The sequence below is a fragment of the Hakea prostrata genome, chromosome 3 (assembly GCF_041222555.1).
Source record: "Hakea prostrata isolate BN-2017 chromosome 3, UWA_Hpros_2, whole genome shotgun sequence".
Lineage (NCBI taxonomy): Eukaryota > Viridiplantae > Streptophyta > Magnoliopsida > Proteales > Proteaceae > Hakea > Hakea prostrata.
Window position 1 is genome coordinate 60,517,573 of NC_142602.1, and position 72,089 is coordinate 60,589,661.

At 38.0% G+C, this 72,089-nt stretch overlaps 3 protein-coding genes across 3 annotated transcripts; 2 read left to right on the plus strand and 1 right to left on the minus strand.

Moving 5' to 3' along the window:
* Nucleotides 1-2,059: 2,059 nt before the first annotated feature.
* Nucleotides 2,060-9,966, minus strand: LOC149022650 (uncharacterized). Its single transcript, XM_089147671.1, has 5 exons — nucleotides 9,871-9,966; nucleotides 3,590-4,330; nucleotides 3,315-3,497; nucleotides 2,975-3,097; nucleotides 2,060-2,164 (listed from the first exon to the last, which is right to left on the minus strand). The coding sequence occupies exons 1-5, from the start codon at nucleotides 9,964-9,966 to the stop codon at nucleotides 2,060-2,062; spliced, it is 1,248 nt and encodes a 415-aa protein (XP_089003797.1).
* Nucleotides 9,967-27,540: 17,574 nt separating this feature from the next.
* Nucleotides 27,541-50,567, plus strand: LOC149022651 (pre-mRNA-processing factor 19-like). Its single transcript, XM_089150652.1, has 18 exons — nucleotides 27,541-27,667; nucleotides 27,778-27,863; nucleotides 28,033-28,104; nucleotides 28,191-28,253; nucleotides 32,708-32,794; nucleotides 35,176-35,323; nucleotides 35,466-35,587; nucleotides 36,240-36,356; nucleotides 36,871-36,966; nucleotides 37,051-37,110; nucleotides 45,459-45,533; nucleotides 46,219-46,323; nucleotides 46,441-46,557; nucleotides 46,885-46,962; nucleotides 47,063-47,159; nucleotides 47,442-47,493; nucleotides 49,593-49,663; nucleotides 49,771-50,567. The coding sequence occupies exons 1-18, from the start codon at nucleotides 27,655-27,657 to the stop codon at nucleotides 49,881-49,883; spliced, it is 1,572 nt and encodes a 523-aa protein (XP_089006778.1). The 5' UTR covers nucleotides 27,541-27,654; the 3' UTR covers nucleotides 49,884-50,567.
* Nucleotides 50,568-55,905: 5,338 nt separating this feature from the next.
* Nucleotides 55,906-58,717, plus strand: LOC149022652 (plasmodesmata-located protein 2-like). The gene is made up of 3 exons (XM_089150653.1): nucleotides 55,906-56,867; nucleotides 56,997-57,110; nucleotides 57,199-58,717. The coding sequence occupies exons 1-3, from the start codon at nucleotides 56,126-56,128 to the stop codon at nucleotides 57,204-57,206; spliced, it is 864 nt and encodes a 287-aa protein (XP_089006779.1). The 5' UTR covers nucleotides 55,906-56,125; the 3' UTR covers nucleotides 57,207-58,717.
* The last annotated feature ends 13,372 nt before the right edge of the window (nucleotides 58,718-72,089 follow it).

Genomic DNA, 72,089 nt, shown 5'->3' on the forward strand with positions numbered 1-72,089 from the left:
TCACTTGGAAGTTGGAACTCTATAGATAACAGGTTTAGTAGGTAATTTAATAACTTCAGTTGTGTATAAAAAATTATCAAATCCCTATATAGTGAAATGATAGTTGAGATTAAGAGTAACAAAGGTACTGGATAATAGACCAAAGAGACCAGGCTTTTAAAGGTTTTAAAACATATTAATAGTGAAATAGGAAATCAGCTGTGACAAAAAGAAAAGAAAAGAGAGCAAACAGTAAGGTTTAAATGTGCTACAGTTAAAAACTTCCATCTACTGTTTATAATCTGTACATCTCTTCCAAGTGAGTGGTGCTGGTGCACCAAAATGATGATTGCATCATTGACTATGCTCACGGGATATTGAGTTTGATCCACTTATACCTTAGATAGTGCCTAGAGAGTGTATATATAACCACATATATATAGCTAGCAATGATAAACAAGGAGAAAGTATAGAAGATGGAAACATTGAAGTGGTTAGTTGGTCACAAGTCACATATGAAAATGGACATCAATGGGCACATAAGACACATAAGCATGTTACAAATTAACTAAACCTCCCAACCATAACCCATTAAAGTGCTTTTGTTAGTTGGGTCTCCAAAGTCCTGAAAAGGTATTGAAAGTTCCAATGTTGTCCAAAAGGTTAAGGACATCCATATTCAATGGCTTCATTGACTTGGAAGAGCAAAGTTCTTGTGAAGGAATAGTGATAAGACCTAACAATTTGGACTTTAGAGAGCTTTTGGTACAAAATGCTTTTCTTAAATGTAGTTGAACATAGGTGGAGGGAATCCTTGAGATGTTTTAATCACTTCATTATCATCTATAAAACTCACCTTCAATTTCAAGCTTTGATTTAATTATCGAAGTGATTGATGTACTTCTGGTATAGTTGTCGTAGCTTTCTATGTAGAGACAGTAAGATTAAGAAGGTCTTAATTTCAAAGCTCTCTCCACGCTTCCTCCCTCCATCTTCTCATTCCTTGGGTCTACGGACTCCAAGTCCTTGTGACTGATTGGATGAAGACGAAAAAATAACATCACTGTTCGTCTAGTCAATGTGGTTTTTGCATCTAGACACGGTTTTACTTGCCTCTTCTCATTCCCTGGGCCTACGAACTCAAGTCCTTGTGGCTGATTTGATGAAGACGAAAAAAGAACATCACTGTTCGACTAGTCAATGTGGTTTTTGCATCTAGACACGGTTTTACTTGCCTCTTCTCATTCCCTGGGCCTACGAACTCCAAGTCCTTGTGACTGATTTGATGAAGACGAAAAAAGAACATCATTGTTCGACTAGTCAAATGTGGTTTTTGCATCTAGACACGGTTTTACTTGCCTCTTCTCATTCCCTGGGCCTACGAACTCCAAGTCCTTGTGACTGATTTGATGAAGACGAAAAAAGAACATCATTGTTCGACTAGTCAAATGTGGTTTTTGCATCTAGACACGGTTTTACTTGCCTCGACGACGTGATGTATGAGGCATAAGAATGCTTCTTACTAAAAGATTGCTTCTTCGTGAAACACCTAGTGACTGTAGATTCGGTTCTACGTTTAGTCTCTGTAATGCGCGGGTAACTGTATATAGTATAACTTTTCTCATACAGAGACCTTCATGGTGGCAGGAGCCTTCTGCACTGGGCATTCTCCAAGTATTTCTTACCATGAATCCAATATCTACATTTGACAAGCCCATCATGCATACAGATCCATTGGGTTTGGTTGCACTACGGCCCATGGGCCTTGGCCCAGTTTGAAGCATGGAATCCCTACTCTAAACCTAACATGTAGCATTAGGATTGTTAGAATAGATGCTGATCATGAGAATGGGAAGAAGTTTCAGAAAAATGTTTCATGGAAATAAGAATAAGTATCTACAAAACTAAATTGTACTTCCTTAATATATAAAATCTGAATTGTCATTAACATGAAGGAATAACAATGATCCACCCCATCATTTTATTTTAATGGGAAGGAGCATTCATCAGCTCCACTAAGATGAGGGGGACCTTGCAAAATTGTAGCCACACGATCTCACCGTGAAGACAACCATCTTTTTCATATCCAAGATTGGATTGGAAAGTTGCATTTGAAGGAGTTCACACCACTGATATGAGCAAATATATCTGAATGCTCAACCATTTCCTCTCCTTTCACTCCCACCTATAAACAGAAATTCCAAAATAGAAACTAATGAAAACAGGAATCAGCAAAACTATCAAACTCAAAAGGATCTGTTTGTTTGCTCAAGTGTTTTTGTCTTTAAATACATTAAAATTAAACAATTATGATCATTTTTAAAAGTAAAAACAGGCGTCAATGACTTTTGCAGAGTTCTTATGTTTATAATGTCAAATTCAATGAATATCCCCCTAAACTCTTTCTCTTGAACTTAGCTCACCACCCAACTTTTGTTTTGAGAAATAAATGCAACAAATAATAGTCGATGTGTACTTGTGTCTAAATTATTTCTTGAAGCAGAAACTTTTATAAATCTAATATGTTTTAAAAATCACTTAAAAATTATATTTTAATCAATCAATAATTGATTTTTTTTTTGAGTTTCTCGAAGCAAGAGCACCAGGAACTATTTTTCTGGTATGTTATCAAATAGGTCCTCAGTGACTAGGTTTTGGACTTCTTTTTCTAGGCATGCAATTTGTAGCTATAATTTTCAGTTTGACCAAAAAAAAAAATTAGTAACTATATAGATACAATAGGTTTTCTAAAGTTCTTTCTTTTCTATCAATCTTAGGTTATGTTTGAATGCAAGAAAGAGAAAAAAAAAAGAAAATTTTAAAAGTGAGATACACACAAACTCAATCATTACATTATAATGCTTTTTATCTCATCTTAACATCCATATTTAGAGGTTTACTATAGAACTCTATTGTTATGTTATCATTGATTCATTATGGTTATTGTAGAAAAAAAATGTATCTAATGATCGTAGAGGGAAGGAACATATCTTACTTCTTCATCATCTTCATCTTCGTGATTGCTGCTTGGCCTTGCAGTCTCACCAAAATCATCATTCTTTGCAAATCTTCCTCTAACTCGAGGACGGCTATCCGCTAGTGTCTTCCGGCAAGCATACTGTAGATTCCCTTATCAGTATAAGTGTAAAGAAGATGTATACTTCGGTATTTAGTTGTTAGCTTCATGAACACTGATAATATGATCATTTGATTAAAAAGACTAGATCTTCATTAAAATTATTCAACCCACACTAGTCACTTCTGCATGGAATATGAATGTGTGTGTGTGAATAAAGAGAAAGAAAGGAAGAGGGAGAGAGAGAAAGACACAGAACCTTGATTTTCTTACTGAAGTTCCTCTCATTTCTCTTCTTCATGTATCTGTGAATCTTTTCCTTCCTTTCTTCAACAGATAATTTTCCAACTTTGTAAGTGGATTCTTCCAAGGTGGAAATATCTGATGTTAGAGCAGAAGTCCCACCACCATTGACTAGTTGAGAGTTATCATTATGAAGGACCTTTTGATAAAAGGGAGGTTAAAAAATTAAAATTTCTTTATAGAAGAATGAATGCAAAGTCACCAGCAGATAATTCTTTGGCTTTGATGTACCTGTATGTCTCCAGAGTTGTAAACCTGTTGCAATGGGTCAGAACCATAAACTCCACAATTATCACCTTGAAAGTCCAGATCTTGTTGATGCAAATCTGAGCCTAAAAGGATGCTTCCAGCAAAAACCCCAGATGCATCACCTGGAATTCTTGTGTTCAAATTCCCAGGCAAGAAAGGTCCTAAAGTTGGATCAAGGAAAGTACATGAAGGAGAAACTGGGTCTAAACGGACATAAGAAGGTAATGGAGACAAGCAATCATCTTCAAAAACAGATGGTAATGGAGTTCCTTTAAGAGAGACAACTGGGTCACAGAAAGATGAGAACCCATTACCAACATCTGTTAACGGAATTTGACATTGCAGTGAAGAGAGATCCTGCTGTGTAAGCAGTGGAGGAACATTTGAAAATGTCGATTGTGGAGAAAAATCTATGGAGGCTGAAATGTCATTATCATTCTCATCTTGAGTACTACAATCGAAGATAATGGAAAGATTATTGTTGGCGTTGTTAGGGGTTAAGGTACTATTACTGTTGGTGTTACTGGTGTTGGTATTGGTTTTTCCTCTATCAGAAGGGAAAGAAGAGAAGGAAGAGAAGGAGAGACTAGTAGTGTAAGAGTTCTCCTCATAGCAACAGTTTGAGCAGGAAGAGACCTCAGAATTTTGAAGTGTCTCGGGAAATAATTCTTGATCACAAAGTTCAAATAATTGATCAGTGCTTATAGGGCTTGCAATATCCTTCTGAAAACACATTTAAAATAGAAGAATCAGGCCTTTATTGGACTACTCTTTAAGAATCACTAAAGCTTCATGATCACATTCAAACTTTTAACAAAACAATCATGGAACCAAGAGAACAAGAATATTAGAATGTTTTCTTTTGAATGATTTCACTTAAAGCACTGCCCTTTTATTTCACTCAGTTTTCAAGAATCTAAGATTTCTCATGAATCAAGAATAGACAATCAAAAGTAGATTAGATTTGGTCATCAGTTCGGTCAAGGTGGTATAAAAAATATTTTTGAGAAAAGCTTGATACAAGCTAGGTTCCAAAAACAAAAGTTTCCACCCTCCCCCTTTTTACAAACCTAAAGATTCATGACTCACTGGGTTTTTGTTATAACTCGAAACTCAGCTAAGCCCGAGACCTAAGACCAACTTCCGCCGGACCTTAGCCCTGCCGGCCGGCCAGGCCAAGCTTGGCTTTGGGACTAGTGGGCCAAACTTGCTTTCTATATTCTCAATAAACATGTAGGGGTTAAAGTCCCTTGGTATCTAGAAAGATCACACTTGGAAGGAATAACAAAGACTAGCGAACAACTTTAACTACTTTACTTAAAAGGTAGCAAAAAAGAAATTTCATGTAGACATCCTAACTTACGCGGCAACAAGCTTAAAAGGCTAAAAATCTTTTAAGTAGAATGGTCTGATTCGTTTATTTTTTGTGACAGATACATTCTATTTAGGCAAAATGCTTGTCCAACACATCATGTGAGGTTTAAAGAAAGTTAGGAACTCTATTAGAAACACTAAACAATGCAATAGCAAAGAAATGGTGGAATGCTATATGTTTGTTCTTGTTTAAGAAAAATTTCAATCTTTACAAACAACACGTGCAATGCTTTGAAAATCTTTGATGATTCAATTTAATAAGAATTATCATAATTGGAAACTTGAAAGAGAGGTCACAAAAGCCATATATTCTATAAGAATCAAATTGGATTACACGAATGCTTGCTTCCATCCTGAGTTGTGTGAATGAACTTTGATCATAATCAAAGATAAATTCAAAATAATCATTACTAGTGCAGTGATAGTGCCCTTTGAGAATGACAAACTGATTAATTCCTACGGGAACAAACTCTAGTGAGTAGCTAGACTTGATGGAGACTCAATTTCCAATATAACAGTATGATTTCAGGGAATAGTTTTATTAGTTTCATGCACAAAACTCATCCTTAAAAGCTGGTATTTTTAAGAAGAGAGTACCTAAATGCCTACAAGTTCCATATCAAACTACTCATATCTGATTGATCTGATTGAAGATTCTTACTTCCATGCATGTAAAACCCAATAAGTTCAGGTTCACTAGACTTGAATTTTCATTATATAAACAAAATTTATTAGAAAATTTTGTGAAATGGGCACAAATGAGCGATTGCAAGATACCAGAAACAGCTGTTCTTCTACATTATAATCCTTTTGGAATATTGCCTCAGATGAATTGAAAAAAACAAAAAGGAAAGGAGGAAACTCTATTATCTGTTGTTCTAATAAGCCTATGACTTAGCTCTCAATGCATCATTGGCATTTGAATTACAGAGAAAAATGCTAGTTTATTTAGCTTTACAAGAAATGTTTTTGAAAACTATAGATATTCCAAACGTATTAAAAAAGGAAAAAGAAGAGAAATTCATACAAAACATGCAAACTGTATTTGTCTGAAAGCCAAGGAGTTGTTTGGTGTTGAACATGCAAACCTCCAACCCAAAGAGAGAAAGATGGGTTTGAAAATTAAACCAGAAGAAAAATAGAAACAAATACAGCATGAAAGCTTTTAGTATTGTTCTTATGTTCTTAGAAGGAAAAATCAAAACAAAACAAAATAAAAAGAAGAAATCAGAGTTACAAGCAAGAAAGAGAGTTGAGAAGTTGGAAGTTTACGATGGGAAGCTGTTGTTCTGGTGGATGGATCATATCCTGTAACATCGTCCTGATCGTCTTCTTCTTCTTCTGTCGATGTTTACCTGAACAAAAGATTAATCACAAAACTCCAAACTCTCGAAAATTCCTATAAAAAACTAGTTCAAGAACAGGGATTTGCTTCTCAAGTTCTATATTTGTTCATATAAGCTCTAACTAGAGCGAACTCTCCAAATCCCTGGCTCAAACCAAAACCAAAGATAAAAAAGACAACACTTATCAGACAAAGAAAGACAAGGATCAACAAGAGAATGAAGCAAGAAGAAGAAGAATGGTGTTTTATTCTTTTTTAGTTTTTTTTTTGGTTTTTTTTTTCTTTTTTTTTTCAAATAGTTTTTTGAGACGTTAGCGAAGATAATGGATAGGTTTGGTTGTTTTATATAGGATTTTGACTTAACGTAGTTCGCCGTCAGCCTGTAACTCATAAGGTGATTCCGATCTTAACGCGGAACCTCTGAGTTAGGGTCTTTCCATTTTCTAGCCAGCTTGGATTCAACTATAAGTAGTCACGGGTATTTTGACAAGTGTAGTATTGCTTGACGTGGCATGCTGACTTGTCATTCTAACAAACTTTTGTCCACAAGAAAATGTATTGACCAAGCCCTTGACGAAACTGACTCGTTTTCACACCCATTTCCTCTCACTCTTAGGATTATGTGAATTCCTCAAAATAGCCCTTTGAGACACAAAATTCGGATTTTCTTGTCCGCAGATTTTTATGGGGTCCACCATTTCCCTCTAGATGAAGGTTACATGTCCATCAGTTTGATCCAAAGGTTGATGTAAGATTTAAAAGATATAATATTTTTTTATTTTAATTTAATCTGAACCTTTGGATGTGAGTGATGGACATGTGTCATTCATATAAAAAAAATTGACCTGATAAAATTCCTCTTGTCCCGACCTCCTATAAAAACACATGATCTAATACTCTCTTATTGGGCCCAAATGGACCTCTTTAAGAAAAATAGGCCCAAGCCCATGAAATATTCCACCATGGCAAATTTGCCAGAATTAGCCTTTTGAGAGTGCTTCAAATTCCATCTTCTCCCTATGAAATAGAAATTCATATCTGTGTCATACTCCTACTTAACTTCCACCACCCTCAGATGGTGCTGATGTAAGGACTGCACAACCAAGTGGGGATTGTTTGTCCTAATCTTTTCGAAGGATAGGTAGCTACTAGGTTACATAGTTCCCGTGGATCTTGTTAGGCTGGTGTGTCTTACGTGGTGGTGTCTGTGGTGCTTAGCATTGGATAAAGACTGTCTGAATTTTATTAAATCTCAGTCGCACAAAAGATCGTGTTCAGATTATACCAACTAAAGTGAAATAAACCGGTTTTTCCTTCATTGGAACCGAATCATTCTTTTCTGCGGCTAAGATTTAATAGAATTCACATGGTGTCCATCTAATGTTAAACACCACAAGCACCTCCATGATAGACGTACCAGCCTTGCAAGATCCAATTCCTACACCATTGTAGGGATATTGAAAGAACTCACAAGTTCATCCGACACCAATGCAATTTTATCATTCCACAGGGGCAAGTCAGTTATTCTGTCTATGTAGTCACCATGTAAGGTTTGGTTGGCAAACCACTTTTTCCCCAACTTCTATCACTTAAGAAAAATCTTATTAACTTCTTCATACTAATTATAGCAATTATGGTTATAGTAAAGAATCCAAATTAACCAATTTGTGTCTGTACCAGAGACAACTAAGTGGATGAATATCATTTTTACCATAAATTTTCATTGGGGGTACGTTGGTAATTATCCACTTGTCGTGTCTCGAGCACAAGCACGTGCCACAGAGTATGACTAAGGGAGCATTGAATCTATAACATCTTCATTAAGAGGTGCCGGTCATTATTGACTGAGCACAACCTTCAATAGTACCATTCCTCCTCCTTTACTATTATATGAAAAACATCATCCACACACAACCTCGCTCAATCTTGCACAATGTGTTGAATCAAGTTGAGTAAACTCTGAGTTGAATCGATCGGTTCGATTCGATTTTAAGAAAACGATGGTGATTGAATAATCAATAATTCAATATCTTTGGTTGGATTTATTTTGTTATCTAGCTTTTATGTATATGCCTCAAATCACATATGTTTAGACATGTATATCACTAAATGTCATATGTGTTACTATCAAAGTATTACATGTTGTGAAGACTTAACCTTAGATAGCAAACCTTTTAATGCTTTAGAGAATCATTAAATGGGACATGTCCTATATGTGTGCACGGTTTAAAGAACAAGTTGAACAAAAAGCAAGAAAAGAAAAAGGAGATAAGAGTAGAACAAAACTAAATGTTCAAGAGCCCCACAACTATGTCTCCATCCAAATTGCTTTCATAGGAATGCCATACTCCATGACCAAACTTTTTTTTTCCAGGTCCCCCTCCCCTTTTCCACATACCTATAGGTTAGGTCATTGAGTAGTTCTCCGACATTGATTGCCAATAACTTTCGTATCTATTCAAGAATTCTCGCTTTCAATCCCCTAAATTGTGTCCGTGCTAAATCCTGGTTTGATATTGTTCTTATGCTATCGATAAAGCTCTTCATGGATCCACTTACATTATTTGAAGTCTTGCTTGCCTAATTTTGGTTAAAGTTTTCACCTACAAGCTTTTTCTAACATACTTGCATTGTTCGGCAGAGGACCGATGGCATCGTCTTGTCTTAGAAAAATTCGGCCATGAAAAAAATTCGCGATTTTTATCTTTTTCTTGAAAAGAAAAAAGAAATCATCTTACTTTGAACGGAACGAATATATTCTGCTACATTGGTGTGACTAAAGATTTAAACTTATTCCAAGGAGTAAGGGAACCAAAGAAGTGATGCACTTTTTAAGTGAACCTCACAACACATTTGGGGGCATTATACTAATTTGAAGAGTTTGGAATCAGAGTTTGATTAAATGTGGTTTAAAGTAGAGTTTGAAAGTCATAAAGAAACCAACTGGCTTAACCAAAACCAATGTTTCTGTAAATTTATTTTTAGTAGTGTAGTATAACATTGTCGATTGCCTGATTTTAGCCAATAGTTTATACTTCTAATTATACATCGTTGATGGAAGATGAAAAGCTACTTTTGCAAACTATTTGTTCCAAAACCTTTTCCAAAGGAAGAGGCAAAGCTGGAAGATGGAGATGAGTTGCAGGTGTTTGCTCTTCTCTCATCTTTGTAAATTATTTGAAGTCAAAATTTTACTTAAAAACGTTTAAATATCAGAGACACAGGTTTTTAGTGCTTCAAGAATCTTGTTGCAATGTGACACAAAAAAGTGGCTAGTTTGTCTTATTATTGGCACATAAAAACAAACTGAATTACTGGATTTTCACTTGCAGGTAACCATTGCTGGTTGTTGTCAACGGTGGTGATCGTGCCACATAATCAAAATAAAATTGAACGATTGAGAATCAAATGGCAGGGATTTATTTGGAAATATTATTTTTTATTTTTATATTTTAAGAATTTAAAGATTACTAATTTACAAAATGAAGGAAACATATTGAAATAACACTTATAGAGATTGAAAGGGATAATGATGGCTAATTACCTGTATATAGACGTTCTCACTTGCCCTTTCTTTCTCGCTCAATATCCTACCTTTGCCTTCACTAAAATTACGAGGCATCCTGCGAGCTCCTTCCATCATATGATTCAAACAAACCGACCATAGGTAACCTTTTCTGCAAGAAAAGACCGCCAACTTAATCTCAAAAAGTCAATTGGGCAAAGGGAGCCATCTCAATCCAAGTCGTGGGGATTTGAGCAGGTGAAATGAAATAGGGATTTGAGAGTGGGGGTAAATGAGGGGTCTGATTTTGTAAATTAGTAATCTTTAAACCTTTAAAATGTAAAAATAAAATATAGTATTTACAAATAAACCCTCACCATTTGATTCTCAACCATTCGATCTTATTTTAATTATGTGGAATGATCATCACTGTTGATCTTAGCAGGCGAAATGAACTAGGGATTTGAGAGTGGGGTAAATGAAGGGTCTGATTTGTAAATTAGTAAAATTTAAACCTTTAAAATATAAAAATAAAAAATAGCATTTATAAGTAAACCCCCAAAAAAAAAAAGTAAACCCCCACCATTTGATTCTCAACCGTTCGATCTTATTTTAATTACGTGGCATGATCATCACTGTTGATCTTGCATCCCACCTCCAAGATACATTGGCTCATTAAATCTGAAGGCTTGCACTCTAACAAACTCTACTTGCAAAGGATATACAAAGGTAATCTACAACACTCGAAGAGAAAGCAAATAGTGACTTTCCTTTAAGAACATCATTCACAAAAACACATAGAAAACACACTTATTGGAATATAACAAGAGGCTCCTATAATTGCCAACTCTAAATTTCACCCAACTCTACAAGGGCTTAAGGCATAGAAACAACCCTACCTTGCCAAGGTTCTTTTAAGCCCAATCTACCCTGATTTACCCTGAAAGAGATAGCTTTGTCCTGTTTTACCTTGATCTGAACCCTAAAATTTTACCATTCCTTACTGGTTGCATATATATGTTGAAATATAAGTCCCACATTGCCTGATGTGGGACTAGAAGGGAGAGGAGGAGGCTATAAAGAAAGCCTCCCCTCCTCTTGTAAAGTACACCAAAAAGGGAATATCCCATCCCAAAAAGAATATTCTCCCTCCTTATATTTAATTATTTAAATAGTGAAGTTCTCTTGCCCGTGGTTTTTCCCGTTAAGGGTTTTCCACATAAATCTTTGTGTTCTCTTTATTTGCTAATTGCCCTATCCGGTGGGTATTAATTGTGAGAGAAATAGCTTTTAGAGAAAGTGCTTTTCTTATTAACCAAATAAAGTGAATGACATATATATGTAGTGTCAGACAAATACAAGAATGCAACAATACAAGTATAATACATAAATACTAATATAGCTGTCATATACTATGTATATCCAACATCCCCCCGCAAGTGCAGCATGTCTTGGAAAGCAAGCTTGGAGCGTAGGATGAAAAATCTTGCCCAAGAAAGTGGTTTAGTGAGGATATTCGCATATTGATCAATAGTAGAAACAAACCAAACAGCCAATCGTTTGTTAGCAACAAGTTCTCGAACAAAATGAAAGTCAATCTCTAAGTGCTTAGTGCGAGAAGGAAACACCGGATTTAGAGTAAGAAAAATAGCTCCAAGATTATCACAATATATCACTAGAATGGGTGAGAGAAAAACTCCAAGCTCATGAAGAAGAGAGTGAATCCAAACTAACTCAATTGTGGCAGAGGCAATCGCGTTATATTCGGCCTCAGTTGAAGAACGAGCAACAGTTCTTTGTTTCTTGGAACTCCATGAAACAAGATGAGAACCACAAGATATACCAAAACTAGTGGTGGAGCGCCTAGTATCTGGATCACCGGCCCAATCAGAGTCACCAAATGTTGTCAAAGAGATAGTAGAACCGGTTTTGAAGAAGAGTCCATAAGATTTGGTGCCATTTAAATAGCACAAAATTCTTTTAACATCAGCCCAATGAAAATCAGTTGGAGCGTGCATGAATTGAGCCACACGGCCAACAACAAAAGAAATATCGGGTCTTATAAAGGATAAGTATTGTAATGCCCCAACTGTTTGCCAATACAAGGTACCATCCGATAAAAGTGACCCACTAGTGAGAGTGATAGAAGTAGTTGCCATTGGAGTTGAAATAGGCTTTGCTTGATCCATATCAGTATTTTTTAACAAATCACTAATATATTTTTCTTGAGAGAGATAAAGCCCAGCAGTAGTTCGGTGAGCCTCCACGCCCAAGAAATAGTGTAAGTCTCCCATAAGCTTTATAGCAAAGGCACTTGACAAGGCTTTAATAATCAACAAAATGGCATCATCATCATTCCCGGTGATTAAAATGTCATAAACATAGATCAAAAAATAGATGACAGTCGTCTGGTTGCGAAAAGTGAAGAGACTCATATCGGTTTTGGAGGCCACAAACCCATGAGACAATATAAAGGTACTAAGCTTTAAGTACCAAGCCCGTGGAGCCTGTCGAAGTGCATATAATGATATCTTGAGCAAGCATACATAATTGGGATTAGTTGAATCAAAATAACCAAGTGGTTGAGACATACACCAATTCAACCAAATCTCCATGTAAAAATGCATTGGTAACATCGAGTTGTTTAACGGGCCAATTATTTGCCAAAGACAAAATAAGTCGTACAGTAATTGGTTTCACAAGAGGGCTGAATGTCTTATTAAAATCAAATCTGGGTCGTTGATTATATCCTTTAGCAACTAGGCGAGCTTTATAGCGTGAGATTGATCCATCGGGATTGCGCTTGATGCGAAATATCCATTTACAGCCCACTAAGTTATAAGAGGGAGATGGAGGAACCAACACCCATGTTCTATTAGAAATGAGTGCATTTAATTCCTCATCCATAGCACATCTCCAATGCTTATGACCAGCAGCTTGTTTATAAGTGGTTGGAACAAAATCAACAGAATCCGATGTAGTTACCAAATTCAAACGCTGGATAGATTTCAGCTTTCCAGTTTGAGAGCAAGTTTGCATTTTAGAAATGGATGGTTTGAATGATAAATCAATAGAACTACTTGACAGATCCTGAATTGGACATTCGGTGATTGATGAAGCAAGCTTATTTAATTCACAACCAACAACTAATTTTTTTAATGGAAGTATCAAGCCCATTTGATGTGTCAAGCATACTTGAAACCGAATTTGGCAACAACCCATTTCCACAATAATTTGCTTAGGTGCCACAACAGCAGAATGTCTATGTGAACAAGAATTATTCTTAGGTTCCACAAAATTAGGAACAATAGAAGGGTCAGTCGCAGAATAATTTGTCTCAGGTGACACAAAATGAGGAATAACAAAATTTCCATTTGTACAAGAATCTATCTTATGTGTCACAGATGTAGGAATAGCAGAATTTGTATTAAGCATATCAAGAGTGAGATGAATTATTGCCTATGCATTTTTTCAGATGAAAGAAATGGAACTGGAGAAGAAAGAACAGTTAGAGGTAAAGAGGAAGCAGGAGAAAAAGTGCTATTAGCAATAGAAGAATGATTAAGAGTACATGAAGTATGAGGAAGAGATGACACAGATGAAGACACAAACCATGGATAAGTGAACAAAACAGAGGATGTAGCAGCAGCACATGGAAAAATATTTTCTACAAAACGAACATTTCAAGAAATATAAATTCGACCAGTAGTAGAATCCAAACACTTATATCCCTTATGTGGAAGACTATACCCTAAGAAGATATAAGGTTTTGAACGAGAAAACAGTTTATTAGAAGCATAATCTCTGAGACAAGGATAACAAAGACAACCAAAAGATTTCAGAAAGTGATAATCTGGAGATTGAGTAAAAAATATTGAAAAGGAGACAAACCATTTAAAGCAGAAATAGGGATACGATTTATTGCATAAACTGCAATTTGAACAACAGTAGACCAAAAAGTAGGAGGAAGTTCAGCATGATAAAGAGAAGCTAAAGTTGATTCTACTACATGTCTATTTTTACGCTCAACAACACCATTCTGCTGAGGTGTTTTCGGACAAGAAAATCAATGGGAAATTCCATGAGAAGATAGAAGAGAAGCCAACTTAACAAATTCACCACCCCCATCAGATTGCAGAGTTTTAATTTTTAAAGAAAAGTAATTCTCTACAACATTTTTGAATTTAGTAAAAATGTTAAGAACATCAGATTTTCAAGACATCGAAACAAACAACCAGTACTTAGAAAAATCATCAATGAATAAAATGAAATATCGATGATTATCAAAAGAACAAAAAGGTGTTGGACCCCAAACATCTGTATGAATTAATTAAAGTGGTGTTGTGCTTACATGAGTAGATTTTGCAAAAGGAAGTGTATGTGATTTGGCACGAAAACAAGCATCACAGTGAGCCAAGCGTCCTATGAATTGAAGACTAGAAGTACGAAGTAAAGACTACAACCTTGCAGGAGCCGGATGACCAAGACAAGAGATCCAATTATTAACAGTAAGAAGAATAGTAGCAAGAACAAGAGGTTATGGTGAATGAAAGACAAGATAATAGAGACCTTGATCACTTCGGCCTTGCAAAAGAACTCGGTGTGTCAAGCAATCATTATTTGTCAAAAACAAAATTAACAACATGAATCCTGATGGAATTGAACCATCACACCCTAGAAACTTTCTAGATGCTCTTCCATTTGAGCTAAGGATTCTCACCTACAAAAACACATGTTGGATGAATCCAAAAGAGTCCCTATTATGAAAATAGCCATAAAATAAATATTTTTTCTTCTATGATCCGATATTGCTTCTTCAAATATCCAATTCAGGTTTTCGAATTCTTCAAACTTTTTGTCGGCAATTTGCTCATTGCGGATGAAGTTATGAATAGCACAATAAGCAATGACAATTCTGGCTTGAACATTTGACAGTTCGAACAATCAATCATAAGTCCAATAATTAATCGATTAATCGACCATAATAAGAGAAAATACAAAATTTGTCATGAACTCATAAACATCTTTTAAGGTCAACCTAGATGACATGTTTTCACTCAGGTTATAAACCCAAGGCTGAAATGTGAGAGGTTTGTTGTTGAAGTTGATCCCATGTACAAAATCTGGACTAGGTTAGACTGTAACCAACCAATCTACCCCTCTTCTTTGTTCAACAGAGAAATTAATGGTTTTGCTCGAGGAAGAAACTGGGAAATAGTTGAATGTGAGACATATTACCCTCTCACATCAATGTTTAGTAACAATAGAATTCAACATTCTATTCTGATTTCTTTTTTCTGATGAACATTCAATACTACTGTTGATTCTCAAAAAAATGTCTTGTAGTCTGTAGAGTACTCAAACTATCAGTCTCTGAAACTTTCAGGAATGTAAAGATCAACAAGAAGAGATGATGAATGATGGATTTCAGAGTCAACAAAACTAATTTATTCTTCTACATCAAACATTTTACAGCACACAAACTCACTATTACATAAACCTATATTTCTACCCACACCCACAAAATTATCAATCGAGCATTGCAATGATAGTGTTTCATCACTATTTGATTTAGGCATGAAATTGCTACTAGCTTTTGAACCGCACCTTCAAATTTCAGTTAGTAATCTTAGTTTGAAACCTCTACCCTTCTAACTCTTCTAATTGTGTAATTAGAAACTGTAGAGGTGCACAATCCTCTTCCCTTGCAGGCAAAGGATGTGGACTCAAACTTACCTTTTTATCAATACAAATATCCCACAAGCCAAGTGTTGAAAATAGTTCAAATTACTTTTCTTAGGAAGAGAACTGCTCTGTTAGGAATACCCCAAAAAAAAAAACTGCTCTGTTCATTTTTATATATTAATTTTCACTTTATGTATTGTTTCTAGTGGAAACCAACTTTGATCTTTAAGAAAGAATGTGGTTTACCAAATAATTAGTTCTACTAGCTCTCGGCAACATTTTTCAACTACTGGTCCAATGCCATTCATGTCAATTCCTTCTCCCAATCAATTGACATAGGAGGATCAATTCTGTAGTCCATCTGTCTTGTCTTTTAACAAATATTAGTAGTGAAAAATATAATGGCACCTCTTTATAGAAACAAAGATAAATTCAAGAACAGCAAACCCAAAATCAGAACCCTCACCAAAACTGAAACCCCTTTAATAAATGAGAAACAGAGAAACTTGTTAAGGCAAGACAGCATCAAATCATCTAATTGAATCAGAGACTGCATTATTCCCCAAATCACCAAGTTAAATTTCCACATTGAATAATTATATATTCAAGCCAAGAAGAAAATCAATGGGGTTAACAGCAGACCAGCCGAATAAACCCTTACTCTAATGCAGAGGCATGAAATCGCCTCTAAGAAATCTGAATCAACAATAAAGGGCCAAGACTCTCTCATGGCTGATAACAAAGCAGCCCCTCCTTATATATTGATAACTAAAAGCTCACCTTCAAAGACTCATCAGGAACACTAAAACTTTATATTTCCATAAATCAAATTGGTGGAGGTCGGTTGATTGGAAAACAAACAAGAATCGAAAGAAGAAAAAAAAGAGGAAAAACGCAAGCTGATAAGACTTTGATAAAATAAATAGAATTAGTAAAGTGGTAAGAATGCAGTTGATGAACAACAAAGTCACCATGAATAGGCTCCAGATTACCTGAATTGGGAACAAAAAGCACAGTGAACGAAGATGTAGAAGTGGGTTGCAAACGGCTTCGATTGAAGAAAGATCAGTTGCAGAAGACAGGGCTTTGCTTGCACAAGAGGGCTTCGACTTTTGGTAGAGAGATAGGTTGCAGATATGCTTCCAAAACAAAGAGATCGGTTGCAGAAATGCTTCCAAACAGAGGATCGATTGCAGAGATGCTTCCACACACAGAGATCGGTTGGAGAGACTCGTTTTGGAGTCGAGAGGGTTGAGAGAGACGAGAGAGATATGAGAGACGATAGTGCTAGAGAGAGGACACATTAGGGTTTTAATGGAAATGACATCGATAGCCTTGATCACCGTCAACGACAAGCTTTTGCCCGCACGTTTTCAACAGAAGCATTTTTGTGCCAGAGAAGCTCCAAATTGGAGCTTCTCTGGCACAAGGAAAACTTGTGCCAAATGCCTGGTTCAGCACAGTTTTACTGAACCAACACAAAAAAGTTGAATCGGTTTACCATACATGTTTTTGCTAACTTCTGTCCCAAAGTGGGCAAAGGGCATAGAATAAGTGTGCCTAAATCGTTACCATACAACCCCTAATTACCCGACAGTGGTATCAGAGCGGAGTTTTTTATGAAGTATGCTCTGTGGTTGCATCATAGTCTGATCTTCCACATCATAAAAGGAAAAATTCCTTAGGGGTTTGTTTGGTTGGTTTAGGGTGTAAATATCTACTTATAGTATGCTCTGTGATTGCCACTTTAAGGTGGATCCTTCACATCAGAAAAATAAGTAAGATATTGTTTTTCATCCTACGGAGGTGCTGCAGAAATTTTTGAAGTCGCTATTCACGTGTTCTCTTTTCGAGTATCCTGGAAAGGTGTACTGGGTGATTAAATGCATGTCTAGGAAAATTTTGTCTAAGGAGTCTGGAATTTAAGCGGACTGCTTGTGTCCCTCCAGTTTTTTCTTGAAATATTTTCCTGGTGCATTTTGATTCAACAATATACTAGTTGGAGATAACCTGAGGAGATACTTTTCATGTGAAATAGTGGGAGTTATTCTGTAGCCAACAACAGCTTGTGATAGAAGCTATGGTAGCAAAGATCGACATCGGCAAGTTTGACGGCACGAAATTCTCATTATGGAAAATGAAGATGAATGCATTATTGATAAAAGATAACTGCCTGGAAGCCATCAGTGATCGGCCGGCGAAGATAACAGATAACGAAAAGTGGAACAGAATAGATGTGATGACCCTTTCCAATTTGCATCCAGCATTATTTGATGATATTTTAGCGGGCATAGAAGAGAAGAAAACTGCTAAGGAGGTTTGGGATCACCTCATCAAATTGTATGAAGCCAAATCACTTCACAACAAAATCTTCTTGAAGAGAGAGTTGTATACCTTAGGATGTAAGAATCTACATCAGTTATAGAGCACTTATATACTTTGATTTCGTTATGTTCTCAACTTTCAACGTTGGGACATAATGTTACACCCCATGAACGTGCTGAATTTCTACTCCAAAGTCTTCCGATTCATATGACCATGTCATCATCAATTTGACCATAATATCCTCTCTGATTATCTGGTATTTGATGATGTCGTGGTTGCAATTCTTGAAGAAGAAAATAGACGAAAAAGCAGGGAAGATAAACAGGCAAGCTCACAACAAGCTGAAGCTTTGTCTATAACGCGAGGAAGGTCAATGGAATGTGATTCTAGTGGGAGTCACAATCAAGGGAGGTCAAAATCCAGGGGTAAGAAAAATTTCAAGTGCTATAATTGTGGCAGAAGGGGACACTTGAGAAATGAGTGTCGATTCAAAAAGGGTGTAGATAAGGCAGAGACATCTCAAGGGTGCGTTGCTGAAGGAGATATTCTTTACAGTGAATCAGCAATGGTAGCCAAGGATAGATTGGAGCTTACTGATGCTTGGATCTTAGATTCGGGAGCAACATGGCACATGACCTCTCGCAGAGATTGGTTTCACACTTATGAACCTATCTCTACAAGGTCTATGTACATAGGAAATGATTATGCCTTTGAAATTGCTGGTGTTGGCACCATCAAGTTGAAGATGTATGATGGTATGATACACACTATTCAAAATGTGCGGCATGTAAAGGGCTTAAAGAAGAATCTAGTGTCTTTAGGACAATTAGATGAAATTGGGTGCAAGACACGCATCCAAAATGGAATGATGAGGATCGTCAAAGGAGCGCTAGTTGTAATGAAGGCTGAAAGGAGTGCTGCAAATTTATACAAACTAATGGGAGAAACGTGTCTAGAGGCAGAAGCATCAATTGCATCAACCAGTATTGCGGAAGAGATGACAAAAGTGTGGCATCGAAAATTGGGCCACATGTCAGAGCAAGGGTTGAAGGTTCTCGCAGAACAGAAATTACTCCCGGGTCTCACAAAGGTTTCATTATCCTTTTGTAAGCATTGTGTTACAAGTAAGCAACATAGATTGAAGTTCAATGCATCTGATTCTAGGAGTAAAAGTATTCTGGAATTAGTTCACTCTGATGTATGGTAAGCATCGGTTACATCTCTGGGAGGAGCAAGGTACTTCGTATCCTTTATCGATGATTATTCCAGAAGATGTTGGGTGTTTCCTATCAAGAAGAAGTCAGATGTGTTTTCAGTTTTCAAAACATTTAAAGCGCAAGTTGAACGAGAAACTGAGAAGAAAATCAAGTGGCACAGAACGAACAATGGCGGTGAATATACAGGGGATGACTTCTTTGAGTTTTGTAATCAAGAAGGCATCAAAAGACAACTCACGGTGGCTTACACTTCTTCAACAAAATGGAGTAGCGGAGCGGATGAATAGAACTCTATTCAAAAGAATGAGAGCCATGTTAAGAACTGCAAGTATGGCTAAGTCCTTTTGGGCATAAGCCGTAAACACTGCCTGCTATGTGATTAATCGATCACCAGCAAGATAGATTGATTTGAAGACACCGATGGAGATATGGACTGGCAAGCCAGTTGACTATTCACGCCTGCACACATTTGGGAGTCCTGTGTACGTGATGTATCATTCCCAAGAAATTTTGAAATTGGATCCAAAATCTAGAAAGTGCAGATTCTTGGGATATGCTAATGGAGTCAAGGGGTATCGAATGTGGGATCCCATTGCCCACAAGGTCGTCATTAGCAGAGACATCATTTTTGCAGAAGATAAGCTGCAGGAGGAAGATGTGAGTAGCACTTCAATAGAAATTCTGGAGAGTACAACAATTCAAGAAGAAGAGAAGTCCAATCCAGAAAATTCTCTTGGAGCAGAATCATAAAATGAGGAACAAGTACCAGTTGAGTCTACAACTGTAGAAGTTCGACAATCAACTCGTGAAAGACATACACCAACCTGGTAGTTTGATTATATTTTGGAAAGCAATGTTGCATACTATTTTCTAATTGAAGATGGGGAGCCATCAACATTCAAAGAAGCGATTGATAGCTCAAAAGTGTCACTTTTGGATGGCAGCTATGCAGGAAGAACTAGAAGCACTACATAAGAATAAGACGTGGGAGCTTGTACCTTTACCACACGGAAGGAAGCTCATTGGTAACAAATGGATTTACAAGATCAAAAGAAACAATGATGATCAAGTAGAGCGGTATCGTGCAAGATTGGTGATCAAAGGATATGCTCTGAAAGAAGGTGTCGATTTTACATAAATCTTTTCTCCAGTGGTTCGAGTTACTATTGTCCGGATGGTTCTGGCATTTTGTGCTACGTTTGATCTATATCTTGAGCATTTAGATGTAAAAACTACATTTCTTTATGGAGATCTTGAAGAATAAATCTATATGCTCTAACAAGAAGGTTTTGAAAAACCAGAAAAGAGGAACTTGGTTTGCAGGTTGAACAAATCTCTATAAGGCTTAAAACAGGCACCAATATGTTGTTATAAGAGATTTGATTCCTTCATATTGAGCCTTGGATACAACAGACTTGCTTTAGACCCTTATACGTATTACAAGAGGTTTGGTGTTGATGATATGTTGGTATCAGGCCCCAACAAAAATCGGATCGTAGAAATAAAGGCTCCGTTGGCTAGGGAATTTGAAATGAAGGATCTGGGACCTGCAAACAAGATTCTAGGGATGCAAATTCATCGAGACAGAAATAACAGGAAAATTTGGCTATCTCAGAAAAGTTACTTAAGGAAAGTCTTGCGCCGCTTCAATATGCAAGACTATAAGCCAATTTTTACTCTGCTTCCTGTTAATTTCAAGTTATCCTCAAGTATGTGTCCTAGCAATGAAGCAGAGATAATGGAAATGTCTCAAGTACCGTATGAATCAGCAGTGGGAAGTCTGATGTTCGCTATGATATGTACAAGATCGGACATTGCACATGCAATGGGAGTGATTAGTCGGCATATGGCGAATCAAGGACAAGAGCATTGGATTATAGTGAAGAGGATCCTAAGATACATTAAAGGAACCTCGGATATTGCTCTATGTTATGGAGGATTTGAATTTACTGTCAGAGGATATGTTGATTCTGATTTTGCAGGTGATATTGATAAAAGGAAATCCAATACTGGCTATGTGTTTACAATTGCAGGAGGAGCTGTGAGCTGGGTATCTAAACTACAGACAGTTGTAGCACTATCTACAACAGAGGCTGAGTATATGGTAGCTACACAAGCTTGTAAAGAAGCAATGTGGATAAGAAGATTCATGGAAGAACTTGAGCACAAACAAGAGAAGATTCTCTTATATTGTGAGAGTCAGAGTACTTTGAACATTGCAAGGAATCCAACTTTTCATTCTAGGACAAAACACATAGGAGCTCAATATCATTTTGTTCATGAAGTGGTGGAAGACGGAAGGGTGGATATACAGAAAATCCACACGAAAGAAATACCTAGCAGATGCATTGACAAAGGCAATCAACATTGGCAAGTTCATTTGGTGCAGATCCTTGTATGGCTTGACAAAGACGTAGACAGCATAGTGGCGGCAAGATAGATAATGGTGTGGAGATTGATTGGTTCTCAATCTAATCTCCAAGTGGGAGATTGTTGAAATATTAGTCCCACATCGCCTGATGTGGGTGGGACTAGAAGGGAGAGGAGGAGGCTATAAAGAAAGCCTCCCCTCCTCTTGTAAAGTACACCAAAAAGGGAATATCCCATCCCAAAAGGAATATTTTCTCTCCTTGTATTTAATTATTTAAATAGTGGAGTTCTCTTGTCCGTGGTTTTTCCTGTTAAGGGTTTTCCACGTAAATCTTTGTGTTCTCTTTATTTACTGATTGCCCTATCCGGTGGGTATTAATTACCCGACAATATATAGATGTTGTCTTTGACTAAAAACAAAACAATAAAAATACTTTAAAATCCTAATTATTTTTTATCAAATAGTTAACAATTGATATGTCAATTTCAGAGAAGAAGTAGAGATCCTCGTTGAAAATAGTTTTTAAACTCCCCATCTTGCACAACCCACTGATTTGAGTTTTAGAATCTAACATCCAATCAATTGTTTGTATTTTCAAATAAAATCTCATAATCTTGTAGAAAATTAACATGGAATCATCAAAAGAAATCTTGGCCAAGATCTCCTTTACTTGCTTGAATCGTATTGCAGTAGTACAACCTTACATGGTTAATTGAGAAAGTGAAGACCTAAAATCTCCCAATTTTCGTTAATGGTAGTTGAAGTCTTAGAATCTCTTCAATGTGTAGTAATAGAAGAAATCCATAGAGAACAACAAAACAACAAATAGGGTGAGTTGAGGCATAGAATAACGTATTTTCCTTAATGGGGGGGGGGGGTTATGTCCGACAACCCATGGGTGCAATCTGTCATAGGATCCACAGTCTTACTCGTCAATAATAATTAATGCAAGAAATAGATAATCAAGAGCAATAGCAAGTTTAATTAATTAATCAAAGGGATTACAGGAGTCCAAATACTCCAAATAATGAATCAAAGAAAGAATCAAATCAAAGTAATCAAGTTCAAGAATTAACAAGTTCAGCGGAAGCAATCAAATAAACTAAATCAATTTCTTTCTTTCTCTAATACCAAAGTCTTCTCTTCTAAAACAAAAAAATAGGGAGTTCTCTAGTTCTTCTCCAAAGATTTCTCAAAATGCCTGACGATCTGCCTTCTCCGGCCATCAATGGGTGCTATAACCGCACTCCAAGCATCCGCAGGAGGCTTCGTATGATACATCTCCATCTCCCACTGACGGTGCCACATCCTCTTCAAATATGAAGTTGGACCCATATAGAACTTTCTCCAGTTTTTGACAATGTGCTACCATCTGTACAATTTAATATAATATACAAAAAAAAAAAAAAGAATGAGTTCTGACGAACTCAATAAGGATAACACATTTCTCATATATATATCAACATATCCAGCAATGCATATATGAAATGAATGGTATGCAATAATATGAATGCTACTAAGATCTAACTATGCAAGTCTCTAAACAATTGATATGCTTTAAGATATAACACCAGCCCTCCTCTAGGTGGGTCTAGTCACTCTGATCCCTCACGGACTGATTACCTCTATTGGGATCTCGGGAAATGGGGTTAAGTCCTCATCAGTCATCCATGGCTGGGGTTTAAGTCAACACTCTCTTACCACGACCATTGACATGAGTACTGGCGCATGTCGGGGTTTTTAATCCAATGCAAGGTCATACTGGTAACATACTACATGAAGTCCAGATACTTCCCCTATGGCACCAACCAACTCGGTTCTGTATCCTTCACAACCTATGAATGAGAACCCTCACAGACTGACTACCGCTGTTGGACTCCACTCCCTAACCCTATGGTCATCCACATATTATTGAGGCGGATGCTCTCATGACCCCTCACGACTCTTTGGCCGCTCCTTAGATGTCCATGAGCCCAAACCCCTAACATATGAAACCCTACCATTGTATGATCAATAGTGGACCACTAAGTCTCTGCATGGACTAGTTACCGCTACAAGATGAAACAGAGTCACATCACCATTATCACGGATCATTCAGCTTCAATTCCCCTAATGAAAGGGTAGTAGCATGTAAGGTACCTAGCCATGCAATCTAGACTCCCTAGGTATGTCATTCAACAGTCATAATAGTGCTTGGGGCATCAGTGAGCATGTGTCCCATACCACAACTCTCTGATATCCCAAGCAATGGATACCCAATTGGATACCCTTCCATCACAACTACATCACATCATTCACCATCATAACATAACCATTTGTTCAATGTCATAAAGTGATAAAGTATATTGAAACATCACATACAACAGATATTCAACAGTATAACAATGATTTATACAACTACAGCAAGTTATATGATCAATGAACAATGTAAGAAACAATTGATTCATCATATAGCATGTCATTGCATATAAATAAGAAAGTGTGTCCTTACCTGTAATTATGTAAAAGCTTACTAAAATGCAAATAAACCTCAATCACAAGACTTCCAGCAAACTCAAAGTTCACCTAAACATAAGGTTACAAGAACATATTAAGGACATGAGTCAAATCAAAGCAAAACCAAATCTCACATAGCCACTGTGACCCAGCCGGTCGCTTGGGCCGGTTGGTTGGGTCAAGCAACTGGCCCTATTATAGACAGTTTGTAAGATCCAAAATTCTGACTTCCAACCATCCAATTTCAATCCGATTTCGGGATGATTTTAGTCCGAATTTCAATCTTAATAAGTCTATAACAAAGGTGCAAATCAGTAACCTAAAATTATACAGATCCATAACTCAATTCATCTCCCTTGATCAAATCCATCATTTATTCAAATGTAGGGATCGTTTTCGGATAGGATCTTCTCAAAATCATAGATAAAGAATAGAACCAATCACAATTAGGTCACCACCAACATAATGGAGATGACTCTAATGCATTCCAAAAGCTAAGGGAAGAGAATGGAGTGATAGGAGATTCACTTACCTTAACCAGATTCGCAAAACAAACGGGGGAATGGATCCAATTCGCAATCCACGCTTCTCTCACTTTCCAGCACGTGTCTTTTTTCTCCTAACCGTCCACAGCAGCAATCCCGAATATAATAATGAGTTAAAAGGTTGGGGTTTGCTATTTATAGAGGACAGGGGCAAATTAGGGCAAAATCTTGCAAGTAGACCATGGCGGTCGCTGGGGCGGTTGATTGGCCAATCAACTGCCTTAAGCAATCGCCCCCTAGTATTTTTCAGTATATGGGTGCTTTGCTCAAGGGGTTGATGCCCAACTCCAACCTAATCCTAAACAACACATGGGGGAGGTCTTACCTTCATTCCAGACATCTTCAAACACCTCTTGACTTCTACTAGGGATCCACTTTCCCTGCAAGGCAGGTTCTTCATCAAGAGAATCTAGATCCATGGATTCAGGGTATGGATCATGGACTTCAATCCGGATACTCCACAACTTATTCCGACTTAACCCTCGGGTTATCGGACCTGCAATACGGATTTTGGGTTAGAATTACGGGGGTTGTTACACTGCATCTTGAGGCTCTACATCCATAAGCAGCAAGTGATTCGCCTCTCCTTGGAGACCCATCATAGAGATTAATCTTCTCCCCATAGGCTCACCCAAACCAGTATGATACCAATGTATTCTCTAAATTGACATCGAAGCGTCCGAGGATACAAGTAAGAAGTCGTCCGAAGGCAAGGTTCGCGAGCCTTGGCTCCTCTACGCGGAAGATCATAGCTCTCTAGATAATGTAGGATAAGTGGATGTGATAGCCTACGTATAAGGAAAATGTCAAGAATGCTTGCATCAGTGAGATTGTGAAATCCAGCCCTAGCCTAACCCTGACCCTGACCCGGAATCCTTGTTGTGTGTAGGCTTGAAGACCCGAAGTGGTGGAAGAAGACAGTTGTGGGCCCTCTCAATTGAAAACATGGTGTTTGATTCCAAACCTATGGACATTGATGGTGGTGCCCCTTACTTGGATGCACTGTCAGTGTTTGGTGAGAGGCTGCACCTAGAAGAGGGGAAGATTAGTTGAAGTACTTAATGCACTTCCGAACTTGATCCGAAGGTAATACTCTGACCTAGACTTGTTGATTGAGCTATAGGAGAAAGCCCAAGTGAATTTGTGTTGATCTAGCCTTCCAATTCCTTGTTTGAAGTTACTGTTCTTGCTTGGTCGACTGAGCCAGTCAACCAAGCCAGTTGACCAGCAGATTATTAAATGCAAAAATTGCATTTTTCTTGATTATTTTATGTTTACATAAGGGAACCTCGTAGTTAGAAACCTATTCTAATCATTTAGCCTCCTAAGAACGTGGAGAGAGCCTCCCAAGTCACCTCCTTGGTAGTTGTGAAGCATTTCTTCAAGAATCATGGTCTCTTTGCTCAAATCTCTTCTCTAAGGTATGTTTTCTCTCACTCTCTCTTTATTCTACTCTCACCTCTTCTCTCTCTTGCTGTTGAGACCATGAATAAGGTGTTGCAACCTTGCAACCACCCATTCATGTGTTTCCCCCTTTCCATTTGCTTAAACCCCTTTCAATCTAGCTATGCTATGCTCCCATTTCGATTCTTATCTATACATTTTTATGATTCTCCTCATTGCAACTTGATTTATTATCCTAAAGTGATTTTTATAATATGCTAAGTCTGATTTCTTATTAGTATATGATCCTAATCTATTTCTTATCATTCCCTTAGCTGATTCCCTATTGTTCCTTGAGTTGATTTTATTGAACCTTTTAAAGAGATTGGCTGAGGATAGATCTGAACATAATGGGGTTCGGGCTCATAGGGTGGTTGGCACCTTCAAGCATTCCAATAATTATGGAAATAGATTGACATGACTCTTCATTTAGAGTTTGGGTCAGAGCTATCCCATTTCCCTACTCCCCCTGCTCTCACTTCACAGATCGGGCGAGTATCGATCTGATTTGCTTAATTTCTTCTCTACATGGATTTATTGGGAGCTAATGTCAATATTGATTGAAATTTGGGGGTGGGGGCGGTGGATTCCACATAGAGAGAGATTTTTTATTGGGGACGGTAGTCAGTGATTTCTGACAGGGAATTGACGGTGGTTTTTGGCAGGTAAGGTGTAGGAGAGAGATGGGTGAAGGGGGAGTCCTTTCGCCCACCTAAGGATTGGGCATGGAAGGATAGATTAGTAACTTGATAATGGGAGGCATTTTAGCATGGAAAAACAATTTCGGCCATTTCAACATTTGGCGATATTTTACTTTGACCGATATCGATATTTGCTGAAAATCGCTGATTTTCCGGAGAACTGGCGAAATATCGGCAAATTCCTCAAACGAGCTCAACTCCTATCATGATCTTTCCAAACCCAATCACGCCAAGATCAAGAAACTTCTCTTCTTCCTCCTTTAGAATAGCATAAACAAATTCATCCTAGAATTCCATTCCACCTTCATTAACCTATTCAAACCCTCGAAACCGAGCTCTCTTCAAAGGGCAAAGCCAAATTCACTACCCTCGAAATCGAGCTCTTCTCAAAGCAGATGAATAGTACTTCTTTTCTCTGAAGAACCATCATAGCTACAAAAAGGATCACGGTCATCGGAAGGAGTTGCAGAGAAGAAGCTCTAAGATTGAATCTTCACACGGAACCCTGAAATCACCGTCTCCTGAACTCACTGCAAAGATCACCATCTCACCGATTAGAAATAGAATTGACAAACTCACTGCAAAGACCGCCGTCTCACATGTTTGCTATTTCTCAATTGACGAACTGCAAAGCCGAACAACTGCTATTTATAGTTGGAGATTGACAAATTAGACTTTGCAACTTGTATTTTAGGGTGATTGTTTTTAGGACTTAACAAAATCAAGCCAAACTGTTAACTATGGATAACCTGTAGTTTTGATGTAAACCACTAGTAATATTTGACACTTAAGTGGGATGCATGGAGTTTCACCCCAACTAAAATGGGTCACAAAAAGATAGGCACCATCCGATACAAACGATACGATACAGAAAAAGCCGACCTGGAGACTGGGAGAGCCGAACCAGTTCCCAGTTTCTACTGATTTTCTCCCGCCCCACCCGCCACCCTTAAACCTGTTTTTCGTTTTCTCATTTTTCTTTTCCATCAGATTTCAGCGGCTCCGTTCAGAGACGAAGGGAGCTCATACTTTTTTTTACAATGTTTTGTTCAAGTATGTTGCTCTCTCTATTGTATCTCTTTGTTGTTATTGCTTTTCGTCCTAAAGTTGTAGATTTTTACTTCTATTTTGATCTGTGTTCCTTTTCTACTTTGCTTGTGTAGTCTCCGGCGTAGTGCCGGAAGAGCCGGTGGTTTCCGAGAAATCTGGACTGCTTTTTGAGAAGAGATTGATTGAGCGACATATTGCGGTCCGTAGGTTTAAAAATCGCTTGCTTCTCTTGGTTTATTTTTTTTTTTCTTTTATGATTCCTTGTTTTTGCATCAGTAGTTTAAGCTTTTATTAAACTGCTGTTCTAGGTATTGTTGCTAGAATTCTGTTATTGATTCTATCTCTCAATTTCTATGGGATTTTATTAGGATTACGGGAAATGCCCTGTGACTGGAGAGCCACTCACTAATGATGACATTGTCGAAGTGAAAACAAGTGAGGTAAGTTAAATCAATGAGAACGATTTCCCGATTTTGTTACTGTTGTTTATTGCTTTTGATCTAATTTCTGTTCTTGTGACGTGCAGATAGTGAAGCCGAGATCCTCACAGGCAGCTAGTATACCAGGATTGCTAGGAATTTTCCAGAACGTATGTGTTGTTGATTTCGTTTCAGCCCATGTATATTAGGGCATCTGATTTTGATTTGAACAATATGGTTTATGTCTATACGGATTGCTCATTTATCTGTTTCAATATATTATTTGGAAAATGATTCCTTTTGTTTCATCTTGAAGGGTTTATCTGATTTCTGTTTGATGAAGTTTGCAAATTGGTGACTCTTGTCTGCTCACAACCACACCCACCCCTGTTTCAAACAGGAAAAAAATAGATGGTCTTGAGCTAAGTAAGATGAGTGCAGAGGTTGAAATTTTAACATACATTTGTATTTGCTTTTCCTTTTCACATAATACAATTATCTCACAGATAGGCATTTTATACATGTGTTGATTACTGAGATTATAACTATGATGTCCTACTATATCCAATATCCTTTATTGATCCCAAAGAAAAAGACATTCAAAAAATATAGACATGGAATTAACATTGGAATAAAATATTCTCTCGGACACAGTTGAAATTGTTAATTGGAGACTGAAAATAGAAGAAAAGAGAAAGAGAAAATGGAAAGAAGGTACCCAGCCCAATGGACTTCACATTCGTGTAAGAGCCTCTTCAAAGCTTTATTATGTAGACCCAATAGGGTAACCACCAAGTAAAGAGGCTAAAAGACCAAAAATATCCCAACTAAGCCTTCTTGGGTTTTGTGGGCGCTAATGCTGGGACTTCTTTCCTTTCCCTTTTTGCCCTTAATCCTTCATTCTAACACGCCTCAAGCTGGAGCAACGATTTTGACCATGGCCAACTTGTTACAAAATATAATCAAATTCATTGCTCCCAAACTTTTTGTAAACAAACATTGCTATTGTTTTTCTATACAACCATGACTAAGAGAAGTATGCCTTTGTTGCCATGTCTCACGCACAAATTGGAAATCAACACAATGTACTTTGTATGCTCATAAGACTTAGGATTTACAACAACGAGGTGAGCTATCAACAACACCAAGCTCTTTTGAACAACTGTCTCATCCACACCATTGGTGATATATGCCATGGTTTAGTCTCATGACTTTGCAGTTGACCGAGCTGTTTGTTTCCTACTTTTCCGGGGCATAAGATTTCCTCTAGAAAAGTTTAATAACCTGTAATGACCTTTTATCAATAGGTGATCCAGCCCAATGTGTATCTGGAAAACATTCAACCTGTCCATTCCAATATCTGTATTAACTGTAAAGTAAACTACTTCCAAGAGCCTTCTTTGGGTACCTTAAAATAGGCATAACTGAGCTGTTGTTTTGCTGTAACCAAATTAGTCTTAAAACTACTCTAGTATAATGACAATAGAGAGTCAGACCACAAGGAGGTTATAAAATTCAACCTACAACTAAGTCAACTATGAATTAGATGAGAGTGAATATGAAATCAAACAAGAAAATAGTGAAGAGTAATTTGTAGAAAGCTTCTCTCAGGGTTTTCTGAATCCTCTTCTTTCAAACTTGTAACTAAAATTTTCTGGCTTTTTTATGGCTCACTTCAGCCAAAAAGGATGAATTCATGGATTATCCTAATTCCTAAGGTATGGCCTATCTTGTTGATTCTTAGATCAATTGGTTAAAGACCATTTTTTGGATTATCCCTTAATTCCAATAAAAACCATTACATAAACGGGATGGTAGACTTCCAGAAACTATCAGCCCTGCTAGATGTTGCATTAAAATTGTAAATGAGTAATTTAAACTAGTTTAACATTTATATGATAAAGAGTGCATTGAATCAATCAATTACAAGCTTAATAAGAGTTTCATTTAAAAGAAAGAAAAATGAACTTACTCGAGCATTCTACTGATGGAGACTATTTATTCCATTCTTCATGATGTCTAGTATGTCTGTGTAACCAATCCAGCCGCCATTAAAAAATCACCTTCACTGAGAATTTCCAAACTGTGGATATAACCTATGGAGAAGCTGAATAATCTCCCTCTTCAGTTCATAGAATCCATATCCCCTTTTCATTCCTAAAAAGTGTAGCAGAGATTCAGTTCCTTAAGATTATGAGGGAGGCTGGAGGGCAGGACTGCAATATGGATGGGCTAGGTTGTGGGCTTTTCAAAACCCAATCCCAGCTCTGAATGCTCCTAACTAAGCCTAGTCCTGTCCTGACCCCAACTCAGGGCCCGAAAAACTTGTTCCTGTCTTGGAACCCTAACTGGCCAAGCCAAGCCAAGCCAAGCCAAGCCAATCCCTCCGTGATTCTCCTTGATTCGGCTAGGTTGGGTCTAGTTGGCCCTGACCTAGTCTATATCCCTATCCTTGGCCTGACCCTAGCAAATTTGGTATAAAAAGTTACCTTAGTTAAATTGAAAATGAGATGCACAACCAAATAGTGAAATTTCCAAAGCCCAAACCATCATTAAATTATATATCAAAATTGAAGGAAGAATAAGACTTCCAAGCTATTATTATTGTCCTTGTGTTAAATCTGACATAATAATATCTCAACTTGGTGCACAATAAAACTATTAAAATATGAACTGCTGTTGTTAAATCTGATGTAAAATGAGGGTCAATGTTAGGCTTTTAGGGTCTGGATCAAGGCCAATATCAAGGTCAACATTAGGGCCAAAAATCAGGGATGGGTTGGGTAGGACAAACACTAATCTGAGTCTCACCGCTACCTTGATTCAGCTCTTTGGGCCAAAATCTTGAGCCCAAGCCCTGTTCGGGCTCAAGGCAGGTCAACGTGGGCACCAAGGTCAAACTTGCACCCTTAGAAGATAGACAAAATAAATGGGAGGAGGATTGGAAAAGAGAACAATTGGAGAGGAGTTGAGGAAGAAATGATTCTTTTTTATTTTTTTAGTTGATTTTGTTTCTTACCTATTTTTCTCTTCTTTCCCCCCCATTTCTTCTCTCTCATATTTGTTCTACACTTTGCACACGTTACTTGACCGAACCATGTTTGCAAGCCTAATATTTTTGGGTATCTCTAATTAGATATAGAAATTACGCTACTACCCTTGATCTCTTTAATGATCTTCTCTTCCCATCATACCCTTGACCATGGTAGCTTTTGGGTTTTTTGATCAAGACAGGCTTATCTCTAGCCATTTAGCATCTATTACTTGCAACGCTTTGTACCAGCACCTGCATATAATTAACAATATGTAGCCATATTATTCTAAGTTAGACAGTCAACGAGTAGTAAATTAATAACCATTTCATGCATTATATGTGGCTCGATGAATAAGAACACGCAAGTAAGATGTTTGAGGAGTGGACAGATATTGATCAGCTACATTGATACGAAAGGTAATGTTAGGTCGAGCCATAGCCAAATAATTTAATTTGCCAATAAGTCTTCGATACTTCTCAAGATTAGCAATACTAGATAGTAAATCAAGCACATTATTTCACTGAGTTAGTGATTCTCTTTCTTTTAATGAAATACTTTTGCGCTGAAAATAATACTTGAGGCTCTTGAAGTCTTTGGTTTGAAACTGTTGTTGTAAAGCATCTTCAAGTTTTCAATGCCTGGAGAATCATCTTTTGTAATGACAGTATCATCCACATATGCTACTGAGATTTCTCCAGCATCGAAATGCTAGAAACTCACAGAGTGATCACTGTCACATTGTGTCAGTCCAAACTCCAACACTGCTGAAATTAACTGGCCAAACTAGGCAACTATTTCAGCCTATAAATAACAACCTCTTTAGTTGACACAACATAGTTTTCTCCCCCTGAGCAACAAAGCTAGTGGTTGCACTGTATAAACTTCTTGATGGAGATCTCCATTGAGGAAAGCATTTTTCACAATGGTATGGTATGTTGTCTCAAGTTATTATATGGGCTGAAATATCAAATGGTGTGGTGTCATGTGGATTCTTGCAAGACACATGAAGAACCAGAAAAAGTTGCCATGACAACATGGCTATTTTATCACCTCCAAGAATCAGTACTTTACCAAGACCTCATAAATTCAAAATGCCTGCTGCTCTTGCTGATTTTGCATCTGATTCACATCACACTATCGCAGGTAATATAAAGTATGGAATGTAGCTCTTTGTAGGCGCCCCAAACCCCGCCCGGCGAAGGCGTTGAACAAAAGACCACCCGTCCCCGAACAAAATTCTAGTCGGTGGCCAATTTATTCCCTTAACAGTTGATTCTAACAATAATCATACTAAATTTAACAACCATTTGGAATAGGAAAAGCAACATCAAACATCATTTTAAGTATATATTTTTTTCATTCTATGGAGCTCTAAACTCACTTTTAAATGACACTTCTAATGTCTGTTTGTGGGTTGAAAGTTCTTGAGTGAGATGGGTTTGGGTCATCTCTCCCATAAATCCACCCTTGTATTGGCAAAGAAGTTTGACCTTTGATGATGGTAAATGCTTGTAGATGTCCCCTTCGTTCCTTTTTTTCCTGTAATTTTAGAGAATGGTTCTAGTTAATATTGTTATTTTGGTTAACAGGAGTGGGATGGCTTGATGTTATCCACTTTTGCATTAGAGCAGCAGCTTCATATGGCAAGGCAAGAGCTAAGTCATGCCTTGTACCAGGTACCATCCATTGGCAGATAGGTACTCTAAGATTAAATTTGTGCTCTCTCATTCTTTATCTTCGTAATAGAGATTATTTGGTTGACTGCCAATTTATTCTTCATTTTTTAGTGCTTTATCATTCTTTAGTCCACAATAATCTTGATTTGCAATTTGCACTGTTATATGATTTTATGATTGAGATTGACTTTGCCCATCTTTGTATCTGGTATTTTGGTTAGTATCTTACTATCCATATACTTATATTGGTTATTTTCTTAGTGATTCTTGTTTGGTTCATGTAACTTATATGTTGTAGCTTCCCGATCGATGAGATCATGTGATAAAATGGGAATAAATAACACTTGGGCTCCTTGGGTACCTAAGCGATGCTTAGGTGCCTTCTACTGCCTTGACAGTTGCCATGTTGATGACTATGGATAGGGAACATGCTCATTGATGTAACCAGGGTTGGGCCCACCCATAATTGGGCCCAAAAAGCAGACCCAAAAGGTCCAATCTAAAGCTGGCCAAATACTGTATTTTGGCAATTTTCTCAGCTCTTTTAGGGCTCAAGAGGTGTTTGGTTGGACCCCTCAATCCAAGGGTCAAGTATCTATATTTGTTATTATTATTGTTCTTTTGGATTAGTATTTGGTGAGTTATGATAGAGTCTTGGTCTATGTAGAACTTTGAGTGAGTTCGATTTGCAAGTCGAACTCCTTCTCAGAGTTATTTGATTCCTTCAAGATGTCTTATGTAAGAGTCCAATTAGGGTTTTTTTTAAGAGTTCTCTTGTTGTTAATTAGTCGAGTCCTTTTGTAGGGGAATCCTTTATGGATAAGATTCCCAGTTTGAGTCTTAGTCAAATTGCTTAGGTTGTAAGGCTATAAATAGCTAACTGAGTTAGTAATGAAAGCTGTTCAGAGTGTAAGAAAATCAGAGGCTTGGTTTGTGGGGAAGAAACCCTGCGGCCTGGTCTGGAGAGTATTTAAGTTCTGGAATTTTAGCTCCGTCCCAATCTTCTTCATCTTTATCGTTGCGGGCCTGTGGCAGCCATAGTTCCTCCACAAATGCAGCTCCAACTTCAGCCACAACTCCAACAGACCTCTGTCAAGTAAGTATACATCCCAGCCCTTCCACCTCCTAATCCCCTGCCCTAACTCTTGCTTAAGACCTTCCCACCCTCTCTAACTCTAATTCTGGAATTACAGCAGCCCTCTGCCTCTTCTAATCCCTGCGACAGCAAGCCCACAAACTCCACCCTTCTCTTTTCCCCTTGTGGCAGCAGCAAGCCTCCATTCCCCATCTCTTTCCCTTTCTGGCCTGCAACATTATAGGAACCGAAGAGACCCATTGCAGCCCCTTCTCTTGGATTGCAGAATTTTCTGCAGTTCAATTTCTTTGAGTCTCTGCAGAATTCTGAGAAAGAATGAAAAGAAAAAGAAAAGAAAAGAAAGAAGAAATAAAGCAAAGGAAAGAAGAGAGAAAAGAAAGAAAGAAAAAAGAAAGAAAAGAAAATAAAGAAGAAAGAAAAGAAAGGAAAGAAAGAAAGAGAGGAGAAAGATCAAGAAAGAACCAAGGATCATTCCTAATCCTTTCCTATCCTAACCGCAAGACCATACAACCCTCCCACCCCCTTGGTTAAGTTTGTTAAAACCCTAACCCTTCCCTTCCCGTTGCACAACGTCCTAGTTCTAATTTCTTTTCCTCAGATCCTACCTAAGGTATGTTTGGGTATCTCAATCCATACCCATAGTAACCCATTCCTTTTCCTACCAACCCTAGTTCATCCCCCAGGATTTTTGGGTAATCCAAACCCTAGTAATCTCAAAACCACCAGCCCATCACAATTGGTTAAAACCCTAAAACCACCCCTAACCTCCCATAAACCATTTCTTTAGCCCATCCGGGATTTTGTTAACCTAAACTTACCCAAGGTTCCTTTCCAAAACTAGCCTATAGGGGTACCCATAAGTTTCCTATCCTCTCAAAACATACCTAAGCCAACCCACAAGTAAAATCCTAACACTTTGATAGCCCATTTATTTGCTGGTTCTAATTAAAGAAGGTCCTGGAGGTTAACCCAGACACTGGGTTACGCCACTCATGTTTGTTGGGGGATGAAATCTACAAGGTTTTTGTGGTTCTGCGCGTCATCCCATTTTTAGTCCAAGGAGCAGAAACTGACAAAAGCTATCTGAATTGTATAACAAAGAACAGAGATGCTTGTTTGCTACATAGCTCTTGTTTGTGGATCTGCAAGACTATAGTAACATAGTGAATTACTAATATTTTTATCCTTCTGAATATCAAACCTTGTGTGCTTTCTCATGGTTATTGAACTGCCTGTTCGCAGGAAGAGATTTTGTTTAAATTGATAATGTGTTATGTTTTGACAGCATGATGCTGCTTGCCGTGTTATAGCGAGACTGAAGAAAGAAAGGAATGAAGCAAGGTTGTTATTGTCTCAGGCAGAAAGACAGATTCCTATGTCAGCCTCTGCCACTGCCGCAGCAAATGCTTCAGTTATTAGCAACGGCAAAAGAGGTTTTCACTTTGGATGCATCTAAATCAATTTTAAATGCATTTGATACTTCGATATCTTAATGTGTTTGATACTCAATTCACTTCTTCCTAATACAGATCACTGCCTTCATAAAATTTTTATTTTGTGCATGCATGCTTGCAGCTGCTGAGGACGAGGAGCTCGGCCCTGGCGGAAAAAGAATTCGTCCAGGTATTTCTGCTAATATCATTGAGGAGTTGACAGAGTGCAACAGTAGACTCTCAAAAGACCGGAAAAAGCGGCAGGTATGCTATTTATATTAATTGTTTGAATCAGTTGATGGTTGGTGGTTAAATCTTAATCGTAGATTAGGACCTGTACATGGAGTATAGACCTTCTTAGATGTTATCTCCTTACAGCAGGTTTCCTCCAGAGCAGAAAGTAGTGTTTTATTACTGTATGGTTTTCTTTTGTAACCAACAGGAAAAAAGAAAGGGGGGGGGGGGGGGGGGTGAAAGGCTACTTTGATGTGAATTGTTTTGAAACATAGCCAAGTTCCATCTGGTTACAAGTGAAAGGAACTGCACAGAAGTAAAATTAAATGATTTTTTGTAAGCATTATTTGTAACTAAATGTATTCCGAGGTAATCAAGTTTTTAAAGAGATTCTCAGGTGGTGCCTTTGTGGAAATTCATTTCATTTTCATTGCCCTTTAATAAAGTCAATTGAGTAAATGGTGAGGTCATACTTATCTTTCTTCTGAGATAATATTTTTGTTGGTGGTCACATATCCTTGTTTTGAATATCTGCAGATTGCTTAAAGAAAGAATCCCTTTTATTTTCTCTTATCTGATCTTTTTTCTTCGATTTTTTTCTAGTGTAAAAAAAAGGAATGGGATGTTTGTTGCTTATATGTTTTTGGTCATTTTTAACTGTATTTGCTTTTCCTTACTGTAGATTCCTCCAACATTGGCATCTGTTGATGCATTGGAGAGGTACACTCAGCTCTCCAGTCATCCCCTTCACAAAACTAACAAGCCGGGCGTATTATCTGTTGATATTCATCCCTCTAAGGTATGATTTGTGGGACAGTTAGGCAGTTAAGCATTTTCATTATTTAATCTGATTGACATTTGCCTATCTATATCAATTAGTGATTTATATGAATGTATAGATTGAATGTAGGTTATTAGATCATGAAATTTCTCCATGTAAGTGCAAACCTGGTCTCCATAGACACTGGAATAAGTTCCACAGAGGAGATTGGAAACCTATCAAGTTTTAAGTTTCTTTTTTCCCCTATTTGTTTCATTTTATGCATTTAGGCTTCATGAAGAACTTTCTATAAACCCCCCCCCAATTTTGGTTTTCAATACTATTCCACAATAGAGATTGGAAACCTATCAAGTTTTAAGTTGCTATCCCCCCCCCCCCCCCCTATTTGTTTCATTTTATGTATTTAGGACTCGTGAGGAACTTTTTATAAACCCCTCATTTGGGTTTTTGCAATTACGTACTAATCCGTTGTGAATTTAATTTCTGCGCTTAGTTGCACCTGATCAGTATTTTCTTCTTTGCTGGCAAACAGGACATCATTGCAACTGGAGGTGTTGACACTAGTGCAGTTATATTTGACCATCCATCTGGTCAGATATTGTCCACACTCAGTGGCCATTCAAAGAAGGTGTCTTTCTCATTTGGGTTTAATAGCTTGAGTTGTCTCAATAGTCACAATCTTGAGGTTGACAAGTCTTATTTTCTTTTGTAGGTTAACAGTGTGAAGTTTGTACCTCGGGATGAGCTATTTATTACCGGTTCAGCTGACAAAGTAAGCATTCAGATGTTAGTTGTAATCTGTTCTATTGTTGTTGGGTTCTTTTCTGTTTTATTGTTGGACAATATCTGTTAATAGGAACTGATTGAGACCTGCAATGTGAAGGGTTTGAGACCTGACTGAAAGCTATGAGCCTGATTTCTCTTCCCCCACCTTCCCTCTCTTGTCCACCATCCTACCACCTTATTCTGGTATTCTGGGAGCATTAATGATTTAATCTTGATTTGAGAAAACTGTCTTACTACATCAAACTTAATAAAAATGTAATAAGATAATGACAGACTCATCATGATCTTCCTCTTTTTTAGTTAAACAAGCATGCAGCAACAATAGCATTAGAGTTAATGGAGGGATTGAGGAAAACTTTGGTTTCTTATCGCTTATACAATATTCTGGAGAAAGTTCCTGGGCATTCATAGAATTTCCCTCCCCCTCCCTTTTGGGGTTGGTGGTTGTGTGTGTGGAAGCTGGAACCTACAGCACTTGGTTATCCATCCTTTAACAAGTTGTTTTGATGTTGCCAAAATGGATATGAAGAGGTCAAATCTCTTTCTGGATATTTTGTCCTTTTAGCCATCTGATTTAATTGATTGGAAGTAAATGCAGTTTTGCAATATCTAAACCCAACAAGTACGTGATGCAGATTTGACAAAAGAGGATGTCTTTCCATAGAAAAAGACCTAGGGCTGGTACGTAGATGGGCCTTCTTTATTGGCTTGGTTTTCCTTGTAACCAATCAGCCAGCCTCATGGATCTGAGGCAAGGGTCCATGGGTTGAATACAACAATTTCCCATCCTTAGTTTATTTTTTTAGCTTTAAGTTAGTTTAATGAACCAGGTTCAATGTTGGTTCTATTAACTTTAATTATTCGGTCAATTTATGTTACCGTATTAGGGTTAATTCCTTAAAATCAGTAGTAGTTAGGGCTATCTGCTATCGTGCCCATGCAACCAAGCACTTGGGCTCCGTAAAGGTTTTGGTGCCCTATTGTTGAGTAAGGGGGTGGGTAATGCTCGCAACCGAGACTGCTTTAGGCTCCATGCATTGGGGTGTATATATATATATATATATATATATATTTTATATTTATATTTATTTATTTATTTATTTTTATTATTATTATTTTGTGTTTTTTGGGGGGGGGGGGGGGAGGTATTTGTGAGTTATAATTGTTTACACTCATTTTTAAAAGGTAGGCTGGTAGTGAGGGAGTAGGAGGCCTTGTTTCCTTTTTGGTTTGGGACTCTATTTAGCCCATGCAAGGTTCTTCTTTTCTGTTTTTCCAGTCCAGTTAGGACTCTTAACTGTAGGCTGTTTAGCCCTTTAAAGCCCCTCATCTGGGGATAAGAAAACAATTTTTGATGTTTAGTAAAGTTCGATGGTTTTCAACCTATTACTGTGGGAATTTCTTGGAGGGATCGATCACCTGGAATTTGACTCCATTAATTATCAGATGTTTGACCTTCTATAGTCGCTGGGAAGCCATCCATTGTTGGCCAAGCAAGCACTTTAAAGGGAGTACTCAGGCAGGCAACATTCCTTGGGTCTGGGACACCTTATTCCCCTTCTTTTCTTCTTTATATTCAGCAATTCAAGACCTGCAATAGACCTGATTTGAAGGACCGTTCTTCTCCCAGTTAAAACCTTAATGATTCTCCATCTGCTCATTCACTAGAATGCCTTCTCTTTCCATAGAGTACAGCCATATATTCCCCTTCCTTTGATCAGAATTCCAGCTTTATCTGAACCCTAGAAGACCATTGACCAATGATCCCTAATATCTTTCAATGAACTCCTAATTTTTATGAGTTGTCCAATCATCCCAAACTTAGTGGTTCTGCAACTTATTTTGTGAAGCGTAATTCCAAAGCTGCAACTCCAATAAACCCCCACATCATACTAAAAATTCACAACCAGCCTTGTTCGATACTAGACAGAACTTTTCATTTTAGAGGATCCTGGATTGCTGCTGCCCTGCTTTGACTGCTCCAATTAAGGCATCAATAGGAAGCAACAACCTTCTCATAATGCCACCACCACCCTCGCCAACAACAAGAAGAAAAGCTACTCAGTCTTATCCTGACCAAATGGGGCCGGCTACATGGATACTTTCAAAGACAAAATAGAATAATAGTAAAAAGGGAAAGGAAGGAGTGCATTGTCATCATCAAAAGTTTAGCAATCCCACCAAAAGGGGTTGGCTACTTGGATTGTAGCCCTTCAATCAGCTCTATTTGAAGTCATACTTGAGACATGTCCAAAAACTTTGCATTTTTTCCCTCACTAGTTCTTTAACTGATATTTAGGCCTGTCTCTTGCTCAATTAGATCCTTAAAGCTGTATTCTAGCCATATATTGAAGGGGATTAAATAGGGGCAAGAAACGAAGATTTCTAAACGATTCTACTCAAATTGGGTAGGGAAAAGGTAGAGATTTTGGTCTCTGGTGTTGTCATTTTAATCTGGGTCAGTCTCTTCTCTTGGGGTTCATTGATGTGGGGTATTTTTTTTGGGGTTTTGGGTTGTCTGTTTACTTCAGGGTGTTAGGGGAATGTGTGGTCTGGGTAAGAGATAGGATTTCAAATTTGGGTAAATTCTAATAACCAGAGGTAGGGTTTTGAAGTTCGCTAGAACTTTACGGTTTGGAGGAGATGGTAGGGAAATCAAGAAAAAGGGTTCTATTGATCATATTGACCCCGAAAAGCTGAAAGTTGGATTGAATTTAAGGATGATGTTCCAAGGCATGGACAGATCTGATGGTTAGATTGGTAGATCTGGATCTGAAATTTTGGTTTCTTGGTGAATTCAAAAACTCAAGTAGAGGGCCAGATCAAGGCTTTGAGAGATGTATGTGGATGAATTTTGGATCAATCGCTAGGTGATTGTTATGGATCATTATGGGAAGAAAGTTTACAAAAAAACACCTCGTATTCTTCTTGATGTGGAGTTGCAGTGCTTTAATTGCAGCAGCTTGTATGATGAATGAAGACTGATTCCACAGTGAATCCTGAAGGAGGACTTTAACCGTAGACCACTCTCCTCTTGGACTTCACACACCCAGGAAAACATTACTTGAATTTTAAGCACTCAGTGCAATCAGCTACCTGGGATTTAAAATACCTGCAGCTCAGTAATCTGGACTTTACAGGTCCAGAATGCACACTCTCATTGAGTAGGAAGACAGCAGTTAAGTTTTGGGTTAAAGGATGGGAAACATTGCTGAGGCACTGCTGACTGGATTAAAGGAATAGATCAAGCATTGCAACACAACCTTCAATTACAGAATATATGGTGTAATGAAAAAGAAGTTTGAGATCTACTCCTACCAATTAATCACAGCAGATGGCCGATAACTCATGTCCCAATTTTGATAAAAATAGTATCTTACATTAAGGATACAAGACTTAATGATTTTTGTGACACCACACTCCCCAAATGGCTCATGTATTTAGCCTATGTATCCTCCTTAGACTATAACATGGCACTAAATGTAATTGACCCTACTACTATATGTATCTGCCACCTTAATTAATATAAAGCTTTGGTTTATTATCAAAGTTTTGGGTTGCAAAATTTGGTTCTTCAAGCCTATCCTATTCATCTGACGATGGGGTAGTTATATTTATGGGGGCTTTAATCTGCCTCACAAAGTCATAAAGTAAAAATAGAAATGCTAATAGCTACTAATTCATTTCCTTGTTGGACTAGAGTTCCTAAAAGTAAGCTAACTACTACTCCCGAACTAACTTCTTACTCCAATTCCATTTGGAAAAGAGTTAACTTCCAGCTTGTTAAGTAATTAACCCAACTAACTTAGGTGATGCAACTTTTAGTGATCAGATGACCTCTAAAACAATCTGATCCTCAACCCAGGACTACTTTGCCAATTAGAGGCCCAAAGGTTGTGTATCTGCATTATTCATGCTAGTGCATCTCATGACACTCTTTTGAGCTTGAAAATGCCGTCTCACATGACTCTTTTAAGTTTCTTTTGCATAGGAGTCATTACTAACTCAGCCCTAATATAGACATTCCTTTATGTTTCCTATTCTTGCTAGACGTCTGTGTCAACATCTTTTCTCCTCTGTCAGTGTCATCACCCTCCTCATGGCCAAGTGTATCTTTGCTTTCTCTAATCAGATCTATCCAAGGTCATGCCTGTAATGAGGCTTATGCTTAAAAATATCTTTCCTCACCACTTCTCCTATGGGTATTTTAACCTGCCCATGACTCTTCTGGTTTCATCAATCTAAATCAAGTCAGTCTGCTGTACTGGGTCATCCAAAGGCCTACGTTGAACTTGACCATGCCTTCTTAAATGATTCTCCGAGTTTATGATCAGAGATACTCCTTACCCAGATCTAATATGGCCATTCTTTAATTCATGCTTCCTAGTTTTCCCACACATCCATCTCAATAGCTTTATATATACTACCCAGCACCCAGTTTATTTATATGAAACTTCTTAACAACATAGCTGGTCAAATTACATGTCACATAAAATTTTCCTTTCAAGATTTTTAAGGGAATACTTTGATTGCCATAGTTATCAAGGTGAAAGAGTTTAAATATCATTTAAATACTTATGTAACAAACAAGAAAACACCTCCTATCTGAATCCTTCCCACCTAAAAAAAAAAAAGTTAATCAGGAAATGAAGTTCCAGTTGTTAGTGAAATTCTCAGTTCTCTAGTGTTGTTTCTTTTTCCCTTTCTTTTCTCCCGGCACATCTATTCGCTTCATCTACTCTATTTTAATACTTTGGGTTATGTTGTCTTGTATGTCACTCTCTATTGAGAAAAATCGATTGTGGTAGAATGGCTTGAATGAATCAGTATGATCCCAAGACCTTTATTTATAATAAAGTGGAAAGAACTCTATTACATAAATACCCTCACTTGGGTGATAAGAAATAAACATTTACATGAACTAAAACTCCTAATAGAATTGTACTCCTAATAGAACTCAATCAACACCCCCCTTAGGTTAAGGTATGGATATTAGTCATGCCCAACTTGCCTACAATAGAAAGGAAATCTCCTTCCTTCAAGCCCTTAGTGAAAACATTAGACACTTGGTCTCCAGACCTCATATAAGGCATGAATATGAGCCATTGCTCTAGCTTTCCTTTTACAAAAAAACCTGTCAATTTCAATGTGCTTAGTTCGATCATGTTGCATAGGATTATTGGCAATACTAACGGCAATTTTGTTGTCACAATACAACATCATAGGGTTTGGAACTTGAATTCCAATATCTTCTAGCAGGCCTTTCAACCATAGTAACTCACAAACTCTACGACCCATAGCTCTATATTCAGCTTCTGTGCTGTATAAAACTACCACATTTTGTTTTCTACTCCTCTTAAGTAACTAGATTACCTCCAACAAAGGTGTAGTTACCTGAAATTGACTTTTTGTCAGGAGACCCAGCCCAGTTTGCATCAGTGTATGCTTCTATCCTTAGATTGTCAGTGGATGACAAAAGTATTCATTTTCTAGGAGTTCCCTTCAAATATTGCAATATTTTGATAAAAACCTTCATATAAGCTAAATGTATGTCATGCATGAACTGATTCACTATCCCCACGACATAAGCAATGTCTAACCTAGTGTGGGACAAGTAAATAAGCTTTCCTACCAGCCTTTGATATCTTCCTTTGTCCACTAGTTCTCCCTCCTTCTCCTTAAGTTTAGCTCTAGCCTTAATAGGAGTGTCAACTGCTTTATACCCCAACATTCCTACTTCTGATAACAAATCTAGAACATACTTCCTCTGGGATAGATATATATCCTTCTTTGATTGAGCCACCTCAATTCCTAGGAAGTACTGTAACTTCCCTAGATTTTTAATCTCAAACTCTTTGCCAAAAAAGTCCTTCAACCTTTGATTTCCTCACCATCATTCCCTATGATGATAATATCGTCCACATAAACAATGGGAAGTGTGATATTGGTACCTGAGTTCTTGACAAATAGTGTATGATCAACATTGCTTTGCTTGTATCCAATAGAGGTCATTGCTTCTAGAGGCATCCAGACTAGCATTTAGGAGACTGTTTCAACCTATAAATTGACCTCTTCCATCAACAAACTTCCCTTGTAATATTGTCATCAGAGAAACCATTTGAGATATCCATATAGACTTCCTCCTCTAACTCCCCATGCAAAAAGGTACTCTTTACATCTAGTTGGTGCAAGTTTCAGTTTTTGTTCATAGCTGCAGACAACAAGAACTCGACAATGTTCAGTTTCGCAACAAGGGTTTATAAGGAAAAAAAAAAAGATATCTGCATAGGATGTATGGTTCAATGGGTTGGGTTCAATGGTTCAGGTCTGGTTGGGTTCATAAAACACCTCTCTTCCTTCGACAGGCTTTGTTCTCTTTGACAGGTGAAGGATTTGGAGCTTCGACAGGCCTTTGTATTTCCTTTGACAGGTAGTGGATTTGGCGCAGGCGACAGGCGGTGGATTTGGAGGATTTGGAGGAGGCGATGGTGGTTTCTAGTTTGGCTTTCTTCTTACAGAGGCAATGGTGCAATGGCAACAACAGTGGAGTAGGTCTTCGTCAGCGAGAGAGAGAGAGAGAACGAGATTTTCTTCTTTTCCCCTTTATTTCTTTTTCTTCTCTTGTTTCTTCCCTAATTGATTTTTGGCTCTGATACCATGTTGAGAAAAATTGATTGGGGTAGAATGGCTTGAATGGATTAGTGTGATCCCAAGCCCTTTATTTGTAATAAAGTGGAAAGAACACTATTACATGAATACCTTAACTTGGGCGATAAGAAATAGAAATTTACATGAACCAAAACTCCCAACAGAATTGAACTCCTGATAGAACTCATCCAACACTCTCCTTGCTTACTACTTGTGCTAGATATTTGAACTTATCACTTTTGAGGTATCCCCTCTTCCCAACTTTAGCTCATTATTTGTCTCAATGTTGCTAAGATTGCACAATATCCTGTCTTGTTTTTACTTATACTAGGCCTTCAAATTTTAAGGTTGATCTATATGTCACTTTGTAATTAATTCTTGCATTTGTCCCATCCACCATAAACATGTCATATGCAAAAATCATACACCAAGGACCTTGATATCAGTTAGATCAAAGTTGATTTTAGTTAGATTAGAGTTTAGAGGAGAAGGAAAAGAGATAGCGAAGGACAAAAGACAACAAGATTTGACGTGGTTCAAACTTTCCCTATAAGAGGAGCCTATTCCATGATCAAATCCCCATTCGACTTATCTTTTTGGGGTTGATTTCTTTGCTTTAAATAAAGGATTGTACATAGTGAAGGTGCAGCTATAAATGTGGTGGCTACAATCATCATATGATATGGTCAAATCTCCTATACTTGGCCTTTCCTTGGCAATTACAGTCCTTATGTGATAGGGTCGAATCTTTTCTATAGCTGGCCTTTCCTCAACATGGCAATTAGAGTCACTATGTGATAAGGCAAAATCTCCTACAGCTGGCCTTTCCTCAACAAACCTTTATCTTGTATGCCTTTGGGCTTTGGTTAAGTCTTCCATGACAAGTGCAGACAAGTAAGGGCATAACTGATACCTGATGTAACCCAATTGAGATTGGGAATTTACTGTCCTAGCCCCCCGCAGTTCTGAACTTAGTCAGTGCATCAGCATTTGCATCCTTAATCATGTCCATATAGTTATGTGAAACTCATCTTTTCTCCGGAGTAGTTAAAAATTGACTCTCTGGGAACACTGTTATAGGCTTTTTGTAGGTCTATAAAAACCATATAAAGATCCTTTTTCTTTCTACATGCTTTCATGAATCTCCTAAGTAACAAAATAACCTTTATTGTAGATCTTTCCTCGTATAAAATCAAATTGATTGGCAAATAGCTGCTTTCTTTCTCAGATGGGCTTCAACAACCCTCTTTTATGACTCATCCTATGACATTAATTTTGTGTCCTTAATAGTTATTGCTGCTCTAGATGTGCCCATTATGTTTTGTAGATGGGACCACAATCCCACAATCCTTCTCCTCATGCATCTGACATTTTCTTTTTGGTCATAATCTTGTTATGCAATTAGGTTAGCAAAGATAAATCACAACTTATCTTGATTAATTTAATATCGTCAAACAAGTTTTTTTGAAAGGTCAGAAAGGTTTGGTGCCATCAAATAGATCTCCCCGAGGTCAGTTCTTATCGTGGGAAATGTTTATGTCAATATCAGGAAATGTTGTTTAATGTTTGGCTATGTGGTTCATTGTCTTCAATTCAGAAGTCTAGTTTCTTTGCCCCCCACCCCCACCCCCCCTCTCTTTTCCCCCCTCAACTAGTCTTGGGTTTATTTCTTCAAATGCAATGCAGACAGTTCGGGTATGGCAAGGATCCGAAAATGGAAGCTATGATTGTCGGCACATCTTAAAGGATCATACAGCAGAGGTTGAATTTCTTATTCCTCGTTTCTATTTTTGATTGGTACTGTGATAGCTGTCAATGCCATGATTATATCAAATCTGGTGTTAAAGAATCATTGGGTTTTACGAATGTATTAAAATCAGACCTGCTATTTAACTGTTCTGGCTTGGTGGCTGGGTGTCTTACTGTCTGATTCAATATTCATTAAACAACAATAACAACATTTACAATGATAATATTAATAATACTTCGTACGTAGCATGTGGTCTATGGTGGTTGCCCCCCCCCCCCTCTGGTAGAATTGTAAGCACATGTGCTTTCCATGATGTGCCATGAAAGATTACTGTGTGTTGTGGATATTCATCTTGTTTCTCATAAAATTTATCAACTTTATTTTCAGTTGAAGAAATACAGTGGCCTCCAATATTGTTCACATCGAATATCACAGTAGATTTCTAGTTGTTTCCACAAGAATTGTGACTAGTGGCAGACATATCAGTATGTGGTTGGAAAAAAGAAGGAAAAACAAAAAAAAAAGAGAAAGGTGCTACATTGTTGTCAATAGAAATGGTCAAATATTTGTTAGTACTTTAGACATATTTGTGGAAGATCTCTTTTGGTTGTCACAGTAAACTAGAGTTCAGATTTTCTCTTCTTCAGTCCTCAGTAGTCTATGATAATTTGGAATAATATCTCATGTTTCTACCAGGTGCAAGCTATCACAATTCATGCCACCAATAATTACTTTGTGACTGCTTCTCTTGATAACACGTGGTGCATTTATGATCTTTGTTCTGGATTATGCCTCACTCAGGTTCTCCTCTCTCTCTCTCTCTCTCTCTCTCTCTCTCTCTTTCTTTCTCTGTGTCACACACACACAAAAACACATGTGCACATGCACAATTATTTGATTCATGAGATGGTTTTGCAGGTTGGGGATGCTTCAGGTTCAGAGGGCTATACATCAGCTGCCTTTCATCCTGACGGCCTCATCCTTGGGACTGGAACTTCAGAGGCAATTGTTCGAATTTGGGATGTAAAGAGTCAGGTACTGTCTAATTAAGGAAGACAATCTGATGCATGGGAGCTTGATATTGCCATCTATGTAATGAAATGATGATGGATATGTTTTTGCAAATGGGAACATGTTTGACCTGTTTGGTCAGAAGAGATTACAAACCAGAAGTATAATGAAATTAGTTACTTTCTGGTTTTCACAACTTCAGAGTTCAGAAGTGAATATAATATCCATCATCCTGCTGGTCATGCCAGCACATTATATTTTTATTTTTATGCTTAGTCAAGGACGTTTCTTTTAGTGCCTTTTCATCTTGTTCACATTCTCTTAGATTAATTTTATCTTGGCGTTTTGCAGTCAAATGTTGCAAAGTTTGATGGGCATATTGGTCCGGTAACTGCCATGTCTTTCTCTGAAAATGGCTACTACTTGGTGGTATGTGAACCTTGCTACTGACTGTTAATCATAAAAAGAAAGACAAAGAAGGTAGTTATATTTTATGTTTGATTTTGACTTTTGTATTTCAACTGATCAGACATCAGCTCATGATGGCGTCAAGCTTTGGGATCTACGTAAATTGAAAAATTTCCGGACCTTTACTCCTTATGATTCAGATACTCCAACAAGCTCTGGTATGAAACTGTATTATTTCTGGTTATAGAATAGGGTGTTTTTTTGCTCAAATATAGTTTGTTAGAGGTTGAGGAATCAGAATGTGGGAAACTTCTATGTTTTCTTTTGTCGTTTTCATTTCTTATTTTAATTTGTTTTTTAATTTCTAAGCCTATGCATTAATCTCCTTGAAAGTATGCAAACTAGGAGGGGCTGCTTATTTTATCCATATCCCTTTAAAGTAACACAAATCCAGTTGTTAGAAACAGTATGATTTCCTCACTTTGTCTCGGGGTTTGCAGTGGAATTCGACCATAGTGGATGTTACCTCGCAATTGCTGGTTCAGATATAAGGTGAGTTTCAGAATTCTTTTAGAATTGACAGAAAGCAGTTTGCATTTCAAAAAGAAAAGGGGGGGGGGTGTTGAAGAAAAGGCAAACATCGCCATGTACTGTTTTGTGTAAGTTTACCTTATATTGTCTGCTTGGTTTGTTTATTTTTTTCATTGTTGGGTCAGTGTCCTGCAATGTTTTCAGAATGCACAGTTGCTGTATTCTTATGCTGTGTTCATCATGTATTCTTAGAATATGCTTTATAGGTTAATAATGCTATTCAAGAACCATACCATACATGCCTTGATTTCAGAAGACAAATATACATTAGTTAACTAGTGGATCCAGATGTTTAAGATTGTGGGTGGAACATTGGAAGACTCAGCCTGAGTTCTGTATGATTTTTTTTTAAATGCATTTAATATGAAGTATTATTTCTTATCCTTTGTTTAATTGCTTGACAATATCATAGGCACAAGTATCTAACTTATATTGGTGGACTAGATTGGTGGACTAGGGCTGCTACACGGCCAGGGTGGGAAGGGCTTTTGGACCCTGATCCTGATCCTAACTACCCTAGGCTGGCCATGACCCTGGCCCTACAATGCTGGGCCTGGGCCAGATTTGAGTCATTTGACACTTAACGCTGGCACTAACTTGACCCTAACCCTGGCACCGACTTGACCCTAACTACAGAATGATAAAACAATGCATAATTCCATATTGTTGCCCTACTTTTGCTAGAAATAACTTACAAGGTGGAAAGGTCAGGCCCCTGGGCCAGATTTGACACTTAACACTGACCCTGGCACCGACTTGACCCTAACTACAGAATGATAAAATGATGCATAATTCCATATTGTTGCCCTACTTTTGCTAGAAATAACTTACAAGGTGGAAAGGTCAGGCCCCTGGGTCAGATTTGACCCTTAACGCTGACCCTGGCACCGACTTGACCCTAACTACAGAATGATAAAACGATGCATAATTCCATATTGTTGCCCTACTTTTGCCAGAAATAACTTACAAAGGTGGTAAGGTCAGGCCTGGCCTACCCTAGTTAAACCCTCAACGCTGACCCAGCCTTAGGTGGGTGTCAATGAGTAATCTGATCCAGATCCCGAATCCGGATCCAAACCAAATGCCCTGGACCGATCCAAACCATATTTAGGATGGTTAAGTATTGTATCTAGGAATAGCCTTACAATCTTGATCTAGATACAGGACCCATGGTATCCAACCAGATCCAGACTGAGTACCTGCTTTAAATTTGAAGTACTTAAATTATTTCTTAGTATAGCCATTTCCGTTTCTTTATTTTGTTTGGATCTATTTTTGTGTCCTTAGCAGCTTAGGCTCCTTTATCTTAATGTATGATTTGTTTTATAGTCACAACTTCTTTTATTAGGTATTATTCCAATCTTAGTATTGACGGTATAGTAGTGGTCTCTCTCTTTTGAATTGAATATTATGATTTTAAAGCTTCTTTGTGGACTGAAGAATGAAGATCGATCCAATGTGAATTAAGATTGGAAGTATTTCACTTGAGCAAAATAAATATGTTGATTTTTAATTTTGCTTTATCTTGTCTGTTGAATATCATAATTGAATGTGAACTAAATAGCATATCCGAAGTTAAGTTGGATAGGTTAACCAATGAAGTAACGATATAATAACAGAATGTAAGAACTGTACTGTAACCAAATCCAAACCGGAGTGAATAGGATGGGATCTGGTGTCCAATTTTGGAATTGCTCTGGGACTTGGTTCGGATATGGATCTCACTTCATTGCTCAGAAGCGAACCAGATCTGGACCGAATATCTGGATGCATAAGCATTTGACACTCTTACCTGGGTCAGAACTTTGAGCCCAAATTCTGTTCGGGTCAGGGCAGGTTCTGGCCATCAGGGCCAAACTTGCACCCCCCCCCCCCCAAGGTGTAACCAGATGACTTTTATTGATCATGTGAGATTTTGAGAGGAATGTTAAAAAGTTCTGCCTACGGTTCTTTTGTTCATTACGTTCAGTTTAATGTTGGATGCACTCTAGTGGCTGTGGTTCTTATCTTGGCCTTGTGATTCTACATTTTGGTGCTGAAGCTCTCTTTATGTGCTGCAGAGTATACCAAGTTGCCAGTGTCAAAGCAGAATGGGATTGCATCAAAACATTCCCAGATTTGTCTGGCACAGGTCTCTCAGACAAAATAGCAATCATGCCCAGTACACTGTTATTACTGTGAAATTGTTCTCTTCATAATCCCTTACATGTGTACTCACCTGCCCTGTGCAAAATGCAGGGAAAGCAACTTCTGTTAAATTTGGTTCAGATGCAAAATATATGGCAGTGGGATCAATGGACCGGAACCTCCGAATCTTCGGCTTGCCTGGGGATGGTGCAGACGAGTCGTAATGCTCCCTTAATTTTCCTTCTTATGGGGTAGAGCTCCCATCATTCACTCATCCACTGTAAACCGCTGTATTTTTCTCAGCAAAAGTGGATGAAAATTGAGGCTGTGTTAAAGCTAGCTTGGGCTGTTTGATGATCAATGCCCAATTTCCAAAGTTTTCAGGGGAAGGAGGCCTCAGTGCATGCTCTGCTCTAATGCTTGTTTGTGAGAGACCAAAGTGGCCTGTTATAGCAAGCATATTCAAAAATTCCATCCCCAAGCCCCCAACACCCGCTGCCGCCTGGAATTCTTGCCTGACTGTAATTTGTTTAATTCTTATCAGACAAGGCATGGTCATGGAAGAAGGCCAGGACTAGGATTATAACCCTATATCTGAGAAATTGATGCCCCAACCATCTGATGATGACAGATTGTACCTGATATTGATTGTGAATACCATTTTAGTGAATTAACTAGATGATATTTTTTAGATGAGAATTCCAGTATCAGAAGGACTTGTAGCATTTTTTATGTTCACCATTTCTTAGTTGGACAGGGATTAGCTAATATTTGTTACATGTGCCCACAAGATTTGACCACAAAGGATCCATGTAGATGAGCTTCTATCTTCTTATTTTCTTCCAGTTTCACCTTCCACTCTCATTTCATTTTGTAAGGATTAATGTAGTTCAATAATATGTTCATGAACCAGGTGGTTTTTATTTTTATTTTTTTGGTGACTAGTTTTCATGAACCGGTTTAAGGCAGGTTCCTTCTTCCTTATCCTCTAGAAAATTGTATTTTATCATTTGCATTTGTTCATTGGCAACAAGGTTTAAAATATCGGTATTGACTATTACGTCGATTAGACGATTTTAAGAGATGTATCATCCTATACCTGAGTATTTTACTGTAAATTTAGTGCAATTTAATGGAGAGAGACCAATCGATGTATATTGTATCGGTTGTATTCAATATGGATATGCAGGATGACCATGAGCTTAAATGTTATTGTCGTTATTACAACCACCTTTCTAAGGGTTTGGGCTCGACCCATTCCTTAGCAAAGATGACCTTGTCTATTACATGTATGACATTTGGTCAATTTCTACTCTTTGGTTTGAATCGAACCTTGTGTTTCATGCAATTATCTTTGGTATTTCTTTCTTTTCTTTGCTGTGTCTGTAGTTTTTTTTAAGTTCATGAAAGAAGCTTTTCAGTTTCGTACCAAAAAAAAAAATGTGGATATGCATCGACTAGTATCACGTCAATATCTTGGGATACTTCAAACCTTCATTGGGATCATGCATTGAGGATTTTTCAAAAGCTTTTTTTATTTTTTATTTTATTTTAATAGAAGAACTCAAGAGCTTTACTCAACCCATTTCTGATTAAACCCCACCAATAATAATAGCATTTTTAGCAATTATGGAATTGTACCATGCAATCCTAAGTTGCACTACCAAATGACAAGTGTAATGTGGATCAATTATTTGGTGGCCTCACTATCTAATTCCATGGTTAATTAGTTTAATAGAACTGATGATTGACATCTTACTTCATGATTGACATCTTACTTTGACACATAGATTTTGAAGATCTAATGTCAAATCTTATGTGACTGAATTTCTTAAAATGGTATCTTACTTCTCGTAATGAATTTTATCTTTTCTTATTGTAAAGAAGTATTATCAATGATTTCTTTTAATTTTGCTAGCTAACAATTCGTTCAGTTGCAAGAGAAATTTAATGGAAAAGAAAACTTTTATATTTGAGGAAGAAACTATTTTGATCATTTGTATTTATTATTTTTATGTGGTTATTTGATTGAGTCTTTGGTCAGAAAATTTTATTTTACTTTATACTTATTTTCTTTTGATTTTTTTGTTTATTTTGTACTTAATTTTCTTTTATTTTTTTTATTTTATTTTAACAAGTAAATAAAAATTACATATAAAATACATCATCAATAAATATAATATAAAAATTATTTAATTTATGCAATCACATGAGGATTATGATTACCAATTTTTTTTAATATTTAAAAAATGCACTTCTCTTCCTTTTATTTTCTAAGGTTTATGATTTATGCAACTTCACCATCTAAGAAGGCAAAATTGAGTTGGGAGTCTACCAAGGAAAAAAAAATTAGTTGGTATCATAAATATGTCTAGATTTTGGAATTCTAAGAGTAATTTATACATATTGAAAAAAAAAATTAAAAAAAAGCAAATATACCTTCTTTCTTTCATGGAGGGATGTATTGCTTATATGTCTAAAGACGAGCATGAAATGACTATCTTCGCCTTCTATCCGTCGTCTCCCTTCATGACCATGAGTTTGTTTTCACAAATTCTAATGCAGATATCTGTGCATTTTCTTATTTTTAGACCGCTACTCAACCCAAACCATCACAATCTGATTGATGCCCTAATTCTAACAACACGGAAGTAAAAGTAAATGACCAATACCTCTTAAGGTCAGAGATTCAATTTTCTCTAATTTTTTTTAATGAACGATTCGACTCTCCCTGATGATACGTAATGACCCCTCACTTTCCATATATATATATATAAACACCTTTAAACAAAAGTGAAAGAAAGTAGTGGCCCACAATTCCATAAGTCCACAAAAATCAGTTTGAAGAGGGATATGTCAATAGAGATGCATACACTTGAAGATTAAGTTTCCATTTATCTTTTAAAGTCAGTAAAGTTAGAAAAGCATAACGCTCCATGGCAAAAGGCTTTATAAACTACCCAAACAAAAAAAAGGCTTTATGTTTATTTACTAATTTTTTTTTCTTTGTCTTTTTGAAATTGCCAATTTCCTCGTCTATATAGTCAACTAAAATACCGCTTTATCCAGCTCAAAAGGCAAACCCCCTTCTTTTGAATTCATAATCACGAGACTAGACTAGACGATAACACTATATTGTATCTCTCCATCACATATTTAGAAACAAGAACCATCTTTTTCTTACTCTCATTTGCTATTTAACATCCGTCAGCTAAGTTGAAAGCATATATAATTATTAAATAATAAATCTATTATACAATCTTAGATGAGATCCTAAGAATTTCTTTTTTTTCTTATCACAATTCTAATAGAAAAGACAAATCAAATATCACTATCTGATCATGCACCTTCATGACAACTATATTCAGACATAAAACCTTCACAGGCTTCTTAAAGATCTAACTTTACATAGAACAAGATGATTCTTGATGTATCTAAATGTGGTTGACAGTACACTTACATTGACCTGAACAACACTCTTTCGCTTTGCAAAGGAGAATCAAACTTATACATATTGACTTAACCCGCTTCTAAAGCACAAAAATGTTAGGATACTCTCTCATAAACCTTTTTAGGCAATTTTTTTGGGTGATGTGGGACAACTATATACATTCCTCAGAACATAGGAAAATCCTACATAAAGAACAAAGCTATATTACAATACTAAAATCATGATCTTTTTATGTATTTTTACAGTTTCAATCCATGTTGAGTGAACCAAAATGGTTTCAAATTTGGGGTAAGAGGAGCTGTAGCTATCCTAGCTTTTTTGTATTCCTCAAAAATAAATGATGATTGGATCCAACCAGCTTCTTTCTTTGAAGTCTCTTCAATTGGGTGATTTTTAAGTATTATCAATGCCAGGCACTCATGGAAAAACCATAACCTAAGCCAGTTGTGTTCACTACTATTTGTACTTAGTTTTGTCTTTTTTTTTGGGGTTAGAATACTTAGTTTTGTCACTTAGCAATAATTGAAACATGACTCTAGTTGTAGAAGGATCTTGTGTTGGTGAGCTCAAACCCATTCACACCTTGAGCTCTAGTAAAGTTGCATGTTTGAATTTACATCATTTTCATTCCGACAGTCTTATTTTCTACTTCTATTATGTGGTGTTGAATCGTTATTGAGGAATTTGCAAATATATTTGAACGCTTGTTCTCACAATACTGTCAAATGAGCTGAAACGTACCAGAAGTACTTTGTTTAAGGTATTTAGACACCTCGATTCGTGCAATACGGGTTCTACAATGTCTTTACCCCAAGATCAATCAGCTCAACCTTTAAGGTTGCACCCTAGAAAGGTTACTTTAGGTATATCAGGTAATGTTCACTGTTTGTTGACAGAACAACAACAGGGAGAGAGAGATAGAAAGAGGAGGAAAACCCATGATAAAATGGGCCTTCCGAATCAAAGCCCACGGCCCAAGTCCCCAAGTCCCCAATCATATGGATATATTAAAATTAATATATATTAATATTAATATATCTATATAATCATGGTAGGGTCACAACATTAATCAGGCAAATTAATAATACATGGGCCCTTACTATATATAAATCATATAATCAGATTCTCTCAACCCGATGTGGGACTAAATAAAATTATGGATAAAAGACACAATTAAAAGAAATATTTATATAAAGTTTTAAACATATTTACAACATGTGGTGAAAAAATGTGAGAAGAACACGGATTTCTATCTTTATAAATAAAAGATTTAAAATCAGACTCAAAAAAATAAAAATATATATATATATATATATATATATATATATATATATATATATTTTTTTTGGTGTTTGAGTTTCATCCGGTCTAGCTTACGTGCACATCGATTAAATCTTCAGAAGGAACTTTATCGTCCGCAAGAGTCAAACCCATAACTTCTCCATTGAGAAGTATGAATCTTACCACTCTACCAACCTTGCATTTACATTCAGACTCAAATCTGACTTACTATTAAATGAATCCATCATGCTTTTTCCTTTAAGACAATAATACACAATAAATGAGACCAAACAAGAATAAAGCATCCAAAAATTTCTCCATAAATTGTTTGCTCCAAATTATATAAGTGTTTAACTTCCAATAACACCACACCACCTCTTCACCACTCATCAATAAAGATTTAATGGTAGTCACATTCACATCTTTTGTGTTAAACCCCATCTAGATCACTTTCTAGGTCCATGGAACTACCATTCTAACTCTATAACCTCAAAATTTTAATGATCACCAATAAGAATTGAACATGAGAACTCTTGTAACCATGAGGCAGTTCCAAATTCAAACCATAACTCATGAGCTACTTTGGTCGCCCGAAATAGGCTAATTTTTGAAGGAGACAAATCATTTCCTGGCCGTATAGTTCAGCAATCTTTAAAAGAAGTCAAAGCTCATATAGAGGCTATTCGAGTGGTTGAGGTGAAGGCTGACCTTGCTGCTGCTGTGAGTAACTCAAACCTATCTTGGAAGCCTCCCCCTAAAGGAGTTATGAAGCTAAATTCAGATGCTGCCCTCAAAGACAACAGAGGAGGTTTGGGTTATATTTTGAGAGATCACAAGGGATTTTCTTCATGTGCGGTCTCTGTCCCTTACTCCTTTTCTACACCTCTTGAGGGAGAAGCTTTAGGAATTCGTGAGGCTCTTCTAGATGCAGCTGCGAAGGGGTTTGATCATATAATGGTGGAAAGTGATTGTCAACAGTTGATCAATGCTCTTAATTCTAAAGTCCCTACTTCTGTTGATATTTTGAATATTATAGAGGATAATATCATCCACCTTTCTTCTTATTTTATGGATTGTAGTTTTTACTTTGTTCCTAGGGGATGCAACACTGTTGCTCATTCTCTAGCTGGGAAGACAGTTACCTTAACAGGGAGGACTAACTGGCCAAATTCCACTACTTGGTTGTTGGATCTTTGTAATTCTGACACCTTGTCATTTCCCTGTTCTTTGAAATGAATGTTGGTTTACCCAAAAAAAAAAAAAAAAAAAAAAAAAAGAGCTACTTTGGTCATTCTGGCATTTACACTTGTTTTCAGTCTTTCACTTGACAGCCCTTTTGGCATTCCAGTACAAAAAAAAAAAAAAAAAATTAAAATTTTGAAAATTTTGAAATTTTAAATCAAGCATTTTCATGTTGCATTACTTTATTATTATCTTTTTTTGGTAATCTACTAATATTATTATTTATCTCATTACTATGTCTATTCAAATACCAAAAGATAACCATCTCTGCACCTCAAAGCTAAACAGAGGCAGGCCATCGAGAGAGAAAGAAGCGTGAAATAGTTAAAGAACCCTCTCTCTCTCTCTCTCCTCTCCTCTCTCTCTGAGATTTGGAAAACCGAAAAAATAAAAAAGCCATAAAACTTTACTCATTTTTTATCGAAACCTAACTCTGCAACCCACCAAAAATCCCAACAAAACTGGGCATGATTTGAACGAGTTCTACAGCAGATGGGTTTCACCAGGAATCCCTTTTGCATCCTCTCCTTAACTCTTTTCTTCATTACAGGTTTTGGGTTTCTTCCATCTGTGAGAACTGCCTCAGATTTATACGCTTTTGCTTACAAGGGTTGTTCGAGCCAGTCATTCTCTGATTCCAGTTACTCGCAAGCCCTGTCTTCGCTTTTTGCTTCATTAACTGCTCAAGCCTCTCAGGTTGCCTTCTACAAGACAAGCTCAAGTGGAGGTCAAGTCACCATTTCTGGTCTTTTTCAATGTAGAGGAGATCTCAGTAATAGGGAATGCTACAGCTGCGTGAGCAAGCTCCCTGACATGACAAGACGTTTGTGTGGAAATTCCGTGGCTGCGAGGGTTCAACTCTATGGTTGCTACATGCTGTATCAGATCTCTGGGTTTCCTGAAATTTCTGGGGTTCAGATGCTTTTTAAGACATGCAGTAGATCAAAGGTTGCAGGAAATGGTTTTGAGCAGAGGAGAGATACAGCATTTTCTGTGCTTGAAAATGGTCTGGCTAGCAGTAAAGGGTTTTACACAACAAATTATCAATCTGTGGTTATGTTAGCTCAGTGTGAGGGAGATTTGGGAATTTCAGATTGTGGAGCATGCGTGAAAACAGCAGTGCAGAAAGCTCAGGTTGAATGTGGAGATGCTGTCTCTGGCCAAATTTATCTTCACAGGTGCTTTATTAGCTATGCTTACTACCCAAATGGTATCACAAGGAAATCTGCTTCAGGTAAATGTTGCTCAATCTCTCCTTTGGGTTGGTTTTAAGCTGTTTCTACCCTGTCTAGATTTGTGGGTTTGTTTGGGTTTCTCCCTTCGAAATGAACTTTGAATCTGTCACTGTTTTTGGGTGATTTAGGTATAGGGCAAAATGCAGGAAAGACAGTAGCAATTGTTGTGGGAGGGGCAGCAGCTTTGGGATTTGTAGTCATATGCTTGATGTTTGCTAGATCTTTGCTGAAGAAACGTGAAGGTAAGACAGTTGGGATTAGATGGGTTTCTTTCATTGTCTTTCCTTTTCATGTATTCTCATTTATTATTTTGGAAATTGTGTTTTGCAGATTATTGAGAGAGGGAGAGGGAGAGATGGATAGTGAGGATGGTAAATTCTTTTTGTTGTTTTTTCTTCACAAAATTGAGATTTTGTTAGTGAACGAGAAATTGTGATGAAACAGAGAGAGTTGAGTGAAAACACTGAAACAGAGGTTTTTTTTTTTTTTTTTTTTTTTGCTGTGAAGCTAGGGACAAATTTGTTGAGAAGAGAAAGCATTTGGGTTAGGGGTTAGGGGTTAGGGGTTAAGGGTTAAGTAAGTTGGCTGTGAAAACTGAAAAGAATGAATAGATCTTTCTGAATGGTTGGAAGATGGGAAGAGAAAGGGACTTGGGTTGTTTTAATTTTCTTCATTGCCATGTAATTCTGTCTCTTTCCTTCTTTTTCCCTTTTGAATAATGCTTTATGTTCTTTTGCCACCACCCTTGATTCATAGCATCTCTCTCTGTGCATATATCACTAAAATACATTCATGTAAATGTGATACAGATGGTCTTCTTTATTAGAAGATTATAGATGGATTTGATACATATCTCTTTTGTGTATAAGGAACAAAACTGGATTGCTTTTGCTTTACATCATGATTAATTAATTATCAGAAGTGGGATTATTTAAACACAATTAGAGCCTAACAGACTAAATTATGGATTATGGATTGTAATGTTTGTTTAATGGAGTTTAAACATGGCAAAACATTCTTCTTTTTAAGGAAAGGCTCACTGAAGTTTTAGGCTTATTCAAAAATGGGTTTGGTTAAATTTGTCTTGCTGAGTTTTCTAAGCAAAATAACATATTATTCACAGGTAGGGTGCTTACTAAAAATATCAATAGGTTGAGATTCCCACATTTTCATGTGAGTGCAGTAGTAGCAAGAGAAGACAAATGTGCTCAATTTATTACTGCAGTATATTTAAAGAGCTTGACTTTTAGTCCTGCACATTAATTATCCTATGAGATTCAGGACTGTTTTGTTTAACAATTGAGATTAAAATTTCAATCGAAATCTTGATCCAACAATCCAAGATTAAAATTTCAAGTAGAACTGAAGCAAAGTCCCGGAGAAGATCCCTTTTAGTTCTCCTTAGTCAAAAAATTTTGCTTCTTTATATACGAATGATTTGATCAAATCTAACCATCTCTCACCTCTTTGAACCTCTTTGAAGGTAATGTTTTTACAAACACTAAAACTAATCAGGGTAGAGAAAATGGGGTGAGGACTTCAAGAATCCAGAAATGCAGAAGACGTCATTGGGTCCAGGCTGTTCAGGCCACTGGGACCAAATTCATTCGTCATTTGGTCATCTCGTGTACAATAATGGTGAATGATGCAGACAGATCTGTTCTGATCTCAGAGATTCTGGCTGCCCCATTCATTAAAGTTGCAGGGCCTACATGCGCTCACACTATCAGAATTTATCTGCGACTAGTATTTCTCTGTGTGGGTTGGGGATGGGGCTCTTGAATACAGTTAATTGTTCATGGTTTCAATAAAGATGAAACCTAAAATGTAATGCTTAAAACCTAGGGGTATAAATGGACTCGATTCGGATCGGATAGTGGTACATTCATATCTGTATTCTATTATATTCGGACGAATTCGGATAATATTCTATCGGTTTTCGGATGGATTCTGTCGGATTCGGATAATAATCGGATCGTTATTTTTTTAAGTAGATTCTTCTAAATGGACATGAATATAGATTGAATACAAGTTTTTGACTACCTGTTTTCATCTTTACTTTTTTATTTGTGAGTGCTAGGTTTGAAATTTAAGAATTTAACAACTTTAGTAGCTATTTTAGTAGAAAATCTAGAAAAATAGTCACATATCATAGGTAAAATTTATAAAAACATGAATAATAAATCTAAATAAGTAACCTAATCGGATAATTTTATCGGACAGATAATATTCGGTAAAAAAGAGGTATACCATATCCGCATCCTATTAATAATCGGACGGATTCAGATACCCCTAAATGGATGCGGATGTGAATTCGGAAGCGAATTTTGGTTATTCATTTACACCCCTACTAAAACCCAAAGCATGAAACAACAAAGAAAGAAAAGAAACATAATAAAAACTCAATATGTTTGCAGTGTCGCAAAAGAGGAAAATAGAAAGAGGAAGAACAAGCTTCTGACAAGCGCCTTAGACTTTAGAGTTTAGAGATGGTGACATCCCTACAAATCTTGACTCAATAGATCTCTTTCGGTGATAGCAAGATTCATCAGATCCCCTTCTTCATCCATGTCTTCCAGTGATTTGACCACAAAACAGAGCGATGACAGTGAATCAAATACTAGAACATCATAGAGAAATCAAACCAGACATAGAAGCACTTTCTTCTCATAGATCTTTGATAATTGCAACATAGAAATGAACAGAAAGAGTGGGAATAACGCGTGGCAGCCATGCCCTAAACCCAGAGAGACCGGAGACATGTTCTGCAAAGTTAATTATTCCTCAGTCCTCACTCTATTTACTTTGGCGACAACACCTTATCTGATGCTTTAATTTTATGAGAAGTCGAGCCAAGTCATGGTGGATCTCTTTTGGGGCTGCACAGTCTGACAAATGACAACACTGAGTGGTTACCTTTCCTTCAGCATCCCGAATTTTTGCTGAAACCTAGCAAACCTTCGTACCTTGGATGAAACGCAAATATGAAAGGCAGAAAATGAGAAACAATACCTTAAGTAATTAAAAAAAAAAAGACCTACTTGATCCATGGAAATCTTCTCGTTACTTCAATTTTTTGGAACAATTACGTGATAGATAAACATGCACGCTCAACTCCCTATCCAACTCCATTGTCTCACTTATCAGAGTCTACATTTTAATTGCCGTCTCACCCTGTCGAAGTGTTTGTGATTTTGTAGAACTAGAGCTAATTAGTCTCATCATAAATATAGGACCTCAACATCTTTTGAAATATTCTTTCGAATCTCTAGTTTTATCAAGCTATATTGAAGCATATTTGAGTGAATTTTATGATTAACCTTGATATAGGTCCATCATTATATATATATACAAAGTGTGGGTACATAATAAAATAGCTACATGGCTGACTACAATAACATTTTCTATTATTCCTTAATACACTCCCTCAAAGTCAAGGGCCCTTTAAGGACCTTGAGTTTGGAACGAAGCAAAGAGAACTGAGGAGAGGAGAGACTCTTTGTTAAGATATCGGCAAGTTGGTCAGATGTGGAAATATACCAAACTAATAACTCCTTTTTGGCCACATGATCACGAACGAAGTGAAAATCAATTTCAATATGCTTCGTTCTAACATGAAAAACTGGATTTGCAGAGAGGTCGGTCGTGTGAAACCCAACCTTGACCCTAATCCGGAAACTCTGTTTATTGTAGGTCCAGTGACCCGACGTAAGGCAAGAAGTCATCTTTGGGCCATTTCTGTTGAAGACTTGATGGCTGGATTGGAATCCATGAGTGTTGATGCTAGTGTCCCAATGGTGGAAACTGCACCCGGATGAAGATTGGATTAGTTGATGGTCTTGGAGTGGTCTCTGTATTGATTCAAAGGCATTTCTAACTCCTAGGTATGTCACTCTAGAGGTGTGCAAAACCCCTTGATGTTTGGACTTGATCTGAGCCTTCAATTCCCTGTTTTGAAGTTGCTGTCTTGATTGGTCGACTCATTGGTAATCGACCAATTGATTCTGTTTTTGAAATTTGAATCCTGTCTCTTCTATTTAAGTCTAATCTCGGGAATACTCCGCCTCCTCTGCCTCCTAAGCCTCTGGAACGAGATAGAACCCTAATCTAACCCATTCCCTTGCATTCTTTGGTGATCTCTTACAAAGACTTGAAGAATTCTTCATCTTTCTACGGCAAAGGTATGATCTCACTCACTCTCTCTTCTATCTCGATTTTCTTTCTTTTATTCTGTTTTCATTGAGATCAGAAAGGTGATGAAGCATTCTTGTAATCATCAATTCTCTGATCTCACCATATTCTTTAAGACTCATGATCATCATCATGTTCTTAAACCCTACCTATTGAATTCTTGAAAACCTAACCCTAATCCTTTGAAAACCCTAACTTGTGTGATTGTCTGGAGAACTTTTGGTAACCTACCTTGTGAAAGGGAAATCCTTTTTGGGTGACCTTGTGTTAACCTAAAACTTAATCATCTATATTTTCCTGTTTTGATTTGTCTTTGTTCATTCAGATCTCACAATTATTTGTCCAAGGAGACAAAAGGGTGAAACCCTAATTCTCTTGGATTAAACCCAGGAATCCCCTAGTTGATCATGTTAACCCAATTATTATGTTTTCTTTACTAGATCTGAATTCTTTCATATCCTAGTTCATTATCTTTAAATTTTCTATTTTTCCCTCCTAACCTATGTTCAACCTAATTAGGTTAACCTCATGATTTCTAGGTTGTAACTTGAGAACTTGTTTTGAGTTATGATTTGATATCCTCTATACCCTAAAATACTACCATGATAATTCCCCTCTTAATTGTACCCTTTTGAACCATCGAATTCGGTTATGGATTCTCAAAATTCGGATTCTTTGCAGCCACCGTGCATGCATTGGTCGACTCATTGGTCGACTGGTCCAGCAGACCAATCAATCGACCAATGAGTACAGCAACCTCAATCTTGGTCCATTTTGATTGATTTATGATCTTTTCCTTTATGCATCTTTCCTAACATGTTGTGTGCACTTGTTTAGGACTATCTTCTCAGGTTTAGTCAAGATCATACTTGATTCTTTAAGATTCCATTCAAGTTAGAAGGTAAGGACAATTGATTCCTTAACTACATAGATTGCTTGTTCTCTGGTTTCTACTTTGTGGAACTATGAGATTACTTACTGTTATTATAATTTAATTCTGATCTCCTACTGTGGGAACAGTAGCACTTGTTTATATCATTTTTTTCATTATTTATGTTATATGAATTACTTATTACTGCTTAATCCGATGTTGCTTTTACATTCTCTTTTATATGATGAACTACTGGTTGTGTATGTCATGACTGATCTGAAAATGTGTTTGCTTAAGTTTGGTTTGGGATTGGGAAGTGTCCTTTTGACACTTCTGTCCTGGACATTACCAGAAATAGTATGGGATGTTTCGGGGTTGCCCATCGACGCTTTTTCGAATCAATGGTTGTCATACCTAGGGATGTCTAGCAGTGTTTGGCTAGGATACACCCCTGTTATATCAGACCCGATTCGGAAGGGTATTGAGACCGAACGACCAGTGGTAGCAATGGGGATTCACGGGCGCTCAAGACCGGTGAAATGATCCGTGAGAGGACGGGAATCACATTGTGGGGGCCATTTATTGGAGGGTTGCATATGGCTAGACTTGGGCTCATGGGCGCTCAAGACCGGTGAAATGATCCGTGAGGGGACATGAGAGCTTCCCGTTTACCATATGTGGATAACCAATAGGGTTGATGAGTCCGGTGAGTAATATCCGTGACTCTAGTGGAAAGGATACCGGAAAGGATCGCCCGGGGCGAGGAATGGAAGTATCTGGACCTGAGTTGATGTAATTGAGTAGATGACTTGCATTGGGCTAGGCTTTTCCTTGACATGCGCCAGTACTTATGCCAAATGGTTGTGAGAGTGTGTGTTGACTTAACCCCCTGCCATGGTTTGTCCTGAGGGATGAAGGACCCATTACCAACCGGCTGCCCAAGATACCTTAAATGGGTGAGGGAACCCAAGATATCTTATATGGTTGAGGGTGTGAGTGGACACTCCTTAAGAAGTGCAATGCTATGACTTAAAGCATGTCTGCCATAGAGACCAGCATACATAGAGTTAGATGCATACATACATTATTTGTTTCATACTGCATTGCATCATGTTATGTTTTGCTACATGTTATCTATGATGTTATGGATTAACTACCTTACTGAGTTTCTTCGAAACTCATTCCTGTTGTATATTTCTTTTTGTTAGATTATCCTGCAGGTACAGAATATTATAACGAGTAGTACAGAGAAGCACAAGCTGATGAAGAGTATTACACGCAAAGTGCTGGCAATGATCAAGATTACTTTGATGATCCCCCGGCGGATCAAGCTGCGTACTACTTTTGAGAACGGCATAGAGTTAGAACGGATTCATTGGATTGATGAAGTCCATACTTGTTGATACGGAATCTCGCTCGTCCTTCCCTGTCACGAACCTGCAAGATACGAGCTCGACCTTGGGGGGTCGAGGTACGTCTCCGACGAACAAGTCAGTACCAATAATATGATCTCAACTACTCAATAGAGAATTCAAGTAATTGATCACACGAAATATGAATACCTACCTCCTAGTGTTTACCAGAGGTGTTTATATAGTGTATGGTCATGGAGTTATATTCGGAATAACCCTGATATGAGTTGTTATAGGAGAGTAACTCTTTAAAAGAGTCCTTTTACCTAACTAACTCTCTTCTCCAGTTGTTGGGTGGTAGGACTCTACCCTTGTGAGGTTTCTTATCCTGTTAGGTAGATGCTGTTTATCACTCTGGTCGGTCCTACCATGAACCACCTGGTCGAACTCTACTAAGTATCAAACCTTGTTGGATCATGCAACTGCTGGTTCAGACCAAGAGATATAGAATGACCATTTTAGTCATTAACATAAGCCCCCTAGTCCTTTGTGCTCGAGAACTATGTGATCGGCTCAAGGGAGTATATATTTCTCTTTCATGGAGTACGTGGTCGAAACGACCAGCAGACTTTTTATTGAAATCTGTAACGTCACACTCATGCATAGTCGTCTTTTACGCACACATATCGACGCACGACCTTCGAAGTTTGTACGTGTGTGACACGTGTCATAGCTGTCGTTTCACATTAAATGTTCGTCATTATGATGAAGAGACTCTTCATCTTCTACCGTCCACCTGAGCGTTCTTCTTAGCCGTTAGATAAGAATTTCTAGTCTTTTGAAATTCATATCATAACTGATAGACTTATCGTATTCGTTAGATTAGAATCTACGAATTTTAATAGGTACTATTTCTTCTTCTTCCTTCCTTCTTTCCTTCATTTCATTACTTGCCTCTGTTTTTTGCCTCTCTGCATCTTCGTCTGCGTCTTCTTTTTCTCTGCAACTGTTGAAGTTTGAGGGCTGCGTTTGAAGTCTTTTCCTTTGTTTGAGATGCGAGAGCTTGGTTTAAAGCTTCTAGCCTTCTTTCCTCCATCTCCTCGCTCGTTTTCTTTAAACAAGTAAGTGTCTTCCACCAGCTTTTTTGTTTCTTTCTATCTCTGCATTTCGAAAGCATGGTTCGTTTTTGGCAGAGTCTTATATGCTTCTTTGTGGTGTTTTTTCTCTGTTCTCTGTCTATGTCTTTTCTCCTTTTTTCTTCATATTCCCTTTATTTTAAAGAATCATGGTAATAGTGAAGAGGAGTTGTGCTATTTTGAAACATAGGAGAGACTTAGAAGAATGACCCTCTTTTTCTGAAACTCCCGAACACTCTGTAGATCCCGACCTTAGCCATGATGGTAGGTCCAAAGATGTACCCAAGGCATCTTGGTCGAGAGAATCGTAACAGGGATGGTGAGGAGGCAGTAGAGTCCCGTCCCATTATAGTCGGTCAAAGTGCTCGAGCTCATTTTAAGGCTGAGCGACAACGGTGGAAAGATAGTTTGACCCTTGAGGAGTATAAGCTCGAACAGATCAAGGAGTTGACTCCCGATCACATTGACTATGACCCCTATTCATCTGGTCCCGACTTCATACCTTCCCAAATGACAGAGGAACGTCTAGAGTACCTTAGAGTAAAGTATGAAATTCCTTCAGATCATAGAATACGCGTGCCGACCAGATATGAGCGTGCCAACTCTCCTTCCCCGGGTGAATTTGCCCTTTACGAAGATGCTCTGAAGAGTGGTTTTCGTCTTCCCGTACACCCCCTGTTTGTAGGCATAATGGCACATTTTAAAATGTGTCCGGGAATGTTTGTGCCGAACAGTTGGCGCAATTTTATTTGCTTTTGGGGTTTTTTCCAAAGGGTAGGAGTTCGACCATCCCTGGCTTTGTTCCTCCATTTCTTTATGGCGAAGAGGCAAGAGCAGGATGGTTGGTTTTACCTTTCTAAACGTACCTTCTCCCAATGTCATTGGGAGGGTAACTTTGTCGGGATGGGGACTCTGCCTTCCAATACGAAAGGTTGGCGTCCCAAATATTATTTGTTCGGCCGCTGTCCAAACCTTCCTTTCCCATTTTCTGGGTTCGTGGACTGACTACAGGTTCCAATGACATCCCTACTTTATCTGGAGCTGAGCAATGTGCTAGGGAGAAGATTCTTCGGCTTCCTTCCGAAGATAAGAACATGTATGCCGTTCACGGCCATTGTTCGGAATATCCCAATATACTACATTATTGGGGATTCCTTCCTGGTGAGTATCTTTGCTTGTTGGTGTAGTTTGTAGATGTTCATTTTGTAGCCATCTTGTGCTGATTGGGGTTAACTTTTTATCTTTTCCCAGTGATGCTTAATCGGGCAGCCTGTTCTCGGGCAGCTGATGAGGATATGGAAGAGGCTGAAGCCCGTATCCCTACCAAGTCTGATCGTATTCGGTCCGATAAAAAGAAGCAAGTTCTATCAAGCCCGAAGAGATCGGCTGATGTGCCTGTTGGGCCTCCCAGGCCGAACAAGAAAAAGGCTGCTGCAGGGTCTGAAGTAGATGCGGGTGCCTCCCATTCTGCTCCTCGTGAGGATACCCCGAGTACTCAAACTGCTGATATTCCTTCCAGTGGATCGTTTAAAGCTGGATCTTATGTTTTGAATAATACTACTGATGGTACTGAAGTTGCTAAGGCATGGTTGCCGACAGTTCTGCTTCCTACCGATCAACAGTTTCTTCAAAAAATTGGACCCACCCGGACTCAAGATATAATGACTAGGTATGTGGTTTCTGTATAAGATTGTTTTTCCCGTACAGTCCTCCTTCCTCATTTTTTGCCCTTTTTTCTTTGTAGGTTGGTTTGTGCCTTATCCCAAGCTTGGGGAGGCAATTTGGAGGCTGCTCGGAGGGATCAATCCACCATTTATCATCTTGATGATAAAGTCAAGGATTTGAATGGTCGGTTGGAGTGTGTAATTGGTGAAAACGCTGCCCTGAAGGATGAGAAAGCTATTACTGATGCTCGGGCCCTATCTGCCGAAGAGCGCATTTCAGTTCTCGAGCATGAAGTTGCAAGTTTGAAGATTTCTTTGGAAGACAAAGATGTTGCCCTTACGCAGCTCGAGCAGGAGAAGGATCAGCTCATAAGAGATTTGACCGATCAACTCGCTCGAGCTTGCCCGACCTCTTTTGAGAATCTTTCCGAGGAATTACGTCGGGATGTGATTCAGAGGTGGGTACGTACTAAAGGTTGCATTGGATTTGTCTCCAAAGTTGCAGCCCCGGGCTTCAAGTATGGTCGGAAGGACGCTTTAACTAAAGTCATTGAAAATTATCCGGAAATCGACCTTGGATTGTTACAAAAATATGTCGACCCAGGTATCTTTGATGAGCTTAGGCTTCCTCGACCATCTTGGGCAGTTGGTAAGGATGCTTTCCCTTTGCCGAAGAGGGTGGGCGTACAGGATTTTTTAGACTCCGACTGGGAACCGGCCCCTGAGGAGGAAGATGAAGCCGGCCCCTCAACGACTACTGATCCAGTCGATCTCTTGCCGACCACCAATCCAACCGATGATGCAATTGCCGAATAGCCTTCCTTTTTGCTTTGGGCAATCTATTGTTTGTTGTTTAGGAACAACTTTTTGAACAATGATGAATTTGTATTAGATAGGTTATTTTGCCAATGTAAACTATAATTTATCATAGGTTATTTTGCCCATGTAAACTTTTGTTTATTTATGGTATTTTCCTCTTTTTGTACAAGTATACTTGTTCAGTAGGATAACCTTGTTTGGCATATTTCCCCCTTCATATCAAGTTTACTTGGTCGGTTTAATACCCTTGTTCGGTAGATAAGGGTTGCTTGTTTGTTTGTGGCCTGCCTTTGTATCATCTCAAGCCATGCTGTTCGGTACAGTAAGGTTTTGTTCGATTAAGAACTAAGTAGCTGTTCGTCAACATCTGCTCGTTCATAACCCCTTCCTCCAGGGCATGTTAACTTGGTATGATTCTGGAGTTTTTATGCCTAAGAAATGTTAGGTCTTTATTGCCTATTGAGTGTAGGTCTTTTATGCCTTAAGATTCGTAGGGCCTTCCTAGGAATCTTAGGTCTTTTCTGCTTGAGAGTTTCAAGTCTTTTCTGCCTGAGATTTTCAGGTCTTTTTCTTCTTGAGAGTTTTAGGTCTTTTCTCGGGTCGTCTTTTGAGAGTTTCGGGTCTTTTCTCGCTCGAGATTTTCGTGTCTTTTTTTGCCTGAGATTTTCAGGTCTTTTTTTGCCCGAGATTTGGGTCTTTGGGATGGTCTTTTTCTTTTTTTCTGAACGTCTTATTGAAGTTGAGTAGTAATTTGTATGAATGTCTTTATTTATATATAAAAACTAATCTGACTCCTTGGGATTATGAATCTCCCATGTTGTCTACACACTGAAATAAATAGCAAAACTGGAATAAAACGCTCAAAATTTGTCATGTTCACGACTTTCTCAGGTACTATTTTTATTGATAGTATTTCCTGAGATTGTTTGAATTCCATGATCGGGGGATCCTGTCACTTGTTTCCGGATCTTGTAAATGATATGCTCCAGGTGCGACTTGTCGTATGACTATGTATGGTCCCTCCCAATTTGGGGATAACTTCCCTTGATTGGTTGGATCTGAAGCAGCTGTTCGGCGAAGTACCAGTTCGCCTGGCAAGTATTGTTCATTTCGAACTTTGGCATTATAATATGTCGCTATTCTTCTTTGATATTCTTCAAGACGGAATTGGGCTTTGTCCCTTACTTCGTCAATCAGATCCAGATTGGTTCGCATTCCTTCGATGTTTGCCTCTTCTTCGAATTCTATTTCTCGAAGTGATCCAATTTGGATTTCTACTGGGACTCTAGCCTCTGCTCCATATGCTAGTCGGAACGGAGATTCTCCTGTGGTCGTCCTTGGAGTTGTTCGGTACGACCACAGTACACTAGGTAGTTCATCTACCCATCTTCCTTTTAGCTGGTCGAGCCTCTTCTTGAGCCCGTCGAGCATGGTTCTATTAGTAACCTCGACCTGGCCGTTACTTTGGGGATAAGCTACTGAAGAAAATCTATGCTCGATCCCTTGTTCTTTGCAGAATGTTGAGAATGTTGCATTCTCGAATTGCTTTCCATGGTCTGTTACTAATATTTTTGGAACTCCATATCTGTACGATATGTTATGCTTGACAAAATGCTTCATCTGCTCGGTACTGATAGTTGCAAGGGGTTCAGCTTCTACCCACTTTGTAAAGTAGTCTACTGCCACTACCAAGTATTCTCTTCCTCCTGATGCTTTAGGTAACTTCCCTACCAGGTCTATTCCCCATCTTGCAAAAGGTATCGGGGATAGAGTTGATGTTAAAGGAACTGCGGGGGTATGGGAGATCTTTGCATGTGCCTGGCACTTGTCACACTTCTTGACGAAGTCTTTGGCATCTTCTTCTAAGGTCGGCCAATAGAATCCTTGGCGTATAATTGTATTAGAGAGTGTTCGGGATCCTACGTGAGATCCGCAGGTTCCTTCATGAACTTCTCTTAATACATTTGTAGCTTCTACTGGTCCCAAACATCTTATAAGTGGTCGAGTGAATGATCTTTTGTATAATAGTCCGTCCCTGATGGTGAACCTGGCTGCTCTTTGTCTTATTGCCCGAGCAATTTTTTGGTCTTCTGGGAGCTGGTCGTTGTCAAGATAATGTATGATCGGCTCCATCCACCCCAGCTCGGTTGAAATTTGCATGTGGTCGACCTTGTTTATGCTAGGGCTATCAAGCTCTTCAAGGTAGATCACTGGTGCTTGGATATCCATTCCTTCCGTAGCCAAGCGAGATAATGAATCAGCCTGGTCGTTTTCAACCCTTGGTACTTGAGTTATTTCTAGCTCTTTAAAGTACTGTTTGTAATTGTTGACCAGGTTCAGGTATTTCTCCATCCTTCTTTCTTTGGCTCCATAAACTCCCTTCACCTGATTTACAATCAGTTGTGAATCACTTTTGATTTCTAGATGTTGAATGCTTAGAGCTTTGGCCATCCTGAGTCCTGCTAACATAGCTTCATATTCAGCCTCATTGTTGGATGCTTTAAACTTGAAGCGAAGGGCATATTTTATTTCAAATCCCCCATGACTCTTCATTAATAGGCCTGCTCCACTTCCTTGCGAGTTGCTCGATCCGTCCACGTACAGAGTCCATCTTTTGATCTATTCTACCCCTTGCTCGTCCTCCTCTTGACTTGTTTCTTGTTTTTCAACAATGAAGTCTGCCAGGGATTGAGCTTTGATGCTTGGTCGGGGTTTGAATTCTATTTGATGTTCGCTCAATTCCACTGCCCATGTCACCATCCTTCCGGCCAGGTCTGGTTGGTGAAGGATTTTTTTGAGTGGTAAATTCGTCATCATTGTAATGGGATGAGATTGGAAATATGGACGGAGTTTTCTGGCCGCTATAACTAGTGCCAGGGCTTGTTTGTCCACTTCTGGGTAGCGAGTCTCGGCATCATTCAGGACATGACTGACATAGTAGACAGGTTTTTGTATGTTACCCTCTTCTTGCACGAGAACTGCACTAATCGCCACCGACGAAGCGGCTAAATATAGTTGTAGCTCCTTTTTGCTGGTTGGCCTAACGAGCAAGGGTGGTCGGGATAGTTTATCTTTTAGGTCTTCAAATGCTCCCTGACATTCATCATTCCAGATGTTTCCTTTCTGACCTGCTACCTGCTTTAAAATTTTGAAGAATGGCAGGCATTTCTCCCTTGATCTAGAAATAAATCTATTCAGTGCTGCCACCCGACCAGTTAGGCATTGGACTTCTCTGATGGTTCTGGGTGCTTTCATGTCCAAAATTGCCTTGATTTTCTCAGGATTGGCTTCGATTCCTCTTTGGGATACCATGAACCCAAGGAATTTTCCCGAAGATACCCCGAAAGCGCACTTTTCAGGATTGAGTTTCATCTTGTATTTTCGGAGTACTTTGAATACTTCTGCCAGGTCAGTTAGATGATCTTCTTTTGAGATGCTTTTCACCAGCATGTTGTCCACATATACTTCCATATTTCGACCAATTTGATGTTTGAAGATTTTATTTACCGCTCTTTGGTATGTTGCTCCCGCATTTTTTAGACCGAAAGGCATTACTTTATAGTAATAGCTGTCCCTATCAGTCATGAATGCCGTATGCTTTTCATCCTCAGGATGCATAAGGATCTGATTGTATCCTGAATATGCATCCATGAAACCGAGCATTTCGTGTCCTCGTTGTTGCATCTATAAGAAGATCGATTCTTGGTAGTGGATAGTGATCCTTTGGGCAGGCTTTGTTGAGATCTGTGTAATCAGTACACATCCGCCATTTCCCGTTTGCTTTTTTGACCATTACTACATTAGCTAGCCATTGCGGGTGGTCTGTGCGTTTTATACAACCAGATTGTTTTAGCTTTTGCACTTCAGTTCGAATGGCTTCATGTTTTTCAATGGCGAAGTTTCTTCTTTTCTGAACAACCGGAATTGCCTGTGGATCAATACAGAGTTTATGCTCAGCCACCTCCCTGTCGGTCCCTGGCATGTCTTTAGCCGACCAAGCGAAAACATCAGAATTCTTCTTTAGAAACTCAGTGAGCTCTGATTTGAAATCTGCTTCTTGCTCGGAACCGATCATGGTTCCTTGCTCCTTCTGGTCGGGATTGAAGTGGATTCTTTCTAGCTTTTCCACTGGTTCAGCTCTTTGCAAGGTTTCTTAGTCACGGTCGTCCCTGACTTCAATGGTCATGGTCGAGTTTGTCCTTTTCTTTTTCCGCATGTAGTCGTTGTAACTTTGCCGGCTACTTTTCTGGTCGGCTACACATTCTCCAATTCCCTCTGTGGTTGGGAATTTCATCTTCATGTGTAGCGAGGAGATCACTGCTTCAAGTGCGCAGAGGGTTGGTTGTCCTATGATTGCATTGTATGCTGATAAATCTCGTACGACCATAAAATTAGTCTGTACGATTCTATCTCGTGGGTGCTCTCCAATCCGTAGCTCTAATCGGATCGTTCCTTCTGCTCGGGTTGATGATCCCGTGAAACCATAAAGCTGGGTTTCGCATGGGACGAGCATATTTTCTTTTAGCTTCATCTTTTTGAACGCGTCTAAAGATAATATGTCTGCTGACGATCCAGTATCCACTAGGACTATAGATTTCAGTTCCTTCCCGGAGAATGTTGACTACCAAGGCATCATCATGAGGGATTGTAATATCCCGTAGATCCTTGGAAGAGAAAATTATTGGCTCAGTAGATATATTTTTATGGGTTTCAGTATTCCCAATATATCGTACTTTTCTTTTTGCTTGTCGATTTGATTCTTCTATCGGACCACCAAATACAGTATAGACTGGAGATCTTTTTCTTTGTTTTTCATCCGCCTCAGGTCGGCATTTGGCCGGACTTCTTCTTTCTTCCTTGTGGCTTGACCTTTCTCTCTTCGGGGTAGGGTTGTCCTGTGGTCGGCCATCTTCTTTAGGTTGGATACACTTCTTTAAGTGTCTTCGAGAAATTAAGTTTTCTATCTCCGTCTTTAGATTTTTGCAATCGTCCGTCCAATGGCCGTGATCCTTGTGATATTCACAATACTTTCGTTTATCATGTTTTCCTGGCGGTGCTCGGATTTTATCCGGCCACTTCATATGTCCTTGATTTTTGATTTGCATCAAGATTTCGGATATTCTTGTATTCAGTGGTGGAAGATTACTAATCTCTTGCTTTTTTGGGGATTCTGCTCGAGCTTTCTTGG

What these genes read in the sequence shown, in the direction of transcription:
- LOC149022650 (XM_089147671.1), bottom strand. Translation starts at nt 9,966, where the DNA reads ATGGAAGGAGCTCGCAGGATGCCTCGTAATTTTAGTGAAGGCAAAGGT. An exon ending in ACAACTCTGGAGACATACAG is followed by an intron (nt 3,498 to 3,589) that starts GTACATCAAAGC and finishes TTTTATCAAAAG; the next exon opens with GTCCTTCATAATGATAACTC. An exon ending in AAGATGAAGATGATGAAGAA is followed by an intron (nt 2,165 to 2,974) that starts GTAAGATATGTT and finishes TTCTGTTTATAG; the next exon opens with GTGGGAGTGAAAGGAGAGGA.
- LOC149022651 (XM_089150652.1), top strand. An exon ending in TCGAAGTGAAAACAAGTGAG is followed by an intron (nt 28,105 to 28,190) that starts GTAAGTTAAATC and finishes TGTGACGTGCAG; the next exon opens with ATAGTGAAGCCGAGATCCTC. An exon ending in TCAGTGGCCATTCAAAGAAG is followed by an intron (nt 36,967 to 37,050) that starts GTGTCTTTCTCA and finishes TTTCTTTTGTAG; the next exon opens with GTTAACAGTGTGAAGTTTGT.
- LOC149022652 (XM_089150653.1), top strand. Translation starts at nt 56,126, where the DNA reads ATGGGTTTCACCAGGAATCCCTTTTGCATCCTCTCCTTAACTCTTTTC. An exon ending in CACAAGGAAATCTGCTTCAG is followed by an intron (nt 56,868 to 56,996) that starts GTAAATGTTGCT and finishes TGGGTGATTTAG; the next exon opens with GTATAGGGCAAAATGCAGGA.